General features: G+C 46.4%; 4 protein-coding genes across 6 annotated transcripts in view; 2 read left to right on the forward strand and 2 right to left on the reverse strand.

Moving 5' to 3' along the window:
* LOC130396251 (integrin alpha-5-like) overlaps positions 1 to 16,794 on the reverse strand; it is a 33,525-nt gene extending 16,731 nt beyond the window's left edge. Inside the window, exons 1-16 of the mRNA XM_056604778.1 lie at positions 16,014 to 16,794; positions 11,745 to 11,863; positions 9,234 to 9,334; positions 8,896 to 9,019; positions 8,660 to 8,721; positions 8,499 to 8,544; positions 8,201 to 8,326; positions 7,356 to 7,400; positions 7,100 to 7,143; positions 6,901 to 6,957; positions 4,544 to 4,596; positions 3,677 to 3,885; positions 1,812 to 2,009; positions 1,690 to 1,735; positions 1,478 to 1,591; positions 369 to 424 (exon numbers count right to left, since the gene is read on the reverse strand). Of these exons, the coding sequence (XP_056460753.1) occupies positions 369 to 424; positions 1,478 to 1,591; positions 1,690 to 1,735; positions 1,812 to 2,009; positions 3,677 to 3,885; positions 4,544 to 4,596; positions 6,901 to 6,957; positions 7,100 to 7,143; positions 7,356 to 7,400; positions 8,201 to 8,326; positions 8,499 to 8,544; positions 8,660 to 8,721; positions 8,896 to 9,019; positions 9,234 to 9,334; positions 11,745 to 11,863; positions 16,014 to 16,219 (1,606 nt within the window). The 5' untranslated portion in view covers positions 16,220 to 16,794. The remainder of the gene's footprint in view (positions 1 to 368; positions 425 to 1,477; positions 1,592 to 1,689; positions 1,736 to 1,811; positions 2,010 to 3,676; positions 3,886 to 4,543; positions 4,597 to 6,900; positions 6,958 to 7,099; positions 7,144 to 7,355; positions 7,401 to 8,200; positions 8,327 to 8,498; positions 8,545 to 8,659; positions 8,722 to 8,895; positions 9,020 to 9,233; positions 9,335 to 11,744; positions 11,864 to 16,013) is intronic.
* A 4,769-nt stretch (positions 16,795 to 21,563) lies between these two features.
* LOC130396417 (bridging integrator 2-like) lies at positions 21,564 to 30,353 on the reverse strand. 3 transcript variants are annotated; one of them, XM_056604791.1, is made up of 13 exons: positions 29,826 to 30,352; positions 28,981 to 29,061; positions 28,135 to 28,189; positions 27,616 to 27,710; positions 27,419 to 27,514; positions 27,177 to 27,284; positions 26,926 to 27,011; positions 26,363 to 26,438; positions 26,165 to 26,247; positions 25,084 to 25,738; positions 24,823 to 25,047; positions 24,502 to 24,597; positions 21,564 to 24,320 (listed from the first exon to the last, which is right to left on the reverse strand). In XM_056604791.1, the coding sequence occupies exons 1-13, from the start codon at positions 29,919 to 29,921 to the stop codon at positions 24,276 to 24,278; spliced, it is 1,797 nt and encodes a 598-aa protein (XP_056460766.1). In that variant the 5' UTR covers positions 29,922 to 30,352; the 3' UTR covers positions 21,564 to 24,275. The 3 variants fall into 3 exon arrangements, with proteins under 3 accessions (XP_056460766.1, XP_056460754.1, XP_056460757.1); XM_056604779.1 differs by having other exon boundaries at positions 24,823 to 25,738; positions 29,826 to 30,353; XM_056604782.1 differs by having other exon boundaries at positions 21,565 to 24,320; positions 24,495 to 24,597; positions 24,823 to 25,738; positions 29,826 to 30,351.
* Positions 30,354 to 31,538: 1,185 nt separating this feature from the next.
* On the forward strand, positions 31,539 to 43,122 carry txnrd3 (thioredoxin reductase 3). The gene is made up of 16 exons (XM_056604804.1): positions 31,539 to 31,979; positions 32,325 to 32,385; positions 32,681 to 32,790; positions 33,055 to 33,162; positions 33,257 to 33,329; positions 33,417 to 33,536; positions 33,770 to 33,912; positions 34,097 to 34,212; positions 34,620 to 34,845; positions 35,553 to 35,645; positions 36,169 to 36,245; positions 37,770 to 37,926; positions 38,201 to 38,308; positions 38,995 to 39,090; positions 42,114 to 42,248; positions 42,391 to 43,122. The coding sequence occupies exons 1-16, from the start codon at positions 31,863 to 31,865 to the stop codon at positions 42,451 to 42,453; spliced, it is 1,803 nt and encodes a 600-aa protein (XP_056460779.1). The 5' UTR covers positions 31,539 to 31,862; the 3' UTR covers positions 42,454 to 43,122.
* A 4,507-nt stretch (positions 43,123 to 47,629) lies between these two features.
* Positions 47,630 to 60,385, forward strand: si:ch211-236h17.3 (carbohydrate sulfotransferase 11). Its single transcript, XM_056604817.1, has 3 exons — positions 47,630 to 48,076; positions 54,654 to 54,733; positions 58,493 to 60,385. Exons 1-3 carry the CDS (start codon positions 47,983 to 47,985, stop codon positions 59,336 to 59,338), a joined length of 1,020 nt encoding a protein of 339 aa, XP_056460792.1. The 5' UTR covers positions 47,630 to 47,982; the 3' UTR covers positions 59,339 to 60,385.
* Positions 60,386 to 66,423: the final 6,038 nt, after the last annotated feature.

Genomic DNA, 66,423 nt, shown 5'->3' on the forward strand with positions numbered 1-66,423 from the left:
TAGGCTGTTGTGTCATGGTGCCCACGTGGGTCACTGTTAAATTGGGCTAATTAGAAGCCACACAAATTCATATCAAGTGATGAACAGAAAATTCGACAAATTACAAAGCAATGTGATTTTTATTAGTATTTTCTTGATTTGTGATAGGCCAATGATCTTTGTAGGTCCCAATAAATCACATTGTTTTGGGCCTACACCTATCGGGGGTCCTATCATGAGCCAGTATATAAAAAATAAAAATACTAATAATACTGCTTCTCATAATAGGCCCCTGATCGTCGTAGGCCCTGGGGCTTCAGCCCAAGTAAGGTGTGTGTGGTTGTGTCTGGTGTGTGTGTGGTGTGTGTGTGTGTGTGTGTGTGTCTCACCTATATTAGAGGGAAGGTGTTTCCCATCAGCTACCAGACAAAAGTTGAGCTCAATGCTGCAGATGGAAGATATGATCGCATCAGGACTTTAACACACATTCATAATGAGGCCATCTTTACATACACAGACTCACACAAACGCAAGTACATGCACACTCATGGCTCAGTATTGAGGACAGACAAGCAGACAGGTAGACAGGCAGACAGGTAGACAGGCAGACATGTAGGCAGGCAGACAGCCAGTCAGACAGATGGGCAGACATTTTCTCTCTCATCTTTTCACTTTACACTCAACCTTGAGCCGTTTCTACTTTCCAAGACAAACCAAACCCGAACCCACAGAGAACTACACAATGTGCTCTTGTACCTTCTGACCTACCGGCCATTTGGCCATTCCCCCCTCCCCCCCTCACTCAAAGAGTTCGGTCTAAATTGTAAGTTTAGACTGAGGTTGCAGAAAAAGCTCATCAGGCAGAGGGGATAAGTTAGCTTTACTGGCTCTAGAAATAAGTGTGTTCTGCCTGGATGGGAACCTGGAAAGTTTTAAAAAAATCCACTCAATCTACATTTTCATTTGGAGAGCATTGGAAAAATCTAAATTAAACTAAGATGACATCAGCAACTGCAGACCGTAGGGACTCCCTTACATTGAGAGCTCTTAAAGTGGAGAGCTCTTAGAGATCAGTCTCCTACTGACAGAGCTCTTATAGATCAGTCTCCTACTGACAGAGCTCTTCTAGATCAGTCTCCTACTGACAGAGCTCTTCTAGATCAGTCTCTTACTGACCGAGCTCTTAGAGATCAGTCTCCTTCTGACAGAGCTCTTAGAGATCAATGTCCTACTGACAGAGCTCTTATAGATCAGTGTCTTACTGACAGAGCTCTTATAGATCAATCTCATACTGACAGAGCTCTTATAGATCAGTCTCTTACTGACAGAGCTCTTAGAGATCAGTATCCTACTGACAGAGCTCTTAGAGATCAGTCTCTTACTGACAGAGCTCTTAAAGCGGCAGGTGTTGTATATCTACCCATCATTTCACCCCAGGGCACAGTGAATTCAACATAAGATATGGAGCCATAATAACAGATGTAATGAAGGTCTGTACCAGGATGTGGCGATGGTCTGGTTTCCATCAGACACCTGGCAGGTCTTCTCCTCTGGGTTGAACATGTGGGGAAGAACTGTGAGGGATGCACTGGTGTTTACTATTGGCCGGGCCCTAATGAAAACAAAACAGAGCATTCTAGGAGAATCAGAACTCATTGGGAATACTGGAAGGCTGGATGAGCGTGTGTTAGGTGTTTTTGGTTCACACACCTGTACAGCACTGCCTTGTCCGCCCCAAAGGCACCCACGATGAAATCTAAAGGGAGTAGGACGGGGAGTTAGAACGAGGAATGAAAACCTTTTGTTTGTTAAATAATCTTTTAAAAAGGTACCTGGGTAGCCATTTTGGTCAAGGTCTGCGTTGCCACGGATGGCGTAGCCGAAGCTGGCGGGGAAAGAAGAAGAAGTGGAAGCCCATTTTCCAGAGAGCGTCTGAGTGGGCGTGTCTCTGAGGCCCCCTTGGTATCCGTTGTAAATAAGGACCAATCCCTGCTGGTCTTCTCCTCCGTAGGGACAGCCCACCGCCATGTCTGTCAAACAACGTCATTCAGAGGCCTGACACATAACTCCTGACTTCACCTGTGGTTACCGTCAAGGTTAGAAACATACAAACATAATAATAACAATACTACAAACAGAGGATACAGATACAGAAATACAGAATACAATAAATAAGTATACACACCAAAATGAACAGTTAATATTAAAGGTCCCATGGCATGAAAATCGCACTTTATGAGGTTTTCTAACATGAATATGAGTTCCCCTAGCCTGCCTATGGCCCCCAGTGGCTAAAACTTGCTTTCGGTTTAAAACGAGCACTAGGTGTTCTGCTCGCCTTTGAAATGACGAGGCTCAAGCGTGCTGACATGTCGTCATAAAGGATCTAAGCTCCTCCCCTTTCTCTGCCTTGCCCGCCCAGAGAATTTGGCCCGCCAATGAGACACGACCGTGCGAGCGCCACATGTGTTTGTGTGTGTGATTACACACACTCTAACGCAAGTGTTTGTTGTTGGTGTTATGGCGCATACCACGTCGGTTCTTTGACGTCTCTTGTATTACCACAATGAGACTGTAGTTGGGGTTATCTCAGCCATGGTTGAGAAGGAATTGGGGGAAAGGAACTTTGGCTTTGACTCCCTGAAGTACATGAACTGCGACATGCTGCATGCCGCGGGTTGACGCAAGGCACCACCGCGTGAAGCACCACCGCCCGGCAGCGGGCAGCCGGCAGCAGGCAGCATGCGGTTCAGTGTACTTCAGATTGATGTGGAAGTGGAAGAACCAGAGACGTTGGAGAACCCGACGAAGTCGTTTGTGATTCATAATATCGTCTGGAGGCGCACACAGCTTTTGACCGTGATAATATGTATTTTATGATATAGATATCTATTATATGATATTATTTAGATATAGAGCTCCAGGACTGTAACGCAATTGTTGTACACTTCCTTGTAATTTCGATAACCGTTCTGCTGTTGGTGTTATGGCGCATAACACGTCGGACTGTCGTCTCTGGTATTTCCACAATGAGACTCGTGGTGGGGGTTATCTCAGCCATGGATATAGATGATATGATATGGATATCTATGTATAATATGAAATTATTTAGATATAGTGCTCCAGGACTCCCGTGTGTTCTAGAATATTTACAGAACACGGCTAAAGGCTGTGTGCGCCTCGCCATTGCGATACAGCCACTGTAGAACAGAGCGCATGGTACCGTCGCTGCAAGCTGCTCAGGCCACACCCCCACCCTCTTCCTTGAACCGCCTCTCTCCCCCTCATTTGCATTAAAGCTACAGACACCGAAAAGGCGAATCTTGGGAAAGCTCAATGTGCGACTGGCTCGTAGTGGCTGTAATTCTGCACCACGCCTGAATTTCGGGAACGTCTTCAAATACTGTGTTTGACGCCTACTAATATCTATATTAAAGCATCCATAAAGTAGCATGCCATGGGATCTTTAAATGAAGAATGATGCACTCATAAAGCCTTAACCCTGGTCCCTTAGATATAAAGAGAGGGGGCCTTAACCTTGGTCCCTTAACTATAAAGAGAGGGGGCCTTAACCTGGGTCCCTTAACTATAAAGAGAGGGGGCCTTAACCCTGGTCCCTTAACTATAAAGAGAGGGGGCCTTAACCCTGGTAGCTTAACTATAAAGTGGCATGTCGACCAGGTTCTCCTCCACCTACCGTTGAAGCCATCTTGGTCGAGGTCCCCAAGGGGGGCCAGAGAGCTCCCGAAGCGGCTGAAGGGCCCGGGGCCACTCAGAGGGGGTAGACTGGTCTCCAGCAGCAGGGGGGCCCTCTGAAGGTAAACATAGACGCGGCCCAGCTCCTGCAGACGGCCATCTGGCTCCCTCCGCATGAACATAGGGGCCCCAACCACCAGGTCGTCCAGGCTGGGGACCAGGAGAAGAGGAGGAGGAGGAGGAGGAGGAGGAGGAGGAGGAGGAGGAGGAGGAGGAGGAGAGGGAGGAGAGGAGAGGAAGGAGAAGAAGAGGAGAGGAGAGGAGGTGATGAGGAGGAGAAGGAGAGGAGAGCAGGAAGAAGAGGAGAGGAGAGGAGAGGAGAGGAGAGGACAGGAGAGGAGAGGAGAGGAGAGGAGAGGAGAGGAGAGGAGAGGAGAGGAGAGGAGAGGAGAGGAGAGGAGAGGAGGAGATGAGACCAAGAAGAAGAGGAAGAGGAAAGGAGGGGAGGTGATGAGGAGGAGAAGGAGAGGAGAGGAGTTGAAGAGGAGGAGAAGGAGAGGAGACCAAGAAGAAGAAGAAGAAGAGAAGGAGGAAGAGGAGGAAAAGGAGAAAAAAGAGAAAACGATAGAGGAGAACAAAATGAGGAGGAGCAAATGGTAATGGTGTGAATTGTGAGACTCCTTCCATCCCGACCCGGGAGTCAGGGAATGAGTTTAGGAAGCAACTTCTCTTCATGCCTCACTTCTTTTTATTTTTCCATCTTTTCCTTCTTAAAGAGACAGCCGCATATTCTCCCATCCTCCCCCTTCTACTGAAATAAGACTTGTTACACCTTGATCTCCCCCCCCCCCCCCCCCCCCCGGCTCACCCGTCACTGTTGATGTCGGTCACGGCCACAGCGTAGCCGAAGTAGGAGCCCATCTGGAACGCATCAAAGGCATAGAGTTAGAGCGCCGGCCTGTAATCACACGTGAGGAGGGAGGAGGGCCCCGGGTCTCTGGTCATCTCCATCTCGTTTTCCCTATGTCACTAAGATGGATTTGTCTATTCTTAATCTCTCTCTCTCTCTCTCTCTCTCTCTCTCTCTCTCTCTCTCTCTCTCTCTCTCTCTCTCTCTCTCTCTCTCTCTCTCTCTCTCTCTCTCTCTCTCTCTCTCTCTCTCTCTCTCTCTCTCTCTCTCTCTCTCTCTCTCTCTCTCTCTCACCACTACCCACTGAGACTCTCTCTTGGACTCTTGATCTCCTCAAGCTTTTGCTCAGCTCTTCAACTCTGTGTTCCACGGGCGTCAGGCGCCAGGGGTCCCTATGATGTTGTGTGAGTGGCCCCTGTGACGGTCACAAGGGCCCCTGTGACGCTGTGTGAGTGGCCCCTGTGACGGTGTGTGAGGGGCCCCTGTGACGGTGTCAGGGGCCCCTGTGACGTCGTGTAAGGGACCCCTGTGACGGTGTCAGGGCCCAGGGGCCCCTGTGACGTGTGTGAGGGGCCCCTGTGATGTGTCAGGGGCCCGTGTGACGTGTCAGGAGCCCCTGTGACGGTATCAGAGGCCCCTGTGACGGTGTGTGAGGGGCCCCTGTGATGTGTCAGGGGCCCGTGTGACGTGTCAGGAGCCCCTGTGACGGTATCAGAGGCCCCTGTGACGTGTGTGAGGGGCCCCTGTGACGTGTCAGGGGCCCGTGTGACGTGTCAGGAGCCCCTGTGACGGTATCAGAGGCCCCTGCGACGGTGTGTGAGGGGCCCCTGTGATGGTGTGGGAGGGGCCCCTGTGATTGTGTGTGAGGGCCCTAGTGACGTGTGTGAGGGCCCTTGTGATGGTGTGTGAGGGCACTTGTGACGGTGTTTGAGGGGCCCTGGTGACAGCCTAAATGGAGCGCCCATGGGACTTAGGTCTGTGGCAGCTTTGTGTTTCAGCATCTCAGACCAAAGAGGGTCGTGGCTCCACTTCCTGTGGTGAGCGTCACATCAGAGTGATGTGCGGACCACATGAGCTCCCCAGAGAGTTTGGTCACTCCAATTAAAATAAGAAAGCAGAGTCTCTCTGCTACAGACACGTTTAAAACTACACATGTATACACTCACGCACAGACAAACACACACACACACACACACACACACATACACATTATCTTGATTACGAAGAATTCCTTCTCTCTCTCTCTCCCTCCCTCCCTCTCTCCCTCCCTCCCTCCCTCCCTCCCTCCCTCCCTCCTGGTGTGTTTATGCAGCTAACCTGGACAATACAGTCCAGGCCCCCCGCGGAGCGGACAGTGCCTCACCCCCTGGGGGTTCGTAGAGGAAGGACTTTTCATCAGCCTCGCCTCAGAACAGAGACCATCATGCACACTCCACTAACCACTGCTCACATGTAATAAGGGGCTGGTGTATGTGTGTGCGTTTGCTTGTTTTACTGTGTGTATATCAGTGTGTATGTGTGTTGTTTGTGTGTGAATGTATATGTATTTGGTTCCCTGTCTCAATGTGTGTGTGATATGTCGTATCTCTTACCATGACCTTTGGCCTTAGCTTCCCTAACCCTGTATAACGGCCTCTCTGAGCAGCAGGGAGAGAGAGAAAGGGATTGTTGTCAGGCTACAGGCTACCGTTCTGCCGGCCACCCTCTGCTCATCATACCCATACGCTGTGAGACGGCTGACCTCTGAACTCAACTGGCCCCAGATATATCCACAGAGCAAATTCCTCCATACTCTGTCCACTCTCTGTACACACACTCCAGCACACTCTTTCTCTCACAGCCAAGCACGCACGTGCGCACAAACAGACCCAGCCATACACGCACACACATATCTAAATACACACACACACACACTCACACACATACAAACACACAGTCATTACATACACAGACATGACCTGTGTATGAAGTGATGAGGGTGAGTGAGGTGAACACTGAGGTTCACCTAGACTCTGCATAGCCCCCTCCCTCCCCTCCTACTTATTGTATGTCCTACGTCCTGGCACTTAATGTGCGCACTTGTTTGTATGTCGTATTTAGTTTTAGTACTTAGTTGTGTAGCATGGATTATGGGTTAACCTAGCAATTGTTATTGCTTTGCCATTGGTTCTATGAACATCCTTACTGTACCGACAGCCTTTATTGTTGTTTCTCCTGATTCTGACAAATGGACATATTGTAAGTCGCTTTGGAACAGCATCTGCTAAATGCCCTAAATGTTCATGTAAATGAAAGTTACGTGGGTCCTGCTGTACCTGCTCTCCTGTCAGGTTGAGCACCGAGGTCAGGCTCCGCCCGTCCAGGATGGACACCTGCGGGGACCAGGGCAGAGAGTCGTCTGTTAGAGTGGCGGTACCATGAGGCCATGTCATCTACAGTACTGGCCTGGGGCCGGGAGGTCACACCACGCTACCAACTGCTGCTGTGTGTGAATTACATGTAGGGATGTTTTACCAAGCCATACAGCATTAGTCCTTTAGGGACTCCCGCTACAATATCTGGTAAAAAAGAAACACAAGGGGAAACACAAGTTCAGACAAAAGAACCTCAAGTCATGTTTTCAAATATAGATCATAGTTATAGATTGATCCCTCTTCATTAAAATGGGGGATTTCTTTGTTGTTGGAGTGAGTGGCCCATGTGTTTACACTAATCGGAGTTCAGTCATCCCCCCCCCCCCCCCCACACACACTGTAAATATGAGCCTCACCTTCGACATTGTCCCCACTGAACTCTCCAGCCGACACAGAGTAACCTAGAAAACAAGACACACACACACAGAACAGCACGCATGCATACACACACACACACGCACACGCACACACATGCACACACACACACAAACGCATACACACACAAACATGCACAAACACGCACGCACACGCACACACACGCATGCAGGCACATATGCACACATTAGAATTGTGGGTGGTCACATAGGTGTTTAGATACGGAGTTAGGGTGTCATCATCATTCATATAAATTTAATATAAATTGAAAAATCGCTGGCCAGCCCATTCCTCTCTCTTTGATTACAGCTCCCACCATGCTAACTCCCACCCACCACACAGAGCTACACTACCTCGCGTCACAGATTTAAACAGCCGGTCTGAGTGGACAGAACACTCTTATTGAGGCACAGAAGGCCTTTCCATGAACCCACCAACACAAGCCCATTACAAGGTGTCTGGTCCGCACCACAGACTGTTAAGGTCTGGATCCTCTGAGCTCAGGGAGCATGATAGTGCACTATCAGCTGTGTCCCTCTAATCTCCCACACCTATTCAGGCACAAGCTACCAAAAGCAGAGGCTTCCTTTGGCATAACGGAAGCCAGGTATCTGAACCAAAATCTCCTTCCTCACTACTTTGTTCAAGGGGAAGCAAATCAAATCTTTTTGCAATTGAATATTTGGTGTACCAAACCATGTACCGTGGACCAAAGATGAGCTATTTCAACATGAGTGAAGCCTTGTGGTTATGTGGAAGACTGCATAATCAGTCTTGATGTGGTCCACATACACATGGTGATTTAGATGGTAAACAAAGCAGTTACCCTGGTAACTGTCGTCGTAACAGCCCTGGGCCTGTCTGGTCTGAATCTGCCCGGCGACAGACAGCAGGAAGTAGGACGGGTAGTAGGCCTTGACGATGTCTTCTGGGGTGGCTGAGATCACCTGACCTAAGAGGGGGTAAAAGGTCAAGGGTTAACACAATAGGCACGACTCCTGACCTCCTGTCGTCATCTGACAGGCGGTGTCACCCGTGTCAGGAGAGACGCTCTCTGACACAAATCGAGAGGACCTGGTCCCGTTCAACAACCACACAATGAAAGATAGCACTTCTCTGCTCACCTTGCCAATAAAAACTTCCTGGCCCTCCAAGCAAAACCTTTCCTTCCTGCAACACAAAACAGGCAACACACTTTTATTATTACGCATCATCCAATAACATCAGAAATCAGAAGATCTGGGAGATACCAAACACAGAGGGTGTTCTTTGCTTTCGTCCTCACCTTGGTGAAGTCTGCGCTGAATCCCCCCTGGCAGTAGCCCTGGCCTGCAGGCCCGTGGCGCTCTGAGGTCACAGGAAGAACCAGAATAAGAGACGCATGAAGCACAGGTCGACCCCCCGCCCCTCGAGCTACTACAGCTGACGAGAACACTGGGGTTGGGCCAACGACCTGCCGGCCTCATGAGTCGAAGTCTTGCCGGGCTCATGAGCCGACATCTCCCCGCTACAGTACCGTACCTGTCCGACAGGGGGCATACTCTACAAAGGTCCTGAGGCCGTCCACTGAGAGGTAGCAGGTGCCGGTGGCGTCGGAGAAGGGCGTGTCGTGCTCCGTTCTCCAGTAGTACCGGGGAGCACAGGCCTGGAGACACAAGCCACACATGTTACCCTTAAGCATGAGCACACAGCAGTATGTTACCCTTAAGCATGAGCACACAGCAGTATGATACACTTAAGCATGAGCACACAGCAGTATGATACACTTAAGCAGTATTCTCATGCTTAGTTATCAGTACAGTGTTGTGGTTGGAGTGAGGGCTTACCAGTACAGTGTTATGGTGGGAGAGAGGGCTTACCAGTACAGTGTTGTGGTGGGAGCGCACCACGGCCCCGAACCACTGGTGGGACTTGAACTCAACCTGCGTGTCGACCTCGTTCATCTCAAAGGAGCGGTCACCTGATGGGGGCACAACACACCTCTCTCAGTTTAGCGATGTCAGCCATCAAGGTCACTGCATGTGCCAGGTCAAGCACTGGTCTTGGACGGGTTTCAGCGTGATAGAGTCCTCCGGGGACCACTGAGCTGGGTTTGCCTCCTTTTCCCAGACTGCAGGCCTTATTAGAGATTGACTGACATGCCTAAACTAACTCAGTTTGGCAGCCACAATGCCTTTCTTTAATGCCAAGCACGCTTTGAGCTTATAATGATTAACAGGTAAATAGTAGCCAGCTATTATGCGCTGCTTTTTTTACTTTTGCAAAAAAGCATGCGTTTAAACTACCCTGTGTTTGATTGTATCATGATGTCTTATATCTGAGACCTTTTACAAGTTTACCCTCTGTGTTTTCTTTACAGGATTATGGTATGAGACTCTAATCCATCCTCCATGCTCCTGTCATACACACACACACACACACACACACACACACACACACACACACACACACATACACACACACACACACACACACACACACACACACACACACACACACACACACACACACCAGGGCGTCAGACGGCGTTGTTTATGTAAGCCAAAGAGTCGTAGCTCATGCTGTCTGAGGAGCTGGTGGGCGGTGTGGGTGAGGAGGTAACGGTAAGGTAACCTGTCCATCCAAAAGCAGAGCTGCGATATTAGTCAACATATTCAACAATGTGATGCCAGTATCAATGTTGCGTACAATTAGTACGAAGGACCAAGGACATTTTAAAGTACTACTAAAGCTTAGATCTAGGAGGGACTGGGTGGAAGGACAGTTCTATAACCGGTACGTTCCAGATGTTATGTTCCAGATGCTTTGGAGGGCAGAGCAGACAACCAGCCTGGTTAAATGAGGGTCAAGACGTTATGAAGGGTCAAGATGTTATTCAAGCCTAACAATCTTATAATAAATAGCCTTTCAAATCCAGCCAGAGTAAGAAGTGCACCAAGCCAGCACATCATTCACATGACTAACAGGAGCCGTCTCTTTAAAGTGGTGAGCGTGAGTAGTGGTGTGATGGTGATGGATGAGCGGCCCTGGGACCGGTCTGGCAGCAGGGCCTGGACTGTGTCCCCCTCACACATCCTACAGAGAGAAGCTTTGTGTGTGTGTGTGTGTGTGTGTGTGTGTGTGTGTGTGTGTGTGTGTGTGTGTGTGTGTGTGTGTGTGTGTGTGTGTGTGTTTGGTGCGTGGGCGTGTGTGCGTGTGTTTGTGTGTGTGTGTGCGCGTGTGTGGGTTTGTGTGCTTCTAATGGGATGTGTACGTGCACACGTTGTGCATGGCTGCACTAGGTTGTTAGTCACTGAGCATACACACGTTGGTCCACCAAATTGTAACCCCCCAGTCCCAGCAGACGCCCACGCCATGTGAGTGTGTGGTATGTGAGCACGCACAGGATAACACAGGATAACACACGGCCCTCTGAACAAGCAGCCCCTTATCTCTTATCTCTTCCTGTCTATCTTGTGAGGGACACAGTTATTTTTCTGGGCTGACAGAGGGGCAGCCTCAGTCCTCAGGGGCCCTCAGGGGTCATGGTCCCCCAAAATGGATGTGCTGGTTAAAGAGAGCCTCATGGGTACAAGCAAGGAAATGCAGGCTAGTTGGAAAGGCTGGCAAACACTTCAACAGACAGTCAAACGCACCAGGGGTGAGTCTTTACACGGGGGGAGTGGTGGGGGTGAAGGTTGTGGGGGAGGAGGTGCTGGTGGTGGGGATGGGGGTTGGGAAGAAGGTTCGGGGGGGGGATGCTAGCGGTGATGATGGTAGTGGGGAGGCGGTGGGGTGCTAGTTGTGGTGACGGTGGTGGGGGAGGGGGTGAGGTGCTGGCCTTGGTGACGGGGGGGAGTCAGCCCCCATTAAGCAGGGAAATGAGCATCAAAAGGCTGGCTTCAAGAGGCCGCCTCTGGCCTGCCTCTGACGGGCCAGAGGCCGGCCGGATCCAAGAGGCCGCCAGCAGGCCCTGGAGACACTCTGATGGGTGGTTAGAAACAGCTTAATGCTGCACCGCCCTGTGCCAAAGGCAGCTCAGTGAAAGTATAGTTTTGACCGTGGTTTGCAGACCGCCTCCTGCTGTGACCACCCTGAGGAGCTACTTATGGACCCTGGACCCAAAGAGTACTTAGACTACTTGAATTAATCAAACCGTTCTCCTTTTCATGTCAAAGAGTTGTTGTTCTCCATTGGGGGAAGCTATGGGTCTTGACACACAGTTAACTATTCTTAACATCATGACAATTAAGAAATATTCTTTGTTGTTTTAGTGTTTTGGCATTAATGTTCTGCTTCTCACGCAACTTATTCGACCTCCATGTGTACTTGTGTGGTGTTTTAGGAATCATGATGATTGATGAGTCTGACACAGACAGGAGGCAGCCTACCTTGTTCATCAAAGTGGACGATGGTGCAATTCCCCTGGCTCCAAGGGCACAGGTAGACGGCACCTCCCTCGGTGACGTTTGGCTGGCTGGTGTTGGCTTTGGGCGCACCAATCAGAACACTAGCATTGAGTTAAAAAACAAAATAACAAAGCCTTACATGGTATGACGAGCCAGGCGAACAGTTCATGACTAAAGAACGGCGTTGTGCATATAGCTGGGGTCACCCCCTTAGAATATGGAGATGAGACCACAGAAACTATCATGAGAAACACATTGAGTGATGTGAGAGAGAGAGAGAGAGAGAGAGAGAGAGAGAGAGAGAGAGAGAGAGAGAGAGAGAGAGAGAGAGAGAGAGAGAGAGAGAGAGAGAGAGAGAGAGGAGGGGGGGGGGGGGGGGGGGGGGTGATAGTGGTGATAGTGGTGTGTGTGTGTGTGTGTGTGTGTGTGTGTGTGTGTGTGTGTGTGTGTGTGTGTGTGTGTGTGTGTGTGTGTGTGTGTGTGTGTGTGTGTGTGTGTGTGTGTGTGCTGTACACATAGTAAACAAACACCTTATCGCTATCATCGCTGTGTTCCCCTCTATTTAGATCTGAACCCATACCCAGCCCATGTGCAGCCAGTGGATGGATAATGGCTACCAGCCCTCCTGTTTCTGAACACTACAGGTTTCTGACCCTGTAATAAGTAGCCTGTGGTAGATAGAACTCCAGATGAACAGTATTCTGAAGCACTGGTACTAAGTAAGTACTGCTGAAGGACAAGGTGTTCATATTAGCATTGGAATATTTTGTGGTTGGTCAAATCGATCAATTAAGTGATGCATGTATATATGTATGGTACCTATGAGACTATGAGACATACCTCATAGTCCCCAAAACACATACACACAGACACACACACATAAACACTCTCTCACACACACACACACACACACACACACACACACACACACACACACACACACACACACACACACACACACACACACACACACACCACACACACACACACACACACACACACACACACACACACACACACAGCCACACACACACATATCTGGATAGCACCACTGGCTTGGCAGAAGTAGTTAAAGTTAAATTGGTTCCTGACTGGGAGCAGGCCTTTCCACGCACTATGATGTGCAATAGGATTCTTCTTTCAAAGCTTTCACCGCTAGTCATCATGGAAGCTGTTCAGAAGAGGCAGCAAGGAGCTTTTGGGTGGGCTGCAGTTATTGCGAGTGGGCAAGATTCTTAAAAAGGTATAGGGTAAAAATGTGTTTCATTCCAAGAAGGACCCAAATAATGTTATTAATAAACAGATTATATATTAAGTTATAACCCAATCCTTAAAAAAAAAAAAAGAAAAGCGATGACTGCCTTATAAGACCCAAAACGTGGAGCGCTTCCTTCTGGGTTTGGCTCATCGTCATGGAGCTGGTGGAGACCGGAATACCCTAAGTCCATCAGCTCCCGCCCTCCTGGTACAAGACACTCTGCTGTCCATCAGCCTGTCATTGGCTGACCAAGCGGAGTGAGTGACAGGCATGACCAAAGGCGTATCAAACCGTGTTTCAGCACTGAGCAAGTAGAACCCCCCCATGTTTCAACAACCAGGGGTCCTGACATGTGAACAGAACAACAACAGACCTGGGGTCTGTCTTCTTCACGTCACATTTAAATGTACATTTAGTACATTTGTCAGAAGAAGGTGAAACAATATATCGCCGTCTTTACAGTAAGGATGTTCATAGAACCAAGTGCCAAGCACTTACAATCTCTAAGATAACCCATTCCCCGTACACAACAAAGACAGCTAGGTTAACATGCGACACAACTATGTACTTCGTACGGCTCGCGAGTGGCAACCTGAACCCGGCTAATTAAGGACATGCAGAGCACCTGAGGAACAGGTGGAGAAGCAGGGCTCGAATAGCCTGCTTCTCCACTCATTCTGGGCTCTCCCAGCCATGGGGCATCTGTACGGAGAAACCGGTCCTCGTGGGTGACGGGATTCCACCCACGAGGCCTGTGGGTTGTATTGTTGTATTGTTTTCCATATGAGACTTTGTTTAATTTAGGATTAAACATGCCTTTTTGGCTTTTTGCCAGCTATGTTGTGTCCTGTTTGGGAGGAGGTGGTTCGCTCAACGTGCCGGGTTGCCACATATGGTGGAGAATGCAGACAACTTGACCGAGCTATGGACAATTTTTGAGTGGACGCCAACTACTAGCAGCCTCGACGCAGCCGGAGACGACGCAGCCGGAGACGAAGCAGCCGGAGACGAGGCAGCAGGAGACGAGGCAGCGGGAGACGAGGCAGCGGGAGACGAGGCAGCAGGCAATGCCGGCAGCAGAAACAGCTACGCTACGCGCAGGACCGCCGCTCCTCGAGAGGCCACCCGAGGCTTCTTCAAAAGGTGTGGGGGAGTGTGGCAACCCGGCCCGGGCCAATTGAGGACATGCAGAGCCCCTGAGGTACAGGTGGAGAAGCAGGGCTTGAATAGCGTATTCATTCGGGGCTCTCCCAGCCATGGGGAGCTCCGTACAGGGGATTCTGTACGGAGAGACCGGTCCTCGTGGGTGACAGGATTCCACCCACGGGGGATAGGGCCGTCGAGTCCTCCCAGGTTTTTTCGTTGTTGTATTGTTTTCCGTATGAGACTTTGTTTCATTTAGGATTAAACATGCCTTTTTGGCTTTTTGCCAGCTATGTTGTGTCCTGTTTGGGAGGAGGTGGTTCGCTCACCGTGCCGGGTTGCCACACCCTTTATTAACAGACATGGATACACTGTCCTGCCCAGTGATAGCCCCCTATCAGGCAGTGAGTGGGCTGAAGGGTCCCCAGACCCTGAACAGGAACCTGACCTCAACATGTCAGCCGCTGCAGGAATTGCTTTTCAGCAACTCTACAGTATGAGTCACGACCACCAAACATCTGACCCGGGACAACCTCCACCCAAAACACTTGCCTCTTGTCTCCTAAAAATGCCTTATTAGCTTAGGCAGGGTGGGTGTGTGTGCGTGCGCATGTTTGTATACTATGATGCCTTCTAAAAGCAGTAGATAGAATAAAATAATTACAATAAACAATACATTGATAGACAAGTGCAAAATAAGAGATAACCATGAATCTTAAAAGACTGGGTCCAGGGTTGTCTAATCAACAACCTGATAAGAATTAATGCTCACAATTACACCCTCCAATTATTATAAACAAATATCCTGTTGCTGGTGCTAACAATATTAAACCAACAACAAACTTTATTACAACTCAAGAGCTTATAACGAGTTCAAAATTAAGGAGGCCTAAAATGGTAATTCATTATTTAAATGTCATTTTTGTGTGCAGGAATGATTTGACTGTGGGTTGACTGTTAGGTGCTGTAATTCAATGACCTAATCAAGTATTGACTCATTTAGGATATTGTCTCACTGTAATAATCTCATTAACGTCTAATCTCCCTTAGCCGCTAGCTGTTGTGCAGAGCTGACCTTTCATTTCTTCAATCAAAATCCATTTTAGGGCAGTAAATAGAAGCTATAGGCCTAAGAAGCTTTAAAGGGGCTTTAAACTCGCAACCGGTGCGCGTCGGAAACAAACGGGTTTCGCGCGCTTTTCTGAACGTAAACATCAAAATCGGAAAATCCAATACGTTAACAAAATACCGCGAGAATATAGGCTGCCGTATAAAAATTGCCTAAAAGAGCAGGTAGAATTTGCGTATCAGATTTCCGTGAGTTGTCCTACCCGTTCGTTTTCATTCGGACACACACATATCATCACATACGATTTATTGTAACATAATTCCTTTAACTAACTAGGCCTATATTCGTTTATAATATATATAACGAATATATATATTCGTTATATAATATATATATATATCTACAGGCTAATAAAATCATATATATATATATATATATATATATATATATATATATATATATATATATATATATATATATACCTGATTATATATATATATATATATATTATATACATATATATTATATATACATATATACATAGATGTGTATATATATATATATATAATATATATATATATATAATATATATATATACTCTATATTCTACATAATATATATATATACATCTATACATATATGTGTATATATATATATACTATATATATATATATATATATATATATATATATAATATAATATATATATATATATCTATATATATATATAGTAATATAATATTACTGCAGATACCTTAAAAAAATAAGTAGGCCTATCTTACCTGGCTGGATTACTAAAGAAGTCCACAGAATAGCCGAAATAACTTCCCGCGGGTCCGGTGAAGGTAAGGCGCGTCTCAATGTCGAGGTTAAAAGCGGCGCACAGCTGCGCCAAAATCACCACGAAAAGCACGACGGAAAGGCTGTGAGATATTCCCCGCGGAGAGTAAACACACGGAACTTTAGCGAGTCGCTGTCCAGTTCCCATCTCTCTTGTGCGTCTTTTCTCTCATTGAGTAGCCGGGACGCAGAGCCAGGCAGCATCCGAGCGGTGGCTTGAGGGTTCGACTGTAGGCACGGAGCTTATGGAGACCACGACAGCCTTTCTTTCACTCGGGTTCCAGCAGTAGTAGCGCTCCTGGTCCAGAGCTGATGTTCAGGATAAGGCAGGGTGAAAGAGTTGGTAGGAGTGAGACGCAAACAGACACACGCACACACGCGCACGCACGCACGCATATACACACGGGGCTACTGGGAAGGAGAGGGAAAGGAGAGGGGGCGTGTGGAGACTTTGGAGATCCCTTTGGGTGGAGCTTGAGATATTAAAACATTGAGATGTATCTGATCTTGTAAAGGCAAACGAAGGGAAGAGGAGACGACAGAAATACCCCTCAAACACGTTGGTCTTTTATTTCCAGGAAACATCTGGATCATTCCCCCCCTATATCATTCCCCCCAAATAAAAAATAAACAAATCAGATCTGGATCTGTGAGTCTTTCAACTGTCTTTAAAAACTCATCTCAGCAGTCCCCTACTCCGCTACTCCTCTCCAGTCACCTCCTCCGCACCTCCTCTCACCAGGCACCTCCTCCGCTCCTCCTCTCACCAGGCACCTCCTCCTAACGCCCCCAACGCAACGCTTCAACGCGTGTACTGCGCCTAGACCAATGGTTCCCTATGCAAAAATGCCGATTTTCAACGCCCCTAACGCGAGCAACGCGGTTGGTGTGTACGTACCTTTACAGGCGACTCCTCCTCCACCAGGCACCTCCGATGCACCTCCTCCTCCACCAGACACCTCCTCCTCACCAGACACCTCCTCCACACCTCCTCCTCACCAGACACCTCCTCCACACCTCCTCCTCACCAGGCACCTCCTCCTCACCAGACACCTCCTCCACACCTCCTCCTCACCAGCCACATCCTCCACACCTCCTCTGCACCTCCTCCTCACCAGACACCTCCTCCACACCTCCTCCTCACCAGGCACCTCCTCCTCACCAGGCACCTTCTCACCTCCTCCTCACCAGAGACCTCCTCCACACCTCCTCCTCACCAGGCACTTCCTCAACTCCTCCTCACCAGACACCTCCTCCACACCTCCTCCACACCAGGCACCTCCTCCACACCAGGCACGTCCTCCACACCAGGCACCTCCTCCTCACCAGGCACTTCCTCACCTCCTCCTCACCAGACACCTCCTCCACACCTCCTCCGCACCAGGCACCTCCTCCACACCAGGCACCTCCTCCACACAAGGCACCTCCTCCACACCTCCTCCTCACCAGGCACTTCCTCACCTCCTCCTCACCAGACACCTCCTCCACACCTCCTCCGCACCAGGCACCTCCTCCACACCAGGCACCTCCTCCACACAAGGCACCTCCTCCGCACCAGGCACCTCCTCCACCATGTAGTCCACCAGATGGCCCCTGCCCGTTAGGAACAGTAGCGGCCTTTCACAGAGCCAGTCTTTGATATCGCAGCCTCTCAAGCTACTGACTCATGGGTTCAGTCGTGGTGAAGTCAGTCCTCTTGTGGTGGAGTAAGATCCAATCATGCTCTTATTGGCAAACATAAACCACAAGCCAGTTCCTCTCATGGAAACCACAGCACTGACTGAAGCAAAACATGAGAATGGTGACCTTAGAAACAAATGAGAGGAAAAGCAGACTGGGCTCTACTGGGTTGCGCTGTGGAGACTGGGACAGGTTTCACGTCCAGCTGGACCATTGAACCACGACCTCTTGCCAAAACACACAAATCAGATGTAGATTAACCACTCTTCTAGCCTGGCTATTACCAGACCAAGCCAATCGTATTGCACATTGGTCTGGGGAAGCTGCCGTAATCAACGGGCCTAGTTCAACTGACTCTGTACGCGATTGGCTGCTTGCCGTCGCTTCCCTGTCATCATTGTGTTAAACCAGCCAATAGCGCGCCAAGGGGAAAAGCCAGCTTGGTGATTGGCTCCAGCAAAAATGTATCGGAAGCAGAAAAAAATGCATGGCTCTTCTTCAGACCCTTGTGCAGGGCGAACTCAATTCACCGGAAAAATGGGCGGGGCTACCCAAGCTACCACTCTGCATGATCAATCGAGACTTCAAAAGACCCTCAGAATGAATGAAAACAGGGTTGTCTCAATTTACCAGGCTTGGGGTCAGCCCTGGAAGATTAGACAGACGTTGTGTGACTTAGTTCAGCTGGTTTTATTCAGAGTGGTAATGTTTTCCCTGAAACTATGGTGGCCAAGCAACAGACCGGACAGGGGAAAAGTAGGATCGTCATTGATGTTCTGGGATTCAAAAGGCTGCAATGGAGGAAAACAAACACTATAAATATGTATTTGCTGGTTAAACATAACTTTTTATTCCAGCCTGCATTTTCACATTATGGGTAACCTGATATCGGTGGACACATTCTGAACTTATATATAATTTGAACTTTTAAACACACACTGTCATGTAAAAGATCTGCTGATCTTGTGAGAATTCACTTTGTGTTGTTATAGTTTAACTGCTCTTGATTATACTCTCTGTGACACAACTAATTAAGTCCAAGCTTTAGTTATCTTTGGATGTGGTTTCTGCCCTTTTTTTAAATCCAATTCCTGTTGCATTTATACGGTCTGTCTGGGAAGTCACTGGCATATAGTTTGAACTTATCCATGACATTGATCTTCCATGGTAACCAAACCAATGTCCCCCATTGTCCCCATCATATCTGCCTCTTCCTTCCCCAAAAACAGGGCTAGAGGCCGGGTAGGCCCTCCCGAGGACCCCAGGGATGGCTTGCAGGGACTACCGTGGTGTATCTTGTAAACCCACACCACTGCTAAAGGTGCTTTGGCTGGCGCAGCCCTGGGCCAATCAGAGGAGCCACTCAGAGGAACTTCCACCATTCATGAACGGAAGGGCAGAAGCCCAGCCCCGGAGCCCTGGGAGGCAGTGAGGTCTTACTGCAGGGGGAACGTCGGGGAGCAGGGCGTTTTATCCATACCAAAGGTGGATCCCAGAACGCCTTGCATGTTTATCCCTGGTCTCTTACATTTAACAGTAAAGGACAGTCAATGTCATGCACTCCGTTTGCCCCTTTTTAACAACTAGTTAAGAGATTAGGGAATCTTAAGCAATATAAGGTTACTTTATACTATTTAACAATTTTCCTTGGTTCAGTTGTGGGATATCATAAGGGCCCAAAAGTATTATTAGAAAACAGAAAAGAAAAAAGCTAATGAGGAATTTTAGTCCTGGTGTAATCGTTCAGCCTTCCCTCCTTGAACTTACAAACAACTCAGGTCAATGTCCCCGAGACTGAGGCTACCTTTGTCCCCTGAGGCCTCCTATGCTTTGAACATATGCAAACAACAACACGTTACAGGGAACTGCTCCAACTACTGCTGCAATTAATTAAATAAGGATATAAGTATTTACTATACTTTTTGTTGTTTTTTACAAAAATCTTCACTGTCTAAAAATTTTTTTATATTACTCTTATACATGCATAAAGGCTATTGGTCATTTCAAAGTGTTTAAAGTTCAAATTCACATAATAAACATTAGATGGCAATGAGACTGGGTGTAGGAAACACCCTTTTTTTGCTAGCTTGCTACAAATTCTCAAACATCCTGAACTCGGGTAAAAGGAAGAGCAAAAAGGGTTCTTGCAAAGAAGAGAGAACAGCTGATGACCGGCTATTACCTGGCACGCAGCACAACGTGTTCATTATGCAATAGACATTTCCTCCTTTCCTTCCTGGAAAACAAGAGGGAAGAAGGCCCCTAAGCCAGCCCATAATTACACCATGTATTCCCCAGTCATTGGGGATGACCTCATCGGGAGAGAATGATACAGAACAAGGTTTTGTTCACAGGAGGAGCATGACCGACAGCGTGCTGTTGTGTAGAGAGCACTGCTCGAGACCGGGCAGCCTGGTTTACAGATCCCATCTTTACGCCTCCTCAACGTGTGTTTCTCCAGACTACAGCATTTGAAGGTAGATTGACAGGCGTGCACGCCTCATGTATACATCACCTTGGTTTGATCCTGTCATTGATTGCGCCCCCTTTCTCAGTCAAATTTCTGAACTGGTTTCCCTGTCCAATATTTGCTTGCCAGTTTTCCCTGCCTAAACTACAAGAACAAGAGGTCACACAGAGGTGACCAGGATATCAGGAAACTGGTCAGAACATCTGACATCAATGAGAAAGGGAATTCATCTAAAATCTGTTTAGAAACATGAGCTGTGTGCTTATAGCAACATTATCAGTTAACCTTCCTCAAGGCACGAAGGTCGAGTCTGCTTGTCCACACTGTCCTGGCAGATGACTGTAGGAGACAGAACTGGGGGACAGCAGACCTGACACCTACAGTAGCAGGCACTACATAATAATAATATCTACGATATCCAAAGTAAATACCAAGTAGTGTTAGGGTTAAAAATACACACCACTACAAAGTATCACACAGTACAGACCCCCAGTGAAGGAGGCGTTGTGTGGGCCCGGCCTTGTACAGTCAGCCTGTCAGCCAGAAGAGAGGATGCAACATTCATTACATACATCACCATCCAGGAATGAAACACACAATAGCCGTCTAGTACCTAACACCTAGCCTAACTAGGTGGTACCCCCAATTCCAATTTAGTGGGACACAGGACCCAGCAAACAATGGCGATGGGAAGGGATGCAGAATCAAATAAACAAACCAAAGTAAAACAACATTACAATGGCTACCCTGGTCCCTTCTGAGAGAGCAAGCAAAGCATATTAGTGGCCAGTGCCAATAAAAAAAAAAAAAGTGCAGCACCCATTTAAAACATTTGTAGAAGCAATGAATACAATATAAGCCTACTTGTATATTTTGTTTAGTAAAAGCAAATGTACATAAACTCCAAAGCCCAATAATGCCGAAGGAGAGAAGGAAGATTCTAGTGCTACTGCTATAAAAGGAATAGGCGCTAAAGCTAAAGCTAAAACTTATCACAATGCACAGACCAACACGTATGTCGTTCAGCTATAATTCCGACAGTTTGTTGGTGGTCACACAAAAATCCCAGGGTAAATTCTCCAAACATGACAGGACCGTGTCAAACCCCCAAAGTGTTGTTGCCCTGACGACATAACAACGGTCTAAATTGGGGATCACTGACCACCTCAGGCCTCAGTGAAGTAGCAGCCCTTACCACTGGCACCATGAGGTTTCTTGCCATTGTAGATCTTGGCAATTTTTGGAGGGTGGGATTCTTCCCAGCAGTTACCCGGGCAAAACTTCATGGGGTTGAAATCTCCCCTTTAGTTGGTGGTGCTCCTGCCTGCCATGGAACATAGCGGAATCATCCTAAAAAACCCTGTGGACCACTCCTTGGGTGCTCCCTGCTCGGTAAGGGATGGGCTGTTGAACATCATGTTGCAGCAGGTTGAGGGGGTATTTCCCAACCTATCCCAGCTTTGGTCTCCTCGTGTGCATCCCTATAAGGGTCAATGTCTTGGTGGCAATAATGTGGGAATGGCTGGGGCACCATTGTTGTGTACGGTTAAGGTTCAAGCTGCGCCTTCCGCAACCGGTCCGGTGCGCCCGTCGTACATTACCAGTGTGCTGGTATACGGTCTTCCAGGTTCAGTTGGCCCTTTGACCACTTTGTAAAGGACTGGTCAACCTTGAAAGGGATGATCCTGCTCCTCCATGCATATTGTGGTGGTGCTGGCGGCAGTCTGCTGCCTCTTCTGGGCCAGATTGTACGGCACCGGAAGCGGTTCCTGATGCTGCCGGACCCCCTCGTCCGAGAATCTGGTTGTTTCTTCTAAATAATCTGGTCCCAAGAGGAAGTACACCAGGAGCCGGGGTTGTACCTCAAACATGAGGGTATAAGGGGAATAGCCAATAGAGCGATGTGTCGAGGTGCTGTATACCTACATCAGCTGGGAGATGTAGTTTGGATACATCGGCTTCTTATCAGTGGAAAGATATCTGTGCAGGTCGTTCAGTGTCCTATAAGATCTCTCACATTGCCAATTTCCTTGTGGATGATATGACGTGGTCCTGGACTTCTCGATCTTATATTGCTGCCAGATCGGTCAGCACAGTGAAATCAGTGCAGCGTAATCAAATGCTGCTAGTTGGGCTACCCATTATGTTCTTTGGTACCTTGGTTGAGGGTCTGAAGGTGGCAAAGGGGGTTGTTGTGTACTGTGCACTTAGTGCCAAGCAAATATTATAATAATATTATATATTATTAATATATATTGCCCACTTCAACCATGTGCTCATGTAAGCGTCACCTTGGTTTGATCCTGAATTGCCTTGCACCCTTTCTCAGTCACACTTAACTGGTTTCCCTCCTCAATGTTTGCTTGCCAGTTTCCCATACTAAACTACAAGAACAAGAGAACAGAGGGGTGACGAGGGAATCAGGAAATCAGAACATCTGACATCGATGAGAAAGGGAATTCATCTGAAATTTGTTTAGAAACATGAGCTGTTTGTTTGAAGCCACAATATCAGCTAACCTTGCTCAGGCCACAAAGGTTGGGTCTGCTTGTCCGCACTGCCCTGGCAGATGACTGTGGGAGTCAGAAGAGGGAGACTTTCACATTTATATATATTGCCCACACCGTGCTGCCCGAGCCTCGTCCCTCTCATCGGTCCTCATTCTCCTCAAGCTGTCCGCAGCGTTCGACACCGTGAACCACCAGATCCACCTCGCCACTTCTGCCGAACTCGACATTGCTGACTCTGCTCAAATCTTTGTTCACATCTTACCTGACGAATCGCACCTATTAGGTCACATGGAATGGCTTCTTCTCCAAACCCTGCATGCTCGACACTGGTGTCCCTCAAGGCTGTGTACTGGGACCCCTTCTGTTCTCCCTAAATACCAGATCCCTGGGCTCTGTAATCACATCCCACAGTTCTCCTATCACTGCCACGCTGATGACACTAATCTATTCCTCTCTTTGCCCTCGTTTAGCAACATCCTGATTGCAAAATGCATTTCAGACATCAGCACTTTAACGACTGCCCATCACCTGAAGCGTAACCTCAACATGACTGAGCTTCTCCTTATGCCAGGGAAAGATTGCCCTCACATGGACTGACTCGTCACTGTCGCGGTCATCGCTGTATCTCCATCACCCACTGCCATAAACCTCGGTGTGTAACTGGACAATCAGCTATGCTGCACAGCAAACATCGACGCGGTAACCTGATCCTGCAGATTTGCCCTCTACAACATCCGCAGGATCCGGCCGTTCCTCACGAGGGAAGCACCCCAGCTCCTGTTCCAAGCGCTTGTCAACTCCATCTTGACTACAGCAACTCGCTCCTGGCTGGACTCCCTGACTCTGCGATTAAACCGCTGCAGCGTATCCAGAATGCTGCAGCGTGCCTTCTCCCATTTGACCCTCCTCTTCAGGGACTTCCACTGGCTCCCTGTAGTAGATTGCATCAGTTTCAAGATGATGATGGTACTAGCCTACAAGACAGTCAATTCTCCTTCCCTTTAAGGTCCAGTGAGTATAATTTAGCAGCACCTAGCAGTGAGGTTGCTGATACTGAATACCCTCCCTCCCCCACCACCACTTTGCAGAGGGCATTAGATGTTAGAGCTGATTCAAGAGAGATTGTAAAAGATATTCATGCTATGTACTAAGGTGATTGGGCTTTACCCAGCCTAATTGGGCTTTACTTTATTAAGAAACGTTAAGAAAAGACATCTGGAGTATAAAAACAGCTTACTTACATTCACAGCATTAAGGTTGAAAAAGAAATACTGCATCGACACACACACACACAAAACATTTGTTCATGTTTAAGACCGTAAGCAAATATAGAAAGAATCTTCTGAAATGAGACACCAGCATCAGCGGCTGAGCATGGGAGGAGCCCATGAGGGACGTGTTCCTCTCTGGTCCAAACATGTGGCTCCACTCTGCCCTGTTTGCGTGTGAATCCCAGTGCTCCATGGGAGGAGGACAGGGTCGTTGTGTTGCCTCATCGAGAGCCTTGGCCAACAAACTCCTCTGACAGACCCCAGAGTGGGCCGCTACGTCCCTGCATCCAGCTCTCTGACCTCCTTAAGCACGCCTTCCTGCTTGACAAAGCATAAACAACACCAGAGAGATGGATCAGCAACAGGGCAGAAGACCAAACACACGCTGTGAGTGATATGGAGGTGGTGCTTTGTGTATTTCCTATCCATGATAGTTTTTAGATTAACACAGTTCTAATGTTGTTATCAATGTTTGTAGAGCGCTGTAATTACAAAGTACATCTGGAATGTCGGCGGTTGGCCCGGCCACGTCCTCCTGCGGCTGCGCAAGCACGCCTTCTCCTCCTGAACTCGACTGACTCGCTGCTGCCCCCCCCTGGTGGAGATCAACAAGTGCGTCAACCAAAATACTGAATGGGGAGACAATTTCATCCAACACAAATTTAACGATATTAAAATATCTAATGGAAATAAAACATAATTTAATTAAAAGAATAACCGGATCTTAGAGTGGTACTGCTTCTAAGAAATAGTTTTCCCCAAACATATACTTACTTTTATATTCTCATTAATATTGATATTACTTCATACTTAATCTTACCTTGCACAGGGAGTCTGAGGGCTGGGGGGAGTCCTTTTCTGATATTTCCTTCTTTGCCTCCAACTCTTCCTTCCCTGCCTCTGCCTTCTCTGCCTCCACCTCTTCCTTCGCTGCCTCTGCCTCCACCTCTTCCTTCGCTGCCTCTGCCTCCACCTCTTCCTTCGCTGCCTCTGCCTCTTCCTTCGCTGCCTCTTCCTTCGCTGCCTCCACCTTCTCTGCCTCCACCTTCTCTGCCTCCACCTCTTGCTTCTCAGCCTCCACCTCTTGCTTCTCAGCCTCCACCTCTTGCTTTTCTGCCTCCACCTTCTCAGCCTCCACCTCCTGCTTCTCAACCTCGTGCTTCTCTGCCTCAACCTCTTGCTTCTCTGCCTCAACCTCTTGCTTCTCTGCCTCTGCCCCTGCCTTGCCGCGGGAGTCTGACCGTCGATCTGCGGCCCCAAAGGAGGTGCGGGGAGTAGGAACGGGAGGGGCCTTGGCCTTGGCTTCTCTCACAGGCGGGAGGGGAGGGGCCACATCCTGCCCCGCCCCCTCTGGCGTGGGTCCACCCACCCCGGAGTCATCCGATTGGCTGGAGCCGAGTTCCGGCAGATCTGCCTCTGCCGCCGTGCGGTCCGGGCTCCGCCTCTCCGAGCCACTCTCCCCGTCGCACGCCGACTGGCGCTTGGGCGTGTCCGAGCACTCTGAGCCGAGGTCGTCCAGCTCGGACACGGAGGAGGAGGAGGAGGGGGGGTCTTTGGAGGCGGAGCCGGCAGCGTTGTCCCAGTTGAGGGGTTCCTGCGAGGGTGTGTGTGTGTTGGGGGCCGGGGCATCCGGGCCGGTGGGGCGCTGGGAGACGTGGTCGCTGGGGAAGGCCGTGTTGCAGGGGATGGGGTTGGAGATGACGATGGACTTCCTCTTCTTGGACTTGGAGCTGGAGCTGTTGGAGGAGGAGCAGGGCGATGAGTAGCCCCCACCAGAATCAATCACATGCCACTCGTGATGAGCATTTACATTCCTCAGAAAACTATTAAAAATAATAATAATTAACAAAATAAAAAAAACGAAGAGGAAGTATGATGGCAGATTTAAAGGGTAACGCCTCGGTATTAGTTTCAAAATGACTAAATTTTAGCCCAATTCAAAGTGGGGGTTTTAACTACATGGGGTCCTTGCCATTGAGCACACACTCGGATGCAGGTCAGTTGTGGCTCATTGGCGCAGTATTTCTGGAAGGTGATTATCATATCAGGATTATGATTCAGGGTTCATTTGATCGTAATATCAAATTAGGAACACATCATTTTTAGAGTAGGACTTTCCCTCATTATCCACACATCGGAGACTATTATTAGAGGGCACTCACCTGTTCAGGCCCTTGATGATGAAGGCTTTCCCCGAAAACTGAGTCTCCAGTTTCTTCATCACGTTGTACAGCTCATGGTTCAACTGGAATTCAAGGGTACAGAGTTTAAAGTATAGAGGGTTTACAGCCTGTGTACACATAAAAGGACATTCAAATACATGCCTTTCTTCTCAATATGAACAAGCTGCGTATATTTACCAGACTCATTTCCTTATAGAAGACATCCCGGAGGTTCGATATATTCTGGAAGACTGTTACGTAACAACCTATTCGGCTACAAGACAGAGTAGAATCATGGAATCAAAGACTCTTTTAGTGACCTGACCAGTGGATTTTATATTTTGAAATAAGAGTTGGCCAGTGATTCACCATTACACAATTGGTTTTGCATATTTCTCCAATACTAGGTTAAAGTACTAAAAAGTTTTGTATAAAGCACAATGTTGCGTCTGACTCTGATAACATGCTCATCGTGCATTTAGCCCTATTGAGGAGTCACTGGATTTTGCAGATGATCTGCTCTTTGAAGGAATGTAAGCAGTAGTTATCTCTAAAGGATCAGATGAAAATATATTGTTCAGTGGTATTAGAGAAGTTCAAAAAACGAGACTTACGTATGCAACTATGGTTCTATGAATTCTGGATGATGGCCAGAGACAGCATTAAGCACTGCCTCTGGCAGTCAGTAAGAATGAAATAGAACAGCTCAATATGTGCTACTGAAGAAGCATGTGTATGTGTACATGGCTGCTCCACCATACCTCTGATAGAGAACAGGCAGCTCCTCTCTCAGCTCTTTGTTTAGTTCCTCAAAAACATTCTGTGCTTTGTTGAACTCGTCCTCTGCCTACACAGTAAGACAAAGTTAGACACAGTTCAGAGACGCCCGTTCAGAGACGCCCGTTCAGAGACGCCCGTTCAGAGACGCCCGTTCAGAACCACAGCAACAAAAAGGCCACTTAGCGGCCTGGCAGGGTTAATTTCCCATGTGCTTCAGGGCCCTTTCCAGTACCTTGGCCATCTTGCCGTCGTCCTTCTTCTTGGCTCCCTGCAGCGCCTCCAGGTGGTGACGCGCCGAGTCGTAATCCACCAGCTTGCGTCCGCGCTTCCCCACTCGTTCCTGAAGAGACGGAGTACCAAGAAACAATTAGTAGAAATGATTAGAAATTAAATTATTAGTATTTTAACATTTTATTAGAATCTTTACAAAAAGCAACAAGGTATCCCAGAATTCCAAAATACGTCTTTGTTCACCTTGACCTCGGGGAATTGCGCGGTGTAGTTCTCCATAGTGCGCACAATCTGATCCGACATCTTCTCCTCGTAGTCGTTCCACATCAAGTCCTCTTTCTACACAGTTTCACACATTACAGTCACCTCATTTAGCTCAAAGCAAACAAAGACACACTATTGATCAAGTTCTGCATCTGTAGATGGACAGAAAGCCGTACTTCAATGATGTCAGAGAGGTCTTCTCCGCCGTTCCAATCAGACTCATAGACATCCTTCAGCGTCTGGGAGAGACGTTTAGATGACTCGTGTATTGCTACAAAACACAAGCAACACAAGACATTTTGAAGTCCTCCTAAACTCGTTATAGCCTAAATGCACCACTTGCGGTTAGAGTCAGCTACAAATCACAGCTGTGTTGGCAAAAACAGCCCAGTGACGTCTTCATGGATCATGGCTGGGCTTGTGGCCGCTAATGACACGCTCCACAGCATTCTTCCAAAGGTGCTTGTTCTTCTCCATGGCCATGAGATTAGGGTTAGATCGATTTACTAAAGATACTATCTGAAACACAATCCCCAACTCACTTCCCTTTTTCATCCAGCCTCTAACTTGGCATTGAGGGTAGAGGTTTCACAGAAATGTGGACACCAGAACAAAGCGTCTTAGTCAGCATATATTATTATAAACTAGTAGGGCATGCACAACGGAGACTAGAAGACAAGACAACGCAGTCCTACCTTTCACAGCTGTGAAGTAAGCGCGGACATCCTTGGTTAACCTGACACCGTCCGCCTGTGTGCAGAACAAACAAAAATGATAGGATGGGACCGCTGATCGAATCAGGTGCATCGTCATATTCAACCCATCCCAATAATCCGGTCTGTCAATGAGCTAGGGTCCAGGTGGATGGTTTGAGTCTGCATTTGATTCTTATCTGTAGTTCATTATTGTTTTCACTTCTCTGTAATGATATTCAGGCTTCAAGCCACTGAAAAGTGGAGCTATATTGGATTTGCTCCCACACTTCTTTCTGGGACAGCACTGGAGTAAGTCATCATAAAGGCATTAGTTTGCGTATGAATGAAAGCAGGGCAATGTTGTTGTTGTTGTGGTGAAGTGACACTTCCTGAAGATCTAGATACATGTTCAGATGTCCTGTGAAGAGAGCAAACGCCTTGCTTCCTGTGCCCTGGTCTTTCACTCTAAAACCATCTGAATCAGCATGAATAGTAGTAGTTAACTCAAAGAAGTCCATTCATAGTTTGGCCCTGAATCAGCATAGCAACCCACTTAAACTGATTTATAGAGCCCAGAGAAATCTAATATGTGGCTGTTCGCAACTTTAGCTGGATAATTCTCCTTCACCACAAAGGGTATTAAAATGGAATAACTATTTTCTGCTGACTTAGATAAGGGTAAATCAGACCCAAACTCACAGAAAGTAACACGGTATAGCTTACAAGTATACATTCAAGCAAGCAATAATTCTAGTGTACATGGGTCTGTAAGTATGGGCTATGGCTTGCGTCATACGGTGTGAGTGGAGACTAGTCTAAGATGGAGGTAGTCTGCGGCTCATTCACCTGCTGCTTGCTGAGGTTCTGGGAGCACTGCTCAAACTGCTCATCCTTGGTCTCCATCGTTTTCCCCAGTTTCTGGAGGACCTTTAAAAACCAGATGGAGCACACAAACAATGAAGTAACATGACAATATGTAGGCCTACTGGCATATTTGACTTGAACTGCTGGTGCTGCGACACACCATATGTATTAAGACATATGAGGCAGCTCATTCCAACAGTTAAACGGGCCACTGAGTGTTGAGCCGACTGTTCTGATGACTTGAGTAAACTCGGAGTTAACTACGAAGTAGATTCGCAGCGGCCAAGTCGTTACAGCAAAGGAGGGGGGAAGTAGACCTCGTCTCAGGAAGTAACAGCTTTGTTTCCACCAACAGAGTCACATTTTGATAGCGCTGTACACCATTAGATGAGGGGGAAAGAGTACATCAACTAACATACATAGCTCTGCATTACTAGTCCAAATCAAATCCTGACACTTTCACACTGTCGCAACTTGCTTTCATAGCCACAGCTCAATTAAACCAGGATTAAAGATAAGCTACTGCCCAAATAAACTAGGACAGCATGCAGTTACCGTGTTTTATGGATTATTTTACATGTGCCAATGCGGCGGGTTACAGTTTATTGATCTATCTTTACTTGATACCGATCAGATTTGATTATTTAAACGAGTTTGGGCCACTTTGTCCCCTCTCATCGAGATGTCTGAACCCGAACCCATTCTGTCCGCTCAAGTCGCGTTTTCAATAATGATAACCCCAGGACGGAGCTGGTATGAAGTAGATGGACATTATGTAGTAGATGGGTATGAAGTAGACGGCTTAATACGGGACATTAGTCGCTTACCTTCTCTTGAGCTCGGTTCAGGGACTTCTGGACCCGTTTGGCCAGGATCCCGGCTCCAGCCTGGAGGTTCTGACCCGTCTTCTGGTTGTCTGCCATCGTGATCTTCTCTCAAACTCCAAGCAACTTGTGAAACTTGCCCACTTGTAAGGTCTGCGATGTGTGTGTGTCACAGCACGGAGGAGGAGGGACCACGCTGAACACGGTGTCATCAAGCCACGCACCCAGACTGAGCCTCACCTAGACCCCCCGGGGTGTTTTGTTCCGAGACGCGCCCCAAAGTGGGGCTGACGTCATCATCGTCATCATCGTCATCATCATCATCATCATCATCATCATCATCATCATCATCATCATCATCATCATCATCATCATCATCACCACCGCTGAATTCTTCTCGAGTTGGAACTTGCTGGAGTTGTTGTACGATTGTTGTTGTTTCAGCTGTTTCGGTTGGGATTTAGGATTCGGGGTGGGATTTAGAATTGATCGGAAAAAAAAACTGTATTATCTTCTTGGGTCATTGCCATTCGGTTTCTCAATAGATCAGCCCTAACGTGATCTGTTCATAAAGGGAACAGAAAGATTGAAGAGAAACCAATGCGCATATTACCCCACGGCGCCCCCTGCTGTGAGCTAGTGAATGAATTATGAATGAGTGTAAAGTCATTTAACAATTATACAGCTCTAGGCATATTTGATATTTGGTTTAATTTGACTAACCACCTGGCCTACTATTTAGCAATTGATGGACACTTTTATTAGTAGTGAAGTAATTACAATTGTCATCAGGGCGTTGGGATGGACCTGAAAACCTTTCGGTTGGGAATACCCATTTACTAGTCTTCCCTTTGTATTCCTCTGTTTCTTCCTTACCACAGACATTTGTGTTATGTTTTTGTGAGATCGCCTTAAAATGCCCCAATAAGTTGATCAATGGCACTAGTGAGACAGGAGAGCGCCTCGACTGCCTGCAGAACCCCTTGATGCCAGCAGAGGTCGCCGCCTTGCACCATTTCCCTCCAATATCTGGAGTAATCTTCTACAAACCAAATGTGCCAGAATTGTTTGAACTACGAACTGTCATGGTTCCTCGTCATTAGGAGCACTTAATTATAACGATGGTAAAACACCGGTTTTTTTTGTAATAAATCCATAGAATGGGCAGACAATATTTGACAGTGAGTTCACAACAGTGAACTCTCTCTCTCTCTAATGGACTATTGAGAGAGAGAGAGAGAGAGAGAGAGAGAGAGAGAGAGAGAGAGAGAGAGAGAGAGAGAGAGAGAGAGAGAGAGAGAGAGAGAGAGAGAGAGAGAGAGAGAGAGAGAGAGACACACACACACAGACAGACAGACAGACAGACAGACAGACAGACAGACAGACAGACAGACAGACAGACAGACAGACAGACAGACAGACAGACAGAAAGACAGACAGACAGACAGACAGACAGACAGACAGACAGACAGACAGACAGATAGACAGATAGATAGATAGATAGATAGATAGATAGATAGATAGATAGATAGGAGGATAATATTATTTTTATTTGAAAGTTGAAATACTGAAAACAATTCACACAAACTCGTTACAGAGGGAATGGTCCACTGTGTAATCTACTCGAGTAAAAAGGTGGTAGAGGTTATACAAGGTGGGCGCGGTTATCCTCCGATTGGCGTGGTTATCCACAGGTGGGCGGGGTTATTCCACAGCGGAGGCGGAAACGCGGCACGTGATGATCCACAAATCGAGCGCTCTCAGAGGAAAGACGTATAACCCGCTGCAATTCCCGCGGTTCAGAGACCAGTCCTCTTCCGTGTGACAGCGCTGAACGCACCGTTAGCAACTGCAAGCTACACTCACTCCTCGGGAAACACCCGAACGATAGTCGACAGCGTTTTCTGTCACGAAGTGCAGGTTGTCGTGACCAGGAGAAGGTCTCGCGTTAGTAACTTATCCGTTGAAGCTCCCAGGAGAAGTTCTCGCGGTAGTAGTTCCAGTGTTGAAGCTCTCAGGAGGCAGACGAACAAAGTAGAAATGCCTCCTGTCGAGAAGGACGCGGGGAAGACCGGACTCAAAACCCGAATACAGGAGCTCATCGAGTCCAACCAGGTGGTGGTGTTCAGCAAGAGCTACTGTCCGTTCTGCGTGAAGGTAAGCCTGTGTGGAGGGGAGGCTGTTTTACTGTGTTTCTGCCAGCCTGGTCACTCCTCTCCCAGAAGGGCTGGGTCTACATGCTGTGTCTTCTTGCTGGGTCTACTTGCTGGGTCTAATGCTGCGCCTCCTCAGCGGTACTTTAAAGCCCTACTGACATAGAGATAATATAGTAGACCTGAGTCAGTGTTCAGCTTAGCTGGTGAACTGAACTTTCCATTTCCTGATTGTGAGTCTTAATTAACTAGAAAGCCAGGTTCTGTACCTGTCCTGCTGGGGAAAGGTCACATGAAGTTAGAGATAACGTATTAACGTTACGGTAATAAACCATGACTCTCTCCACAGGTCAAAGACTTGTTCAAAGACCTGGACGTGAAGTGCAATGTGGTGGAGCTGGACCTCGTTGGTGAGAAAGGGTTGAATGAGTCTCAAAGGGCTGAGAAACTGCTTACATAGGCTATCACAATTAATATTCTATATCAGCTTTAGTGACGGAATAGAGTTAAGCCTGCCTTCACATTAAAGATCCTACAAACATTAGTTACCCTTTGACTATATGTGAGGGCAACAGGCTGAGTCCTCTTCAACTTGTGTCCCACTAATTGGGCACCATTCAGAGACCTTTAACTATTGTACCAGTGTGCTGTTCTGTTCCTTCATGGACGTCCTGTCACTCACGCTGTTTGTTTCCTCTGATCCAGACGAAGGCACCAACTACCAGGAGCTGTTGGTGGAGATGACCGGGCAGAAGACGGTGCCCAACGTCTTCATCAACAAGACTCACGTAGGAGGCTGGGATAAAACTAAGCAGGTAGGAGGGACCACGGGCCTCGGCCATGGCTCGGCATAATCAGAAGCTCGTTCAGACGTCAGGGAAGAGGTTTGCTGAAAGTAGCATTCTGAGCTCCATTCCAAATTCTCTCGTTCGCATAAAGACAGACCGTCTAATACGCCTCCTTTGCTAAAATAAATCAAACGGATCATCGTAGCGCTGGCAGGTTGCCTAACGGAGGCGGTGTGTGCAGACAGTAAACCCTGGTGCCTCCCCCCCCCCCCCCCCCCCCCCCCCCGCCAGGCCCACACTGACGGCCTGCTGCAGCAGCTGCTCAACCCCGATGCAGAAACCTACGACTACGACCTCATTGTCATCGGAGGGGGCTCTGGGGGCCTCGCCTGCTCCAAGGTGTGCGCCAACATGACACGGTTTTAAAATGATACACTGTGTTCTAACATGACACTGTGTGTTTTAACATGACACCCGGTGTGTCTCCTAACAGGAAGCAGCCACTCTGGGGAAGAAGGTGATGGTTCTGGACTACGTGGTGCCCACCCCCAAAGGGACCACCTGGGGTGAGAACGCCAGCCCCTGCGCTACACTCTGCGTCCCGCCCTGTGTGGCGTGTAGCTCGTTTTAATCCCTCTGTATTTGGGGCACAGGTCTCGGGGGTACGTGTGTCAACGTGGGCTGCATCCCCAAGAAGCTGATGCACCAGACGGCCCTGCTCGGCACGGCCATGCAGGACGCCCGCAAGTATGGCTGGGAGTTTGACGAGAGCGGTAAGCAGCAGAGCCCTGGAGGGACACCCTCTGCTCGGTTGGGTTTGATGAGACGTGTGGTCGAAACCAAGATGTAGCAACAAGGGTTTCTGTTTCTTCCTCTCTTATGCTAGGCTGATTTTAAAATGGTTCAATAAGAGAACATGATTCTAAAACTAAATGGGGAAAGAGGAGATGGCAGTTGATGCAGCAGGCTTCAGACTGGGTAATAATAAACCCCCTCTCTTGCCCAGTGAAACACAACTGGGAGATCATGAAGGAGGCCATCAACAACTACATCGGCTCGCTCAACTGGGGCTACCGGGTGGCCCTCAGGGACAAGAATGTTAACTATGTCAACGCCTACGCAGAGTTTGTCGAGCCACACAAAATAAAGGTACCAGTCCAGTTGATTTCACCTCGCGTAAACCTTACACCAACATTTCACAGGAATGGGAGTCCGTTGATGTGATTAGAGGTATGCAGTCTGGCTGCTTTTGTAGTGTTGTGAGACTCACAAATTACATTTTTGTCTGTGGGTGCGGTCTGATGGTTTCCTTGTGTGTTTAATCATCTGCTAGGCCACAACAAAGCGTGGGAAGGAGACCATGCACACGGCGGCCCGGTTCGTGCTGGCCACCGGCGAGAGGCCGCGCTACCTGGGCATCCCCGGGGACAAGGAGTTCTGCATCACCAGGTACGGCCTCCGCCCTCCGTCACTGCTCCCCCGGGCAGCCAATCACAGCTCTGGCGTTGCGCTGTGCACCTGTGGGCCAATCAGGGGCAGTTCTGTCTACACAGCGCTATCTGCGACTCTGCCCTGGTGTTGGTCATTACCCTGCTCAGTCGACAAACAAAACGAAAATGACAAAGGGGTTATCTTAAATGTTCATGTGTTTTGCCCAGTTGGCTTTATTTGAGGGTTATCATTTCCAAATTTTCCGATCAGTCATAGATTGTTTTTATTATTACTCAATGTATTCCTCTGAGACATCCTTTCAAACCGGTATTTTGGTTTGGCCTTCAGGGTTTTAACCAGATGGTTGATTGTGATACTGTGACGGCGCCTCCTGAGACTCTGGATCTGTGTGGTTCTCCCCTCAGTGACGACCTGTTCTCCCTGCCCTACTGCCCGGGGAAGACCCTGCTGATAGGGGCGTCCTACGTGGCGCTGGAGTGCGCAGGCTTCCTGGCGGGGCTGGGCCTTGACGTCACGGTCATGGTGCGCTCCATCCTGCTGCGTGGCTTCGACCAGGAAATGGCCAACCGCGCCGGAGAGCACATGGAGGAGCACGGTGTCAAGTTCCTCCGCAAATACGTGCCTGTCAAGGTGTGTGTGTGGGGGTGTGGGTGTCGTCTGTAGGCTAATAGTGGAGAGCAGACACGCAACCTTTTGCGAATTTGTCTTCAGTAGAGCCTAGTTAATACAATTCCGCTGGTTTCACACGTATTTCTGTAAATCGATGACGTTGGCATATCAACCTTGACATCTCTTTAGCCTGGTGTCCAGATGGTTATCCCTCTGCTTATGTACTAGCAACATGCATTTCCGGAAGTGGGTCAATCATTGCTTGGTCCAGTTGGATGTGGCAAACTCTGAGCTGTATGTTAATGTTAAATCTCTCTTTTTGAAGGAAGCTGTGGTAGTGCAAGGTCACACGAGGGCACCTCTTCTGAATGTGTCATGAATGCTGTCAGCCACTGTTTCTGATTTCTAAGAGATACGATTGAAGGCACATCTAGCGCTGTTAATAATACTGTGATTAACGTGATCTTATCTGACCTGATCTCGACACCAAACAGAAGTGAGCCTTTCCATCAGGGGTCAGATCGGGTGATTCGGGCCGAGGAAGAAAACCCTGTCTGCCTTGTCTGGTGGTATTGAACGTTGCGGTTGGACTGGGGTGGGGCTGACGTGTGTGTGTGTGTGTGTGTGTGTGTGTGTGTGTGTGTGTGTGTGTGTGTGTGTGTGTGTGTGTGTGTGTGTGTGTGTGTGTGTGTGTGTGTGTGTGTGTGTGTGTGTGTGTGTGTGTATAGGTGGAGGAGCTGGAAGCAGGGACTCCAGGAAGGCTCAGGGTCACCGCCAAGTCCACGGAGAGCGATGAGCTCCTGGAGGGAGAGTACAACACGGTATGTCCACCACCACCCCACACTCTCTATATCTGACCTCGAGGATTTACTACCCCGTCTGTGAGCTCAGACATGGGTTTTTGAAAGAGGCTCCATCTAGAGGTTAAATGGCGATGATAACATCGGTGTGAAACCCTCCTAATGCAGTTGGTGCAACCGTATGGCAACTGCACACCTAAAGGCTAATATTACAGATTTGAATAAAGCCAACAGTGTCATATCCAGCCATGCCAAAGGCAGATCAAATGTAACTTGCTATTGTCAACTGACCGGTTTGTATGCAGTCTGTCAAGTTTTGATCGACACCATGGCATTTTGTTGGCATGTTAGCAAGACGGATTACGACATTTTTCTACAATATTTTTTTGGTCTTTCATGCAACTTGACCTCCACGTCTGACTTAATCATAACAAGACTAGTTATGATTATGTGTAGCAATCTGTCCTGCCATCATGTCAACACAAAGCCTCTACACACATTACTGAATGTGAGGAACTCATCCGAGGAACTTCCTTGATCCCAGGTTCTGATCGCCGTAGGACGAGATGCCTGCACTGACAAGATCGGGCTGGCCCAGGCCGGGGTCAAAGTCAACCCAAAGTGAGTGCCCCTGCCTTTGGTTTCTAAGCTCCGCCCGCCCCTGCTGCAGCTGCTCCCTGTAACGCGTACGCTGGCCCTTTTAAGTTCCGCACCATCACTATGATTCAGCACTTTCTCCTCCCGGGGCCCCCAGCGGGGGGTGTGTTTGTCATTAGCCTGAAGGGTTTATCGCCTTCAACGGCGGTGTTTGTTTTTTGTTGTGTGTGGGGAAGTTGGTAATAAGAAATTATTTGAAGTCAGCCACTTAATTTAATGAACAATGGTTGATGTATTGTCATCATCCAATGGATTTACCACTTTATAAAACATTCAGTCTCCAGTTGTCAAGGAAGTTGCAAAGGTGTGTGTGTGTGTGTGTGTGTGTGTACGTATACACATGATGGTGACATTGCGGTGGTATGTTGGCAGTTATAAATGATCGCAACACTAACTCGAGAGAGAGAGAGAGGGAGAGAGAGAACTCGATGCTGTAATTTCTTAACAAATGCTTGTTTGTGTTGGGATGATACTCTTTATTTTTCATTCATGTTTAGTTCAGTATGGGCTCAGTGCTGCCTGAAGCCCAGTATAGACTGGTCTTTGAGTCATGTGCTCCGGTCTCATGACTATAGCAGTGTTTCCAGGGTGATGAAGGTCAGCCAGCTGGGGGGGGCTCCACTGGGTTGAGAGACCATCACCAGCGGTGCCATGTAAACCCTTGACCTCAAAGTTTTATATGTGCCTTTGACCCACAAAGCAACATTCGTCTTACCCACTGTTGGCTATGGGGTTTGAATGAAAACCTTGGTGGTCCTACTGATCAGTGTGTTCATGGAGAGACCAGTTCTCTCTTCTGACCCAGGCCTTCAGCACAGCCTGTAGGTTTAAAAGTATTGTGCGTGGACCTGCCTTTCTCCAGCTCTCCTGAAGTTCATTCAGACTGACTGAAGTTGCAGGTCATTGGAAACTAAATGGATTGATGATACATTTAAGTAAATTATGGGATACTTTCATTTTTGATTGTAGGCACACATCACTATAATGTTTTGTACCTTTCAGAGACCCGCAGCAATAAAATGTGTGCATGAATATTGGTTATTAGGTAACTTGCTCTCATGTAAATAAAGGCTTGGATGATGCCGGCTAACGACAAGAGGCTAACGCAATTAGGTAGTTAAAAATATATGTCTTCAGTCCTCTGCAATTAAGCTCTAGAGAAGCTGTTCTTCAGTCTAGCATGAGACTGCTTCATCAGTAGACTGGTTCCCCCTATAAAGAAACGGCTGGCTATTCAGATCAGAGGGGCTGATGGGCTCGCTGTTAGAAGCCTCTCGAAGCACACCTCACCACTGGTGTAAGCAATGGCCATTATGGCTTTTTATAACTAGATGGATGGATAACAACTTTATTAATCCCCCAGAGGGGAAATTCCTTTGTAACAGCCCAGCAGCAGTGGAAAACGAGTACTAATGAAAACAAAAATAGACTCCAAGGTAAATGATAAAGTAAAGACAAACAGGGCAATAAACGGTCTCCTCTCCCCAGGAACGGGAAGGTCCCCGTGGACGACGAGGAGCAGACCAACGTGCCTCACATCTACGCCATCGGTGACATCCTGGAGGGCAAGTGGGAGCTGACGCCCGTGGCCATCCAGGCCGGCAAGCTGCTGGCACGGCGCCTCTACGCCGGGGCCTCCCTCAAGGTACACGCAGGCACTCCAGCACCATGCACACTTCCGTTCGCGTATGTGCACGTGTGCTCGAACGTGAACACGCATGCGCGCGCACATCAAGTGCCCGCGTACATCAAGTGCGTGTTAATGGGCACATGCTTGTATGCTTGGGCGTTTGTTTGCTTGCGCACAGACCGACTGTACCGACACTCGAGTGCCCAAAATGTAAATGTAATGCTTGCACGTGCACTTCCGACTTCAAGTGTGGTTCTGGTTCTGAAAGTGCCCTGCCCTCTGGTTCCAGTGCGACTACGTCAACGTGCCCACCACGGTGTTCACGCCGCTGGAGTACGGGTGCTGCGGCCGGTCGGAGGAGAAGGCCATCGAGATGTACGGAGAGGAGAACCTGGAGGTGAGCATCTCAGCGAGGAACACCCGGCCACGCTGAATAATGCAGGCCGCTGGCGTCGGTTTCACGCTGCCTTCAATGGAGCGGCCTTCAGTGACTTGGTAATGAGCATGGAGGATATCCTTGCTCAGCATGACTGGCGATCCGATGGAGCTAAGAATGACTTGCACATTTACCTGAATCAAATGCACGGCCTGAGCCTCTTTCCTCTCCCTGTTGAATAAAACATGGGTTTGATGGAGGTGCTGCTGTTTAATTATATTTCAATTAAATGTTATTTGTATAGCCCATCGGTACAGTCTCATAGGGAAGAAAAAGAAAAAAAATACTTGGAATGCAGAGGGGTCTCCCTCCTCACAGGGACGGGCAGGAGGGCAATGGGTGCAGTAATTGACGGACAGACTCGGTGCTGGCCGTTAACCATCAGGAGATTCCAGGCATCCAATTGCAATCGTCGCAACACACTAGAACAGACAGAATAATGAGTTAGAAAAGGGTAGTGCATACTGGTGTAGACTGCTGCTAATTTAGTATCGTCACAAACAAGCACGAACAAACACGCATCGGTACAATCAGAAATGGAAACATTACCATGATTAGACAGACACGGACATATTTCATCCATGCATTTGGTATCATTTCCGAGTTCCGTTTATGTTTTGTGCTTCAATGCTGTGTCCCGTTTGTAGATCTACCATTCTCTCTTCTGGCCCCTGGAGTTCACCGTGGCCAACAGAGATAACAACAAGTGCTACTCAAAGATCATCTGCAATAAGCTGGACAATGTAAGCTCCCCACTGCGCACACCGCTGCCTTGGTTACCTCCTGACCGTTTGGAGTCTGACGTTGGGACTCGATGCCATTGGTGGAAATTAGAGATGCTCCGATTGATCGAACGTTGATCATGGTCGACCGATATTGGCTTAAATAGCGTGATCGGAGAACCCCTAAAGCGCAGTTCAAAAAAGCCGATCATTTGATGTAAATTACTTGTGCAGCTTTCTTTTATTTATTTTTTTCAATTCGGAACTTGCCAATCGCAACATGTGTTCTACAACATTTTGTTACACTGCCAGGATTTTAAGGGGTCACTGTAAAGATGGCAAAGGAGGCTGCCTAACATTCAGTGTCATTTACGGAGCACTTTCTTGCATAGCTCAGTATGCTCGCAGGCACATTTCTGTACCGTAAATACAGCAGTATGCGCACAGGCACATTTCAGTATCGTATATGACACATCCTCAGTGTTTCCCACAGACATTTTGGAGACTATGGAGGGGGGAAGTTGTGGTGCACTATTGTTGCAGCTCACGTTGCATTCAGATGAAATAATAAATGATGGAATTATCTTTAGCCGTTCTTGGCGTATATTTCTGCAGATATACATTCTACACAACAGATGGCCAATCTCTTTTTTTCAGTGTACGCCTATTTAAACACAATGGCGTGGCCTAAATGTCACCTTCTCAATCGTTTCATAGGCTATACATTTGTATAAACCCCCCGTTTACACAATGGGAAAACGCATGTTTTCATACGTTTTGCCCTTTCATTTAGGCTACACGAAAACTGAGTTTTTATCATGGGAAACGATCATTTATAAAAACTCCGAAACTCTGTTTTTATGTTTGCGTGTGCACTAGGTCAAACGGAGTTCTATGTTCTCAAACAGTATGCATCACCTCTGTGAGCATCGTATGTTTACAGTTAGTTAACTTACTGATCATGGATGCTGTTAAGGTAGTGCTCATACGTTAATGCAAAATTCCGAATGTCGCGCTCTCTCTATTTTTTAGACAACTCAAGACCCTCTGCAACGTAAGCGCACGCACGCTAAACTGATTGGCTTTCATCACGATTCGCCAGACTCTCATTTAAATAAAGTTCAAGGATTGCCAACTTGGATTCGGCTGCAGAAGGCTATTCGGCACAGTCGCAGGCAGACAGCCGAACTTCGTGCTCTCATGCAATCCCAATGAGAGCGACACGAACTTCGTCTGAGCAAAATAAAATAAAAAGACTGGGAGTCTATGGCGGGGCGCCATAGTCTCGTCAATGTGTGGGAAACACTGATCCTGCGGAGGCTTTGAAGGCGTTGAGCTACATTTTTCAGTCACGGGTAATCCAAAGGGAGAAAAAAAAAAAAAGAGGCTATTGGAACAAACTGGTGCTTGCAGCCTATCCAGATTGTGTATCAAAGATATTCCCAATTTCCCTGCCATTCTGTGATCGGCAATCGGATCATGATTTTAGTGATCGGTGATCGGGCCCTAAAATGCTGATCGGAGCATCTTTACTGGAAATTCTCAGGGCTTTTCTGGATTCTTCAGCAGCTGTCATGTAATGTTAATGTTTCTCTCTGTATCCCTTAAATGAAGATATTATGGTTGATGTTTACTCCATTATTAACTGTATAATATAGATGGGATGCATCTTGAATGCAGTTGATTTCTCTGGCAGACAGTGGCAATCTGTATCATTCTGACATTTGTGTTGGACAATACGTTTCCTAGTGGTTCAGTGGTCAGTAAGGATTGTGATATTCGAAACAAGCAACTCGTATGTGTGACCGCTAGAGCTTTCAATCTTCCTCAAATCCCATTCAAATTTCCTTTTTTTATTATATTGAAATATATTCAAATTTGTTCTGCTCAAATTGAGCCACTTATTAATATTTTCCATGAACCAATACATTGTATACTCAGGCTTATGTAGGGTAATGCCACTATTAAACGTTCTGTTCCCTAGAGGGCATTCTACAAACAAAATAGTTAGGCACAAAAGGAAAGTAAAAAAACCGGATGTATTCTAGCCAGAGAATACGTCAGTTTAACCAATCACATTCGGGTATCTTTATCCTAGTCACCATAGACTATAAAAGTTGTAAGATGTGGTGGAGCTAACAACCTATTAACGTTTCTACTGCATCCATAGTGGTAAACAACCATCATAGACCAATACTTGGACATATATATAGTTATTGATCATTCTCTCGATGGCGCTACAAGTGAATGTTTAATGGAACTGTCACGCCAAATTTGTACCGGGTGCCAAATTTGTACCGGGCACGTCATCAGCTGTCCGTTGCCAGGAAACGGAGAGCTGATTACATAAGGGTAGTCCGTTGCCGGGCAGGTTTCAAAAAACATTCGAATAACATAATACAGTTAACGGATCGCTAGATAACACTAGTTTTTACTTTATATTTGTGTTGTATTTAATTGTTTAATCAAATTTAGCTAGTAAACTGAGTGTTTAAAGCGGGTCAAGGACGAAATAGCACAATACAGATAACGGATCGCTAGATAGAAGGTTTGCGAATGTTCGTGAACCTTTCACGTCATTCGACGCGATCGTCCGTTGCCAGGCAACGGACGACGCGATCATCTGTTGCCAGGCAGGTTTGGAATGGATTACGTATGGATGACGTGCCCGGTACAAATTTGGCACCCGGTACAAATTTGGCGTGACAGAACCTCAGTACCTGAATGTCGGTGGTTTTGATGTCATGAAGTCGTGCAGTTGTATGGCAGCAGCTTTGTTTTGGATACCATCTTTCCATGAAAAGTGTGACTATTTTAGCTAGAACAGAGAAACTAAAGAATTGTATTTCCACATGTGTGTAGGCCAAGGCGAAACGGGAGAGATTTGCATGTTAGCCACCACATTTATACAAATATTTAAAAAAAATACACATTTATATAGTCATTTCAGCAGTCGAATAGCATCCATTATTTGACTATTGGCTTTCTATTGTACTGCTGAGATGCGTTCCCACAGCCATAGTGACTGTTAACTCTGTGCCTAGGAGCGGGTGATCGGGTTCCACTACCTGGGTCCGAACGCCGGGGAGGTGACGCAGGGCTACGGTGTGGCCATCAAGTGTGGCGTCACCAAGGAGCAGCTGGACAACACCATCGGGATCCACCCCACCTGTGCTGAAGTGAGACTTAGAACCGGCGGTCATCGCTAGACAATGCGACCAGTCACTCATCAGATTTGCATTATTAGGTTTTCCCTACGTTTTTGTTACTTCCGTTGAATTCTAAGGGTGTGTCTGTCTCTGTGCTTCTTTCTGTTTGAAGATGTTCACCACGTTGGACGTGACCAAGAGTTCCGGGGGCGACATCGCCCAGGCCGGTTGCTGAGGTTAAACCCTGCTAGTTCAGTGCCGCTGCCCTCACCTTTTAACTCTCTCCTGCACACGGCTTCCCATCAGCCATCTTGGCTAACCACAGGCCACGCCTCCTTCTACACTGGCCAATAGTATCCCCCGAGGGTCGCTCAGACACTAAGGGGCTGACCGTCCTTGCGTGGGGAATGATTTACCAAACGGCAGGTAGGATGGTGGTCTGTGTGTGGCTGAGAGTGGTCAGGAGTGGAGGTCTACATCGGTGAGGGCAGCCTCCTGAACAGCGGGGTTACTCTGCTTCCTGTTGGGTCCTCCCATGTCTCCTCCCAGAAGAGCACCACACACTGTGTGTGGGGCTGGTTTATGAAGTCCTGGCCTGTAACCTCTACGGAGGGGGGCGAGGACCGATGTCCTTCTGAGGGGAACACGAGGGGGCCTCATGTCTTCGTCCAATAGGTGATCAGAATGAACAAATGGTGTCGGGCTCCAGGTTGATTTTGTATCCTGAAATGGAGTGCTTGTTTAATTTATCTTGATAAACGTCCAGAAGGCATTTGGTAGTTGCAAATACGCCGTTTTTAGAACTACTGTTTTGATTTGGCTCTGAACCCATGCCGGGTTCATCTCGACTTCTCAGTGTCAACAGAGAAGGTTTAACTTGCTTTTTTTTTTTTTTTTTTTTTTTTACAGACGTCATTCAAATGTTTTCAAGCCTTCGATGTACTTCATCAGAGCACTTTTAAACTGAATTTAAACAATGAAGTTGAATCCCAGTGTGTTCTGACTGTCGGCCATCTGATGATAACTTGGTTTGTCCGTCTGTTTACTTCATGCTGGTCTTGGTTTTTCTCACTGTATGTCTGAATAAAGTCTATGTATCCAATCTTCATTCTTACCTGTGTCCGCTCTTTTTACATTGTTTGGATCCTTAAACGCCTGAAATACTGCGGTGTTTCACCACTGTAGAGAATTCTCCTTCAAAAAACGAAATGCCTTGAGCGGTTGGATGTTATTTAATAGATGGGTCATGTAAGGATGGACAGTGCAGATTTGATTTGGCACCAGCCTTCCTCCCTGTTGCATCCACAATAATGGAGGAGAAGGCCGTATCTGAAAGGTTATTGCTGTTGTGAAACAGTGTTGGAGGTCATCCAACTGCTAAGTTCTGTGGTAACTAGCGTGTCCGTTTGAAGAACATCGCCATGGAGATACACAGCTCAGATGTGGTAACTTGCCACCCGTGTGTTGTTGGTACAGCTGTGGTCATAGCCTCTTCATGAGGCACCATTAATCTACATGCGCTTTTATTAAAGGATAAATGGGATGGAGTGTTTTCTTTTATTTTTTTACTTGCAGGTACTGTGGATCAAAATGGTTCAGGACAAAAGGGCTGTTTTGCATGGCACAGACATCTGGCTGCGTTTCTATTCGGGGAGAGGGCCCTTTCTCAGATGAGCCGTGTTCACCATCAATGGCCTCCTCTGGTGTGAAGCTTTTGTTTGGTTTCCGGGCCCGTCGGGCTCTGATGTATTATAGCAATCACCTGCCTGCCATGACAACTCATGCTGATGAATTTATTATGTTTCCTGTTTTGATGTAGGAAATGTTTGGGGCAACAACAGAGGGGCTTTAAGTTATAAGAACTTGGAGCATTTAAAAACTAAACTGAAACAGAGGAAATCACAGTTCAACCAATTAGAATGTAGGAGCCGGCTCTGATTGCCTAATTTTCGTTCTGTCCTTGGGGGGAATACCATCAGACGTCAAGTCATTCCTTTGGTCACAATGACTTGCTGGTTTTAACATGCATCTTATCTCTGATCCTTATCTCCAATGACTTAGTCAATTCATGAAGTAGCCATATTTGTAGTCCCTTAATGGAATAAATCAACGATGCTGCTATCCATTTGGATGGTACGCTGGTACGAACGACAAGCTTCAGCGAGAACGTGACATATTTCCCTTGCTCCAGCCTTCCAGTTTGCCATTTGTGTTTCTGTCGAGCCACGAGGGGGAGTAGTAGCAGGCTAGTCATCATTAGCAACATAGCCTCTTTAGCAAACCAGCTTCCAAACAAAACTTTACATTGAATTGCACGCAAAGCAAGACCGTGCAATGCATACATTGGTGACCGGATTAAAGCAGCAATGAAATCAAGTGTGTAAGAGGTTTTAAAAACGACATTAAAACCATCAACGTGGTACAAATAGAAAGAAAATACATCTCATCCCCCATTAACTATGGGCGCAGCCATCTTCTTTGCGAGTTGTACAGCTCTGCTCGCTCTACTTTGAAAGCGACGAGATACTCCGACCAAAAGGGGGCGTGCCTCAGTGAAATGCCGCAAGAAAGCTGGGAGATTTGCGACTTTACCACTTCGTAAATCCAAATGGATAGCAGCATAATTATTTAACAGGATGGGAAAAAGTGACGGAACAAGCAGATTTACTTTTTTATGCTTTATTTGAATAAAAGAGTATTGATTGTTTTAACACAATTAATTAAAATTTCGTAACATTTATTGGAAATGTCCTTCTGGGATACAAAGCTGTATTTTAACAGCCGACATAATATTCTCCCTAGTAGCATAATCTACAATCAAAGATAACTGCCTTGATTTGGAATAAGACAAAATATAATTATTATCCAAGTGTAGGTAATGTTATTTTTGCAATGAACCTTCCCATAACGGTTGAATGATTATGAATCAGATTGTTGCAAAGCTCAAATTCAAGTAGGCCTCATAAAAAAACAGCAAAGCTTCCGACCTCTGACCTGGATGTAGCTGAACGTGAGCCTTCACTGCTTTGCCTGGCTGGTCATTCAAAAAGGTCATAATTACGGGACTCTCTAAATCGACGCCACTTCGACCTGGGCGGGACTTTACGTCCTACGTCACTCGCTATGGGTGTGCATGTGTGCGCATAGCCGTCACTCGCGAAGGGTGTGCATGTGAGAAAGGTTTTGGCTTTAGTGTCTATGGGTTGATAATAACGGTTCTGATGATTTTTCTGATGGAAAAGTGTTCTTTTTTTTCTCCATAATCTTTGTTCAGTGAACGCATAAACCCGTTTGTTAGTTAGCAGTTAAACAAAATGCGATCTCTTTGTTTACAGTTACCAACTACCAACTGATGATTGGGGGTTCGATTCGCTAGTGATGCAAGGTCTTTTCTTTAATTTTGGACTGCACACACATCGCGAGTGACGGATACTCGCACAATGTACACACATCACTGTCTTTACAATTTCTAGGCAACCGAAGTTTAAAGATTGTCAAGTGGTTAACTCTTGAATCGCATGTACTAAGACCTGATGGGTTAGTGGTCAGAGAACAACTCATTAATGCGGGGATAAGCGGTTCGATTCCTTAGAAGCTAACTTTTTTCTTTCATATTGGACTGGATGTTTGTATGCCATTTTGCGTAACTTGTAGTTTATGATGAAGAAATGTTACTGGGGTTAATGTTCGGGTAACGGGTAAGACACAAAGTGTTTTTGCAACACAATATTTCTTATTCTTATTCTTTCTTATTCTTAAGTCCAAAGTTTTGATGACTCCAGTAGGAAACTTAAGATACCTAGAGAAATGCGTGAGTGCTCACAAAACATCAACAAGTCAGCAGTGTGGTACAGGGTGATCATTTCTGATATACAGTACAAAAGCTGAAACTATTAGCCAGGAGTGGGAAAGACGCAGACGCAGACGTGGGAAGCAATAAGACGCACCAACTCACAGTTGCCTGTTGCAAAATGGTTCAGAGTTTAATATAAATAGTTAGGGTTAGCTGGTATGGCGTTATCTGGTATGGCTATAGTCTAATGTTAGCTTAGTTCGTGTTGTTTCGTCATGTTAATCGCTAGTAATATGAAGTAATTTGTAGAAATATAGCCTATCATCACAGACTAGGAATGTCACCCACCCTCCATCGCGTACGACACTGACGCTCGTAATCTGTAGTGCAAGGGAGTTCGTGCACAGATCCCTGAGACAAACGGCTACGCGCACACATGCAAACCCATAGCGAGTGACGTAGGACGTAAAGTCCCGCCCAGGTCGAAGTGGCGTCGATTTAGAGAGTCCCCATAATTACACTGAGACCCAAAGCAGGGTACTAGCTCGTCCAGTCCCAGAGAAGACCCTGAAACATGCTGGACAACATGACCTCCATGTCCAACAACCCTCCGTTTGGATCAGTGGCTGGTTTTAAACCTCCGTACCCTGCAGAGAGACGGCCCCCCCGCCCGCTCCTGACCGGCCCCTGGTGGACCAACCCCCTCCGCTCTCCCGCTGTACCTCATAACAGGAGGAGTTATCAGGTCATGTGGGGGGAGGGGGATTAATCCAGCTGCTCCCAAGTCATGTGGTGCCCCCTCCCCAATCCAATCTGCTTTACTTTATTCCGGACGCCATCCTGGTGTTCAGTGATTGTGGAAGATCAAATGGTGGTTCCTGAGCAGGCCCCTCTGAATAGCTCTTTATCAAGGCTGGGCTGATCCTCTCACAGCGGGACTTCACTGCAACGATCTAGTGGCGGGCTCCCTCTGCTCACTTCACAGACCCCCTGTGGTCACTCAAGATCCCATGGCACTCCTCACTGGTGCTAACCCCGGTGTCCTGGCCAAAGAAACCAGGCTGGCCCCCTAATCACCCCCTGGTTTCTAACTGCAGGGACTTTAGGGAGCTACACCCTGCTAGTGGAGGAGGTGTCACATCACTATCTAGTTGTAGGCCTACTATCTCTCTGACTCCCTATAATGACCCCAACAATTATAGATTTATTGGAACCTAGTAATGCAGAACTTTTAAGGGTTCCATTTTCTCATCATGTAATCTGCTTCTCGTGAAAGTCAGATAAATGCGAAATGGAAGAGAAATTGAATCAATCTTAGGATCAATAAGATCCCATGTTACATGCGTTAGGGTAGCCTACATGGGAATCTAAAGCATGTAAATTGAATTTACAATATTTAAAATTCTCAACCCAATTCAATATCTTTCATTTTTTTTAACTAATTATTCGTATTCCTAAATTCGTCCAACATTTGCTAATGTTAATATGGAATACTTCGAAAGGAAATGTCGAATCATTTTCTGCCCTACCCGGGACGACGCTGGGGGGCGCCGCGGGTCCGCCGCCCCCCTTTGTTAACGGGGGGCCGTCCAGAGGGTCAGAAACGCCCGTCGCCGGGTCCACCCAAGCTAATGCACGGCTTCTCCAGAGCGCATTACACACTCTCCCGATGTCTGGAGATAGCATCTAAATATCTGAACCGACCGATCAGCGTCCACAGGCTGGTTGCTGTGTTTTCGTCTGCGATGCGGTGGAGTCTGTGAGCCCCAACCTGAAGGCGTTATACCAGGATGGACCTCAGGACGAGAGGAAGCCGACCACAACTTCACCGCCGGGCTTGGTGTTCCTCGATGGTCTCGGCGTAGCCTCGTTCCCCAGGTATCTGATCACTGAAGCTGGGGGCTCGTCTCGCATGAACCGCCGCACACGGATCATCCCAGACGGGTTGGTGGCAGTCGGCCGAGATTGAGGATGAAGAAGCCCAAAGTGAACCGAATGGTCCTGGCCATGTTTTTAGGATGCTTCATCATAGCCATTTTCTATTGTCAGAACAATTTGAAACAAGGTGAGTTGACAACACATTGAATGTGATTTATGTAAGAGATTTCCCCCATGTCCCATTCAGCATTCGGTCAGCATTCATGTCATCTTCATAGCCTAATATGAAGGCTTCAGGTGGTGTATATAATGTTATATCGAACGACATCAATGGATAATGACCAAATTATGAATGTGCTTTTCAATTCATGTCAAATGGAAGTATGTATGAGCAGAATCATGACTTAAATCGAAATATGTGTGGCAGTCTAATAGGAGTATGCAAACTCAAGTAAAATCTTTCACAACTTCATGAATTGAACTACAAAATGAATGCAGGCACACTTATAATCCTCTTGGCGTTGTTGTTCATGAATTAGTGTATTTCAACTGTTTGGATGTCACTATCACTCTTGGGATTGGCTCTTGAGTTCCCCCTGCCACGGGACACGGGGCCTGATACCTCCAGCTGGTGTAGATCTTGGCTCTCATTCGGACCAGTTTCCACCTCTTCCAGGTCCCACTCTGCTGCTCACAATGGCCTCATTCAGACATACCTAGCTATGGCATTGGCCCCATGAAGTCAGTAGGCTACTGTGAGAACATTTCAGATCCACTTGATATATATCCAATACCAGTTCTGCTTTTCTTTTGGATTCGAAAAACAAACATGGCAGTTTAATGGAAATGCCCATTGCTCTATGCATCTCAATGATATAAATGTTCATAGCTTTTTCAATTTTGTCTTTTTTTTCACTGCACCACAGAAACCTATTCTGAGCAGATTTTTTTGTATTCCAGGCAAGTTACTGCATTTAAGCACAATATGTAGTGGCTTTACGATGTTGGTATTGCTGGGATTTATCATGTGTTACTCACAGTGTTTCTCAAATCTTCCATTTTCTTTCTTTCTAAATCTTCAATACAGTCAGAGAAACGCTGTGTCTGCTGTTCTGTTTTTTAAAAAAAAGTCCATATGCTTGGTCTGTGGTAAAGGTCACTTGGTTTTTAAAGTGATAGCTCCAGGGTTAGCCGCAACATCAACACCAATTCCACCAAGACGGCAGGATTAAGCAGAGATGCTTTGGGGCTCTCCATTTGTCTCTCTTGGTCCTCGTTAAAAGACCAGAGTCATAAAATGACGCTTGACTAGGGGAATGTTACTAGGACACCTGTGGAATGTTACAACGTTAGAGTCATAGGAGAATCCTGAACTAAAACCCTCTCCCTACCTTAATGTAAAAACCTCTCTAACAACGTTGGAGTCATAGGAGAATCCTGAACTATAACCCCTCTCCCAGGGGCGGAGTGGGGCACTAATAGCCACCGGGAGAATCCTCCCCGGTCCGGCCCTCCCCTCCCCCCCACCCCCGCAAACAACAGTTTTTTTTGTGTTTTTTTCAGTAATAAAAAAAATAATCGGTAAAAATGAATGATATAATTATAATTAAGAAAATAAAAATGTGTAAACTAGGCCACAGTTCTGCTCTGTGCGGAAGAGAATTGGCGCTCCGAGAATTGGCGCACTTCCTACAAGACCGGTAAAGCCGGTAAACAAAAGCACTCTGGATGGCCGTAGTGCTCCCCGCACTACAGCCATCCGGAAGCGCAGAGAGCTTTTGGCCATGATATTATCTATACAATTATATTATACTATTATATATAGAACGTTATAAGACGCTGTCAACGAGTGTGAGAGGAGAGTTGACGAGAAGATGGCGGATGACCTAGTTTCAAAGTTTATACCGTTTATACTCGGTAATACCGGTGTAACGTGTTGACACGACTACATGTTCCAAATCTGTTAACATATTCTCCATCCATTAAAAGAGAAAGATCAGTTAAGCCATTAATTTGTCTGAAATATACCAGCCAGCACATACACATTAGACTAGCAGATTGGCTCCCGCCTAGCAATAACGTCAATGGTGGAGCTCTGGCTAACTGTTTTTCTGTCAATTCACCTGCACAACTCGTTGATGCCTGACTTCGGAATAAATCTGTTATTTTTGAGCACTTAGATGCATCCCCCACCAGCATCCGCTTCTTCTTTATTCTGGCCTTTTTTCAGCCCCTCCTTTCTCTTTTCTCTTCTTGCCTTCCATGAGTGCCACAACAAGCAAAAGCAAGCAACCACGAACTTGCTCGCCTTCTCTGACTGTCTGACGTGTCTTTAGGGTCATGCCAATAGACGTGGGGCCGCTCATATATCCCCCTACATTTCCGAAAATGGACTTGACCTGCAAACTGTTTATTGGATAAACGCATTTCCCAATCTTTGCTCCATTCTACGTCAATTCAAGAACAAACAAATTAAAGTAAACTGTAGTTCGTATTATTTATTATTTATAGTTCTGTAACGCCTAAATAATGAAGAATTAAATGTAAAAAAAGTAAAAAAAAATAATATAAAAAAAAACATGAATGAGACATAGAGAGTAAGCAAGTGGTATAAATGTTGGTTGGATGTTCTTGAGACATTGTTTATTTCGGGGATTTTCACAGCGTCTTGACGGGGAATAAATTATGCTTGGCTTGCAGAGGGCCGGTCCAACTGACTTCGCAGGCCGCTACACAATTGTGGGCCGGTCCACCTGACCTCGCTGGCCGGCCGGCCGACCGGGAAATCTCCCGATCGTCCCGACTCTGCCCTCTCCCTACCTTAATGCACAAACCTCTCTAACAACGTTAGAGTCACAGGAAACTCCTGAAACATAACCCTCTCCCTACCTTAATGTACAAACCTCTCTAACTATGTGAGACACTCCTTTAAAGATGTCAGAAGTAGCCCACAGGCACAGTCCTATAGCAAGGTATATTTTTGGCGATAAAGAGATGATGAGCTGCTGTCATTATCTCCTCCCGCCCCCCCTGGCCCCAGCCCCGCTTGTCTGGACTTGACTCAAGGGCACGGAAGGAACATATAATGTAATTGTTTTGAAGAGCAGAACATCAACAGAACTCAGTATATTTGGTGTTTTACATTTTAAGACATGGTTGTGTTCAGGACATGGTTAGGACTGGACCATAAGGAAGGATTGAACCATTTTATTATTATTATTATTATTATTTCGTTATTAATCCTAAACGGGGCATCGTAGAACATCCTACATCGTAGGACATCAAGAAAGATCGTAAGTTGCTATTGCTAACTACCTTGAAATCCAAATGACATGTCTTTTGACCCAGAGGCAGACGGCTTTGGGATTTCTGTGCCAGAAAAGATAGCTTAAGAAAGTAATGCCTTCAACATAGTCATGTGAAGACAGTTCAGAGTTCTCAGTTTGGAGAGTCTTACGACTATGATCCTCAAAGCAACAGCGGAGACCCACCATGTGTCTGAGTGTTCCGCTAAGTGGCCCTTTCTGGGTGCGTGATCCCGGCCACTGGGGTCTGCTGACAGCTCAGAGTGACCCAGCTGTTCCCCGGCCATGACGACCCAGCAACCAGAGCCTTTGGAGATCAACACTCAGTGCTCACTGTCATCGTCCCTCACCCCCCAAAAAAACAAAGAAACCTCCTGACAGCCAAGCCAGCTGGTCAAAATGTAAGAGGGCCAAACAAGATCTGATTCTCCAGTTCAAAGGGTGCTATGAGGCATCATCACTTCAGTAATATCGTACAAGCGTAATCAAATATAAATACCTTTTTAGAACCTTGTTACGTTGTGTGATGTCGTTGCCGGAGGACATTTTGTGGTTTAGCTTGATCCAATTAGTCCCACATCATTGATGTGTAATGCCCTCCCATTACGTTTGAATGCCAACAAATTTGACTTTTTGTAGTTAAAACATTTTGAGTGAGTCCTGGGCGGGAAGTCAACTTGCAGCTGTGCTCTATTTGATTCAATCTACGTAGTAATTATTTAGTTATTGAAGCCTTCCTGTAGTATTTGAAAGCCAAATCTTCAAAGACAAGGTCAGAAAGGAGGTTTGACTCGCAGTGACTCCGAGACGCAACAAAGATCAGCCGGACAGAAGGTTCAGCCACCGGCTGCCAGTACACATCTACAACCAACAGGACACACATCTGGTGCTTTGTTGAGAGAGGTTCTCTCCGACACAGTGTCCCAGCATGGCAGCTCTCTGGAGCTGGAGAGAGAGCAGGAGAGGGTGGGCGAGGGTGAGGGGTTTGTGGGGGAAACTAGGAGGGCTCCAACTCAGACCCCCTCCACACAGAGCACAGCGGAAGGTTGCCGGCAAATGAGGAGCACACATTGGCCTTTTTATAGGATGCATTTTCCTGAACAGACATTTTTTTAATGAAAGGCTGGCAAGATTAGGACGGGTGTGGTAGTGTGTGTGGGGCAGGGGGTTGACATTTCGGAACACTGAAAGGGCTCTTCTACTTGGGAAATGTTCACTGCAACCATGCTGTTGTTTCAATATCATCTCATCCACAGCTCGGTCCACTCAGGAATTACTCTTACTAACTTAGTCTCTTTGGTCTGTGCCTAATGAACTGACCAAAAATTTGCTGCATGGAAAATGAAAAACTAAAAAAAAAAATCTGCCTGGAGATATAGTCTTACCTTTGCATTTTTTGGTGGTTTTGAGGCAATATTTTGGCACCATGAGTTCTGCCTTTTCGATTGCGACAGTGGCCTAAACCAGATGGATGACTCCTCTGACGTTTATGTATTCTTCGCCCATCTATTCTCTGGTTCGATGTTGGGGATGGAGCGACCCGAACCAAGCAAATGGAAGCTTCGCCAAATATCAGTCGTGATAACAGCAATGTGTTCTGTCTGTTTACATTACATATGTTATATTAAGTTGGTATTTACCCAATATATTTTAATGTCCCTCAAGTTGTACAATACAGGGGTTTAGGCCTAACACTCAATATAATATACTGTTTGTTGTGTCTGAGACGCTTTTCCATGCAGACTATGTTCGAGTTCTCAAACCTTGATTCGATATTGGTTCCATACCGTGTTGATATTCAACACGTTTTTTCCCTTAAGTCAAAAAAGGGTTCATATTGAATGTCAAACTGAATTCAGGAACGCGTGTGTGTCAACAAACCAAATACATTAAATATATCTTAAATGATTCAATACCATCAATATAGGCTGACAGGATAACATTTTATCAGACACGTCCATAGATTATGTGTACCAAATTTGGTGCCCTTTGCACCTGTGGTTATTTAAAAGAAGATTTTTGAAGTTTCCAAAAACATCTGTGTCCATATAAGAACATATGGGTCCAGGAGGGAGCTGACATTGTTAGACTCTGCCTAGGGGGCTTCCACACTCCAGCTAGGGGACTTCTGCTGGCCTCCTCCAGACCAGGATGCAGGGTGGTGGTGTTGAAAGACGTTTTTTTGTGAAAGTTTGTAGACAGTGATCCATTGGCTGGTACTCCATGTAGCCATGCAGGAGAACTCTCCAGAGTGTGTGTGGTAATGGCTGGTCAATGTGCAACAGGTTGACTTAAACACTCACTCCTACAGTACTATATCATGTTGTATTGTTATTGAGATATGAAATGACCCATATGGTGCTAGAAGATTTTGACCTAGTGAGGGAGGTTAATCGCTGCACCCCTCGGCTTCTTTGATTCAACTTAGTAAGCTGAGTCACGTTCAATGGATTGACTACATTGCTAGAATGAAAAATAGACGGTACAGCTTAATGCTCAGAAGATGAAGCCAAAATCAGACCAGATGCTGGACCAGGAGGAACTCTTAAACTACTCTTTTTTTTTTATTCAATATTTATACATTGTTTTATGTCGTGGTGTTATTATTTGCAGATGCATGGTATGACTTTCATGCCTAAAAACATGTTGAGCATGTTCATAATGCACCATAAATATTCTTCCAAAGATGAACATCTACACATTTTTCTTTCTTCCTAACAGTAACAGTGGGCTTAGCAAGGAGAGTTAATGAACCTTATTGTACTACATATATTCCTTTAATGTGTGCATTGATATGCAATTCATATTAAAAAAGTATCAAAGTAGAGCTTTATGTCTACCGACGCCCTGCTTCCCACACTTGAGATATTGTTACATGTATTTAACTCTCTGTTTAGGTTTTGCAACAACTGAAATGCACTAATTCTTCATTACCTTCAACATGTAATAATACAATAAAGGCTCCATACTGAATATAACGAAGCTGCCTGGTTTAATGAAGGGCAATTAAGTAATGATCTATATATGCCCACTTTTCTTCTAAAGTATGAGCAGATTAGTACATATTGTTGATCAAGAGCCTAATCTATAGCCTTGTATTCCGTTTGACCCTAGATTTAACCATGTCAACTTGGATATCACCTTATAATATAAGATATAACCTGGTCACATTCTAAATCCTAGCAATACACTTGGATCTAACCTATTTGTGACTGCAATTTTATCACACACACCATCCGTAGTAGGTTTGCGTTGTGTCCTGGTCCAGTTATCCCTTGAAACTATCTACTTCTATAATTACCATAGCATTTATTGATGCAACATCATCCACCGGTCAACTCTTAGCTTCCTACCCGTTTTGGAGGGCCTTTGATGCTGTAATAGATCTCCCTTGTCCAGCTCGCTGCACACAGACGCTCTCTATCGGAGTCCCTGACAGACCTGTCTCTGTTTCCTCAGCCTCTGAGTCCGCCATTGAAGGGACCAACGGGCAGAAATCCAGGAGGAGTCCACTTCAGACGCTCTACGACGGCGACCAGGTCAGTCTGCCTTGGAATGCATCATGGGCCTCATTACCCTCCAGCGGCCATCTTGTTTCTATCTTGGTGCTCACGGCTAGCTGGGGGTTGGAACTGCATTCAGGTCCACCACCCAGCGCTGGGATCGGTGAATAAGGTCCATTTATGAAAGATGTGTTAAGTACCTGACTCTTACTTTCAATAAAAGTAAGAGTCAGGTTATAGTTCACTTTTTGTCCAGACACGATGATTCTTATTTTTAGGACAGACTCAAATTGACCGGCAACATTTGCCATCACCCAGGGACTCTGTCAGTCATTAGCTCATCTAGTCCTTCTAACAGGCTGCTTACCAGCAGCGGAGTCAGGGTTGCTTAGGCCCACACACACACACACACACACACACACACACACACACACACACACACACACACACACACACACACACACACACACACACACACACACACACACACACACACACACACACACACACACACGCACACACACACACACACACAGTAGTGTAGTTTGCCCAACAACAGAGCCCAGTAATAAAAGCTGGCTGGGGGCTGTTTCCAATTACGGCTCCATATGAGGCCACAGATGGGGCCCGTGCCCAATTACCCGAGCTGGTGTTATCCAGCACGCCCTGCCTGGTGTTTTCAGTCGCCTTCTCCGCGCTTGCGATTCTCTTGGCCTGCTGCTCTGCGTGGAACCCTGCGGAGGATGTGTGTTGGTGTTGGTAGTCAGGGAGGCTTTTAGATTGCCACTGTTTTGTAATAAGGAACTGGTGAGGGGGGTTGATCTGATTGAGCCTAGGGGTCTGTCAATGTCAACTAATCAAATGATCTGCTTTACCCTCTCAAGTGGAGCCATTTGGTAACGCCTGGGGGGAGAGGTGTCAGACAAAAGGAGCAGAGACGCTGTCAGCTCATTCTGCAGCTGATACTGCTGATGTTTGTTGTTAATAACGTTGCTGGCTTCATATCTCAGGTCTTTGGTCTCTGGGGTTCCAGGGGAAACTTGCATCCATAAGAACAACAATATGAATTGGATTTATTTACATTTATTTGATTCAGGAAGGTTCAGGTTTTTCATTTTCATTCATGGGTGTTCCTAGACCCTACCTATATTATATTCTTGATTTTATCAAAGAAAAATTAGCTCCTCTTTGCTGGAGGCGTGGTGCGTGTTGATTGGTGGATGACGTTGGATTGAGGAAGGAGCTGAAGGGAAAGGGTAATTAATCACTAAGTTAAAGGGGGCATGCTGGGAAACTCTTTACTATTCGCAATTTCGCTTTGTATAATATGAAGGTATTACACATTTCAACTCTCATTTCTGCTACGACTGCACTTGGACCACTGAGATTTAAAATGATTGCATTTCTTATTTTAACAGAGAACATCGAGAATCAGTGTGGACATACAAAGTGGTGAGGTGAATTTAGTGCCAGACAATGTTACGCAATGAGATTACATCAGCACAGCTGAAATAATGAACATGATTTCGTTATACAGCAACCATAGCACACAAATCTAGGCTGACAGTCTGAATTCAGTGTTTAAATATATTATTTGTTCTCTTCCTGTCTTCATTTGAATGATTGAAATGTTGATTGACATAAGATCAGGCTGAGAGGGGGCGTGAGGTTATCCAGGGTCGGTCCTGCTGAGGGCCAAATGCATGCAGCGGAGATTGGAGAGACCGGACTATAGCAACGGGGGGCCAGGGCGAATTGGCTGCCCCGGGCCAGGGAGCTGTCGTTCTGGAGCTGGCCAGGAGATCTGCTGGAGGATGCACTTGAAGGCACGGCCTTTGCATCTTGAAGGCCGTGAAATCTATCGATGGGGGGGGGAACTGGAAAATCTGGTTTACACCCATGTGGCGCAGAGTCCCATCAGCTATATATTTTTGTATTCAAGCACTACAAAACAACAAAACATATATTTTTAGTTTCTATAGTTTTGCTCGCCATCCTTTTAAAGGACAGGTCTACCATCCAACTACAACTATATCTAACGCTTTCAACAACACCGCTCGTTCAATGGTGGACTGTCCAAAACTGAAATAATTGTTTTCGGTACAGATGAGGATCTCTTATCGTTGAAGACAGCAAAAAGAGGATGTATTGGTGTAGGAATGGACTTCTGACTTAAATTGACATGTTAAGACCATGAGAATCATGAGACTTGGAAAAAAACATCCATGATTTATTTTTGCAGGTCATTCTAAAAAGGCCATAACAGCTGAAGCTGATCCAGAATGTTGCTGCTAAGGTTTTAACCAAGACTTAAAGGCACATACTTCATCCAGTGTGAGGATCACTGCACTGACTTCCTGTTTGCCAAGAAAGTTCAGGAAAGCATTGGTGTGTAAAGCACTGTTCTGAGCCCACCAGAGCTCTCTTCATCAGGCTCACTGCTCCAGGGGTCCACCAGAGCTCTCTTCATCATGCTCACTGCTCCAGGGGTCCACCAGAGCTCTCTTCATCAGGCTCACTGCTCAAGTGGTCCACCAGAGCTCTCTTCATCAGGTTCACTGCTCCAGTGGTCCACCAGAGCTCTCTTCTTCAGGCTCACTGCTCCAGGGGTCCACCAGAGCTCTCTTCATCAGGCTCACTGCTCCAGGGGTCCACCAGAGCTCTCTTCATCAGGCTCACTGCTCCAGTGGTCCACCAGAGCTCTCTTCATCAGGTTCACTGCTCCAGTGGTCCACCAGAGCTCTCTTCTTCAGGCTCACTGCTCCAGGGGTCCACCAGAGCTCTCTTCATCAGGCTCACTGCTCCAGTGGTCCACCAGAGCTCTCTTCATCAGGCTCAATGCTCCAGGGGTCCACCAGAGCTCTCTTCATCAGGCTCACTGCTCCAGCGGTCCACCTACACGTGGACCTCCCCATCTGGAATGCGCCTCCACCACATCTGAGCTCTTATGTCGGCATGTAATTATAAAGATGTGTCTGCAGGCAATGGCATATTTATTTATTTTCCCTTCTTATTCATTTATTTATTTTCTCTTTTTAAATGACTTTCCTTTGAAATGTCTTTCAAATGTGAAGACATTTAAAGAACTTGGTAGCCTTTGTGTTCTGAAGGAGGCTATATAAACAATCCTCCCTTGCGGGTAAGATGTCAATGTGTGGGTCTGGTCTATTGGTTTTTAACAGTATTATTCATTTTTGCTAATGAAACACCATCTATTTTCAGAGTTACCGCTCCAAAAAAACGTGCATCCTTTTAATTGTTCTTGTTACAATGTTCCCGTTATAGTTCTGAATGAAGAACTTTCCTAAGAATACATCAAGCGGCCACAAAGTCGCTCACCAGCTTCCGCAAGAGACTAAAGACTCACCTGTTCAGAGTTCACCTGGAGTCTGCATAGCCACCCCCCTTACCCCCCATGGTGTTTCATTTAGTGTCCTAAAAATATCCAACAGCACTTATTGTCTATGTTTGTAAGTCCTGGCAGTTAGTGTATGCACTTATTGTATGTTGTACGTCCTTGAACATAAAAAATGGTACTCAGCAACGTTGTGTAGCATCTTAGCTACACAACGTCCCAGATATCTTTGTTGTATACGGGGAATCGTTTTTTAACCTAACGATTGTTAGTGCTTTGCACTTCTATGAACATCCTGACTGTACCAAAAGCAATATATTGTTGTTTCTTTCTTCTGACAAATGTACTTCTGGTCGCTCTGGATTAAAGTTTCCCCTAAATGCGCTAAATGTAAGACGATTGAATGAATGAGAGGTGAACTGTGGCTGCTGTCCCTGCAGGTGGAGTCCTCGGTGCAGGCAGCCCACCAGGGCCGGCGGGAGCTGCTGGAGGAAGCCTGCCGCTCCTACACCCGCAAGCGCCGCGTGCTGATCCCAGAGGACCTGAAGCACGTGATGGTGGACGACCGGCACGGCCTGCTGTACTGCTACGTGCCCAAGGTGGCGTGCACCAACTGGAAACGCGTGCTGATGGTGCTGACGGGCGCGGCCGGTCCGCATCGCGACCCGCTGGACATCCCGGCCCACGAGGCCCACGTGGCGGGCACCCTGCGCACGCTGTCCGAGTACTCCACCGCCGAGATCAACCGCCGCTTGCGCTCCTACCTCAAGTTCGTGTTCGTGCGCGAGCCCTTCGAGCGGCTGGTGTCGGCCTACCGCAACAAGTTCACGCGCAGCTACAACGAGGCCTTCCACAAGCGCTATGGCACCAAGATCGTGCGGCGCCACCGGCCCGACCCACGGCCAGAGGCGCTGGAGGCGGGCGACGACGTGTCCTTCGAGGAGTTTGTGTACTACCTGGTGGATCCGGCCACGCAGCGCGAGGAGCCCTTCAACGAGCACTGGGAGCGGGTGCACTCGCTGTGCCACCCCTGCCTCATCCACTACGACGTGGTGGGCAAGTACGAGACGCTGGAGCAGGACTCCAGCTACGTGCTGCGGCTGGCCGGCGCCGAGCAGCAGGTGGCCTTCCCCGCGTCCCACAAGAGCACCCGCACTACGGGAGACATGGCTGCGCAGTTCTTCCACAAAATCCACCCCTTCTACCAGAAGAAGCTGTTCAACCTGTACCGCATGGACTTCCTGCTCTTCAACTACTCCACGCCCGCCTACCTCAAGTTCACGTGAGGGCGTTGTGGGCCTCATGTGGCCTCAGAGATCCCCTGAGGTCAAGGAGGATGTTTGGGCCTGAAGGCCACCGTACCGGAGGTCAGGTGCGTGGACGGTGATTCTGGAACTTGTCTGTGACATTCTGGTCACAGACAAGTCAAAAACATCTTTACAAAAAATGTGTCTTAAAAAGACAATGGTGAGAGAGGGTGCCTGAAGCCTTTCTTTTTTTTTAACTCTAAAAGTTGAGCCATAACATGATTGTCTACTGTAAGTGTGTATGCTAGACACATAATTTCATGAAAAACTTTAATTCTGCTGTTTTCAAACAAGGCTGAAATGTAATTTCCAGGCAACAAGAGGAACATTGGTTAATGGTCCTATTTATATAACATTTAGAAGATGAATGTTTTTACAATGTGCCTTCGATGATGGGCCTTTACTCAAAGAAACCAATGTGTGGAACTGGGACCAGTTCAGCCATGTACTGTACGGACCTTTGCAACAATGACACTTTCTCTTTTATTTATTACAATATTTCTGGCTCTGGTGAAGAAAGTCCAACCAAAAATAGGCAGAGTCTGCAAATAAACATGTTGAAGCAGTTGTTGTTAAGTGTCTGTGGATTAAAGATTGATATGTCACGATATGAATGGACCCACTCTTCACCTCCACCTGCCATCGTCCGCGGGGTCTGAAGGGAAGAGGGGACGTAAGGGAACACTGGGCTACATCCACAGGAAGTCCTCCACTGTGCTGTCAAATGGTCATCTTATTCAAACACCAGTCTAGTCAGTCACTTCATTACATTTAATGATAGTTACATGTAATACATACATACATTGGAGATACATAACGGATGGTCATTTGTAAGGAGACGCCACATGTAAGACTTAAACAGTCTATACTACAATGTGTAGTTTGATCCTCAGCACAATCTCAAAATGTGTTCAAATGACATATTAAATTACTTTTCACCCCTCCCCCGCCCAAAGCAAGGACTGCTGGTTAGGTGCTCTGTTCCAATATGTTGCACTGCACTACTTTAGGGTGTCTCCTATTACTGCACTACCTTAAGGATTCTCTTATATAGTGCACTACTTTAGGGTGTCTCCTATTACTGCACTACCTTAAGGATTCTCTTATATAGTGCACTACTTTAGGGTGTCTCCTATTACTGCACTACCTTAAGGATTCTCTTATATAGTGCACTACTTTAGGGTGTCTCTGTCACGACACAGAACGGGAATCAATAGCAGATCAAAAAGGGTTTATTTCCATACAGTCCAGCGGGCAAATCAGATTCCAGGTACAGGCAGGGTTCGTAAACGGGCAGGCAGGCAGACAGATACTGACGGACAGCTACAGGCAAGAAATCCCAAAACTGATAGGCAGAAGGCTTAATCCAAACAGGCAGGGTTCAAAACTGGGAGAACAGAAACTATAGTCTCTCTTTAAAGAGCTTCACGCTAGTCGCACTCACGTGGCAGTCGGGTAGCAAACAGTACCTAACGTGACGATCTGACAAAGTGAGCAGAAAGGGCAGCGTTTAAATACTCCACCAATCAATGCAAAATGAGGGACAGGTGGACAGAGAAAATGGAGGGCACAAACAAAAGGCAGGAAGTCGCCCAAATAAGGATATGGGTGTCACCCGGGACACATGACCAACACATGGCTCCAAACATAAACAAAGTCCAGAATTATCACACTCCAACAGGTAGGGGGAGACAAAAACAACAGTCCATGCGAGAATCCTGACAGTCTCCTATTACTGCACTACCTTAAGGATTCTCTTATATAGTGCACTACTTTAGGGTGTCTCCTAATACTGCACTACTTAAGGATTCTCTTATATAGTGCACTACTTTAGGGTCTCTCCTATATAGTGTCACGATCCTACTGGTGGCTAATGTTAAGCTGGTGGTAACTGGTTGTCGTGCTAACTGTGGGAGTGGCTCCCTTGATTGGCCTAGATTATGGTCACCTGAGGGATCCAAGAGGGCCCCCAGACTTGGTGGCACTCAGAAACCATAAGACTTTGTAAAACCTATTCGCCCTTATACAAGGACAGTACAAGGATTAGGGATTCCTAAAAAACTGTGGTTTGTTACCACTCGACTCCTGCCTAGACAGAGAGCTGTTTTGAATATCCAGTGGGGTCGTGACAATAGTGCACTACTTTAAGGAGTCTCCAATATAGTGCACTACTTTAAGGAGTCTACTATATAGTGCACTACTTTAAGGAGTCTCCAATATAGTGCACTACTTTAAGGAGTCTCCAATATAGTGCACTACTTCAATGAGTCTACTATATAGTGCACTACTTTAAGGAGTCTACTATATAGTGCACTACTTTAAGGAGTCTCCAATATAGTGCACTACTTTAAGGAGTCTCCTATATAGTGCACTCAGGGGCGCCGCTAGGGATTTTGTGCCCCATGAAAATAATCTTTACAGGGCCTTCTGTATTATAATTTCATCATCATTAGGGGCTTCTCTGGGCCCCCCTCCATCATGGGCCCCTAGAATCCGTCTCCTTTACCCCCCCTTTTCGGCGCCCCTGAGTGCACTACTTTAAGGTTTCTCTTATATAGTGCACTGCTCTAATGAGTCTCCTTTATAGTGCACTACTTTATGGAGTCTACTATATAGTGCACTACTTTAAGGTTTCTCTTATATAGTGCACTGCTTTAATGAGTCTCCTTTATAGTGCACTACTTTAAGGTTTCTCTTATATAGTGCACTGCTTTAAGGAGTCTCCTATTTGGTGCGCTACTTTAGGCGGTCACAGGGTTCACCAAAAGTGGAACATCTAAATGGTTGTTGAAGCGATCAATACACATAACTCCAATGGACTGCCGCTGTCATGCCAAATTTGTACCGGCTGCCAAATTTGTACCGGGCGCCTCATCCGTACGTAATCCATTCCAAACCTGCATGGCAGCAGATGATCGCGTCGTCCGTTGCCGGGCAGGTTTCAAAAAACATTTGCGCTCATGTTGCCAAAGAGGAAATAACATAATACAGTTAACGGATCGCTAGATAATGTAATGTTTTGTTGGGTTCCTTAATAAACACACGATGTATCTTGGAACAGACATCAACATTTTTTTTTCTTTGTTTTGTTTTGTCTTGTTTTTGTTTTATTTAATTCTTATTGCTTTTGTTTATTTATTTATTTATTTATTTATTTTTTCCACAATGTCTTGTTTTTTAAAAAATGTATGATGACTATATGCTATGCAGTGTTTCCCCCAGTAAATGTCTCAGTCAAGGTGGTAAGCAGTCGGTGGTGTTGTTGGCGCGGCGCAAAGCGCCGTGCCGAAAAATTTTGGGGGTATTTTGCTCAAAGATGCCAGTACGCATGAATGAAATAAACGACTGTTTATTTCCATATAAATAAACAACAGTAGGTACAAATGTTGTGCAAACATGCAGACACTACAAAATAAAATTAAAGAAAAGTGCAAATTAAATACAAATAATGGACAATACACTTAACTTTTGTATGCAAATTCAACTATTTACAGTTCCTTTTTTGGATCTTATTTGCGGCACAGCTGACAAGAGGCATCAGTGCATGCAATTCTGCGTGGCTGTGCAAAGAACAGTTCTAGCGCCCTGCTGTAATTGAACTTAGACACTGGTGGGCCATTGATGCTGATCTTCATGCAGGCTGTAAGATTCTTGCCCTGCAGTTTCGCAGGTCTGTCTTTATCTACACATAGAGTGAATGAAGTCAATGTTGTATATTTAATATTTTAAATTTTGAACTAAGATAGTGAGAAGATGATGGGCTTACCCTATTCATGGCAGAAAAATCTCGCTTTTTTTTTTTTTTTTTTTTTTTTTAAACTTTTTTTTTTTTTTTTTTTTTTTTTAATACATTGGTAGTCAAGGCGGGGCCCTAGTCTTGTTAAGGCGGCCGCCTTAACAAGACAGTGCTGGGGGAAACCCTGCTATGTAAGGTGACCTTGGGTGTCTTGAAAGGCGCCTCTAAATTAAATGTATTATTATTATTATTATTATTAACATGCAGCGCGCCAATCCAACTGCGCATGCTCCGTGTGACGGTCTAATAACTGATGTTGATATCATTACAGATAACACTTGTTTTTACTTTATATTTGTATTGTATTTAATTGTTTAATCAAATGTAGCAAGTAAACTGAGTGTTTAAAGCAGGTCAAGGACGAAATAGCACAATACAGATAACGGATCGCTAGATAGAAGGTTCGCGAATGTTCACGTCATTCGACGCGATCGTCCGTTGCCAGGCAACGGACGAAGCGATCATCTGTTGCCAGGCAGATTTGGAGTGGATTACGTATGGATGACGCGCCCGGTACAAATTTGGCAGCCGGTACAAATTTGGCATGACACCGGCACATAATTAGTGACCAAATTCCTCATACACTTATCCCAAAATAGTGCACCGTGTAGTGGTCACTATGTCGGGATTAGGGAACATCACCAGGGCGTGTGGGTGCTGGAGCCGAGGGACTATTTCAGTCCTGTGGAGAGAGAATCAGCATGAAGGCCTTCTGTGAGCTCGGACCGGAACATGACTTAAACAGTAACCCAGTTCTCAACAGTACTACACATATCCTACACCACGTTGATAAAAGCTTTTATTCAAACAATTACACATTAAATACATAGATTTGCTGATTTTACATTTTTTGTTCTGTCCGCTTTCAACTGTGTTTTGATTAAGTCTCATGTTTCTACTGGTCACTGCTATAGAGCAGACGGCTTGAGGACAGTGAGACTCAATCAAAAAACAGCTGACTTAAAACACAGTGGGGGAGCAACAATTGCTGATCGCATCTTTTAAGTTATATTATGCTTATTATCTTTGGGATACGATTTCATGAAACATGTTAATGTAGGGATACACTTCACAAAAAGGATACAATATTTACCATTCATTAACATTAGTTACCGGGTGAATAAGCAATATTACAGAATTATTACAGGGGTAGTAGTAACTAATACTATAGTTGCAATAACCTCACACAAATACTAATCAACTAATCTTAGCAGATATTCATATTAAAGCCTATTGTATAACTACAAATCCTAAAACTTCATATAGTTTGAATAAAACAGACTACCTGCCAATATGAAAGTTTATACTATCAGGCATTACCAATCAGGTGAACAGTTTGCTGTGACAGGGTTTAAAATCTAAACTGGTCTCCTTCTGACTCAACACTGGGGACTTTGGCTGTCATCTCCAAACCTTCATGCAAAATCGTACCGTGACCACCGTTTATTTCATCAATCTTGGAGAAAAAATGTGGGAACTAAGATAGCTTTGCTAGATTGCTAGAGATAACAACTTAGCAATCGTTTGGCTGGATTTATATTTAATTACCTTCAAAAGTTTTCATTACGCTTTCGTGTTGGTTTTATACCAGCCTAAACCCTTGATTTGAGTTTACACAATGAAAAAACATTTAGATCAATCACATTCGTAGTATGGAAAAAAAGATGGTGATTTCTCCAAAGCTGGCAATAAGCCAACAATCACACTGGCAGAGATCCTTAAAGGTCCAATGACATGCCACCAGGGCCCTGTACCACGAAGCTCGCTTAGAGGGTTAGCGAGGTATGTTGAGCTCCAAGCCTGGGTTAGTTGTACCACGAAAGTCGATCTCTTTTAGCGTCGCTGTATCACCATGGTGACTTATGCTCGCAACCAAACCTGGTTGGGAGCAGTTTTTCGGCTTAGTCTAGCCGGAGATCGGCTACTTAAATCGGCGTGCGCAGCTTCCTAGCCCCTCCTCTGACAATGGCGTCACCATTTGTGGGTGTTCCCGTGGACCCCGGCGCACTTCTCGTACAGGCGTCTCTCCGGAGACAGAGGGTTTTACGGGACAGAACCGATCCATTGGCATTGTCTGACGATATTCAGATTTCAGACTTTATTGTCATTGTGCAAACAACGAAATTGGGGTTCTTCATGAGAGATACAGATTCTCATCAGAGGGCGTTCGTTATTTGATCGTCCTTTTGGACCTTATGTAGACAATGATTACTGTTGCGCATTGTGTCTCCGTGACAGTGTGCTAGAGTGGAGGTAGCGCGTCAGTCTTGAATTTCTGCGTGGGGGGGTCGACTCCCAAGTGATGCAAATTTATGTGAAGCTTAAAAAGTCCTAATTCTCATGCATATGGAATACTTATTCACTAAAGCTTATGGAATTATATTTTTGTGCTTATTTCGAACTTGAACCCATATTTTCAAGGCCGTGCTGGCCGTGCTTGAACCCCGGTCGCTGGCGTTCGGGTCTTATACCAATCCATTACGCTAGAGCCGCTACCTCTCGGCAGTCGAAAACATGCCATACATTTCTTAAATTGGGTGTATTTAAAGTGAATTCCCTAAATGATAGAATAAGGCAGGATGGACGTTGCTTATGCATTTTTAAATCATCATCATTCTATTTGGATTAATGGCGAACAATTCTGCATTTGGCATAGTTATTTTACAGACAATATGCAGAATATTTTCACTTCTACGCATATAGACTGCTTGATCTATCGTAAAGGTGAGAAAAATGACGCAAAAAACGCCCCTTTCACGTGAACGCGCACTGAACCTAAAGCGGAAAACCTGGTTCAACTAATTGAATCTAAAGTGAGCTTCGTGGTACCATTTAACTCTGATTGCGAGTTGCAGCTCTGTCGAGCCAGGTTTTCCCAAGAAAGCCTGGGTATGTTCAGCGAGCTTCGTGGTATAGGGCACAGGTGTGGTGTGATTAGCTTTTATATGTGTGCTGGATAGACTGATCTATCCAGCACCCATCTAGGTGGACACGCCCACCTGTGATGTCATAAGGGGCAGAATTCCAAAACGCTTGTAAGGGCCAATCACACAATACCTGGTGGCATGTCATGGGACCTTTAAAGGCAGAACACAAATTATTATCCATCAAGAGACATCTTCAGCTTCATGGTCTGTAAGTCAAAACCACCTAGTTCTTTATTATTTTTTTAAGTACAATCATTGATCTAAAAAGCGTTAAAAACAGCTTCCCAAACAAAATTGCATGTAGACTAAGGTAACATGACACCAGGATCACCAGTATAGCC

The sequence above is a fragment of the Gadus chalcogrammus genome, chromosome 1 (assembly GCF_026213295.1).
Source record: "Gadus chalcogrammus isolate NIFS_2021 chromosome 1, NIFS_Gcha_1.0, whole genome shotgun sequence".
In the NCBI taxonomy this organism is placed as follows: domain Eukaryota; kingdom Metazoa; phylum Chordata; class Actinopteri; order Gadiformes; family Gadidae; genus Gadus; species Gadus chalcogrammus.

What these genes read in the sequence shown, in the direction of transcription:
- LOC130396417 (XM_056604779.1), bottom strand. Translation starts at nt 29,921, where the DNA reads ATGGCAGACAACCAGAAGACGGGTCAGAACCTCCAGGCTGGAGCCGGG. An exon ending in TTACTTCACAGCTGTGAAAG is followed by an intron (nt 27,711 to 28,134) that starts GTAGGACTGCGT and finishes TGTGTTTTGTAG; the next exon opens with CAATACACGAGTCATCTAAA. An exon ending in ACGACGGCAAGATGGCCAAG is followed by an intron (nt 27,012 to 27,176) that starts GTACTGGAAAGG and finishes CTTACTGTGTAG; the next exon opens with GCAGAGGACGAGTTCAACAA.
- txnrd3 (XM_056604804.1), top strand. Translation starts at nt 31,863, where the DNA reads ATGCCTCCTGTCGAGAAGGACGCGGGGAAGACCGGACTCAAAACCCGA. An exon ending in GCTGGGATAAAACTAAGCAG is followed by an intron (nt 32,791 to 33,054) that starts GTAGGAGGGACC and finishes CCCCCCCGCCAG; the next exon opens with GCCCACACTGACGGCCTGCT. An exon ending in GGGGCCTCGCCTGCTCCAAG is followed by an intron (nt 33,163 to 33,256) that starts GTGTGCGCCAAC and finishes GTCTCCTAACAG; the next exon opens with GAAGCAGCCACTCTGGGGAA.
- si:ch211-236h17.3 (XM_056604817.1), top strand. Translation starts at nt 47,983, where the DNA reads ATGAAGAAGCCCAAAGTGAACCGAATGGTCCTGGCCATGTTTTTAGGA. An exon ending in TCAGAACAATTTGAAACAAG is followed by an intron (nt 48,077 to 54,653) that starts GTGAGTTGACAA and finishes CTGTTTCCTCAG; the next exon opens with CCTCTGAGTCCGCCATTGAA. An exon ending in CGCTCTACGACGGCGACCAG is followed by an intron (nt 54,734 to 58,492) that starts GTCAGTCTGCCT and finishes CTGTCCCTGCAG; the next exon opens with GTGGAGTCCTCGGTGCAGGC.